Source organism: Gadus macrocephalus, chromosome 16 (assembly GCF_031168955.1).
Source record: "Gadus macrocephalus chromosome 16, ASM3116895v1".
Classification (NCBI taxonomy): Eukaryota; Metazoa; Chordata; class Actinopteri; order Gadiformes; family Gadidae; genus Gadus; species Gadus macrocephalus.
Genome location: NC_082397.1, coordinates 29283235 through 29355323, shown reverse-complemented (window position 1 = coordinate 29355323; position 72089 = coordinate 29283235). Strand labels below are relative to the sequence as shown.

Here is a 72089-nt window from a genome sequence, read left to right as displayed (position 1 = left end):
GGCCTGCTGGTGGCTGCTGGCTAGTAGCCAGGAGCTAAAGCTGGTAGTAGCAGGTAGCTGGAGGTAGCGGTGAGTCGGAGACGCCTATCCGGCATGGATGGGAACTAACCAATGGGAACTAACCTGCCGCTGCCAGGTTAGATCAATAGGTAGACGGCAGAGAGCCACCGGGCCTAAGCCCGGGGGCTTGAAGTAGATCACGGTATTTTCCTCTCCACGCGTTAGATACAATTCCCTCCCTTAAGCTTCATAGTTACCATACCGAAACATGCCTACTTTATAACAAATAAAGTGAGTTAAAAGCAACCCGGGATTGGACTATTTTCTTCGAACAATGCTGCAATAAGACCATGTGGCCCTTACAAAAAACAAGATGGTGTCTATCGACCTACAGAACAGCGCCACAAGCATGCAGTTTATGAAATGGCACTGTTGCTTTAAACAAAGTGATCATATGCTATAGAAATAGCGTGGTCCCTATAAACACAGAAACCACAGTGCTTCACTCAATACCTGTAGACTTAAACAAAAGTACGCTGCAAATTGTCCGAGTTAACACTGAGACAAACACATCGTATTGGATTCTTGTAGGAAAGAAAAGAAGACAGTTAGTGTTTATGTCCACGGTGGGTCAGTGAGGCTTGCAATGCAAGTGGGTCAAACACGCAGTCTTCCACCTCACCTACGGAAACAAGATGACTTAGAAAAAGACGCTGCAATTCACGCACAGCTTCAAACCGCCTCCAGGGAAACTAATCCCAAGCCAACGGGAGAATATGCAACCGATTAATAAAGTAATAGACTATTCCAACCAGCTGCACCGCTCCGTAACGGCGATCAACCCAAATAGTCGGTTATAACAATACACATGTGAGTAATCCGTCTCCTCACTATCTAACCATGATCCAGCATTAATGTCTCCTATATATAAACAAATAGCAAATAAACCGCTGTAATACGTCTCCATACGGTACAAACATTAGGCCTGGCCAAGGCCTATATGGGATGGATACCGTCTATCAACATTCCCACTAATACAATTCCAGCCCTTAGCCTCCTCTATATGATTATTCCAATTAAATCTCCTTCAGCGTTCTCTGCGACCGTTCATCTACACGTCTTGTTATGCTTTTTAATTCGAGGTCTAGGCCTCCGGAGCAGCACGACCGGACGGTGGCTAAAACAAACTCTTACACCTAAATGTTCCTATTGCAGATTCAATCTTTAAGACAATGGGTTCTGCTTACCTTATACGTGTGTGGCCTGTGGAAGAGTTGTTTAGCGTCGCGCCCGCCGGGAGTCTCCCAGCCTCTTACCTCGGGACTTTCTTCCAAGCGTCAGGGTCTCCAATTGATGCGTTATTTCTTGAAGAAAGTGGTCCAATCCTTGGTCGCTTTTAACTCACTTTATTTGTTAAAGTAGGCATGTTTCGGTGTGGTTACTATGAAGCTTAAGGGAGGGAATTGTATCTAACGCGTATGAGAGAAATACCGTGATTGCTTCAAGCCCCGGGCTTAAGCCCGGTTCTCTCCGCTCTGTACCTATTGATCTCCCCCCTCCAATCTCTCTGTCGAGATTGATAGGGTCAAGTGGGCGTGGCGTATGTGAAGTGGGCGTGGCCGGTGTGACGTAATGGCTCCGCCATCCTCACCTGTCTAAAGGTGCTGCCATCTGTGGCTGGAGTAGTTATTGCAGCTTAAGTGTTCGATCCTGCTTGCTAGTGGCTATGTGAGGGTAATGCAGCTTGTGTGTTCGATCCTGAGGAGTGAACAACGTTTCTGTTGCATACGAACATTACAGGAAGGTAATAATTGTTCCAGGTATAAGTCAAACCCTCAAGCGTTACCAGGGAAACAATATTTTGGCTTGAGAAAAAATATATTTTTGATTTTGTAAAATGCATGAAAATATAAATGAATGGTCTTAATTAATTTTCTTTGGCAAGTGACCATGGTACAAGCGTGATAATACCCTTCAAGGTGTCCATAATCAGGCATTGATGGACTTTGCGGAGGCAATCCTCCTCCGCTGACTGTTCTAAGGCCTCCGCGTCGTCCATTAATTCCTGATTATGGACACCTCGTCGAGCATTGTCAAGGTACTCCCTTTCTTTGTGCAGTCTCCACTTGAAGGAGCTGGATATCTACGCAGAGTTGCTGGGCTTCACTCAATAACCACACTTTTTCTTTTCCTCTTTATCTTTTATTTTGTGATTTTAAGGTTTCAGGTAAGTAGGTCGTTTGCAAGTAAGCAGGTAAGTGAAAAACCTTTTGAAACAATAAACAAGAAAAAGGTTGTTTTGACAATGTTCTGGAAAATATATATTTTTAATTATTGCCTTTTTCCTCTTAAATTAAACAAAGTGCAAAATAAATTCTCCCACTGTTATCATTATTAATGTATTTAGGGATTTTATTAAGTTAATATTAGATTTTAAATATTTTACATTTACTTAATTTAAATAATGTCACCATAATAATATAATTACATCATAATCATTTTAGCTAATTTATCTGTAACATATAAGTTCACTCAACAATCATGTTTTTAACTTAAACAATCATGACATCATTCAATTATGAATGAGAATCAAACATGACACACACTGGCATTTACAGGGTTAACCACGGCACTGCCGGTTCGGCCCCGTGGCTAACACTAGCGGCTATCGCCTGCACAAACGTTTCATTTCAATTGTCCGCAGTCTCTTCTGATGGGCTCGGTGTCTTACCGGCTGCCTCTCTGGTGTTTGTAGATTCGTTTGCTCAGGATTAGATATTTTTGCACTAAGCACTGTTTCAGTTTGCATCTTCTCTCTTCACTTCCTTATGTAGATGTTGTGTGCCGCCTCTTTTATAGTCGGTGCGGCAACTCGGACTGCCGAAAGGTTCCTTTCCAGCTTGCGACGTGAGTTTATTAATTATTGCTTCAGTTTGACTTCACACTCCCACTCAATCTTTGCCTGGAAACGGTGTGAAGATCGACAGCTTCAAAGGCAAACTTGGTTCTCCTTTCCCTGCTGCTTTTGACTTTCTGCCTGTTCCTCTGCAGGTAATAGGACAACGAGCCGCCTGACGTCCCTGTGAAGGACGGTGGCTTGGATCTTTTCCCTCCTGATTCCAGGAATTTACTTGCCTTTCAGAGCTCTTGTGACAGGGATACAGTAGCTTGGGAAAACTCTTACATTGACGTCCCTTACAACGCCTTTGTCATCTGGAGTCGTGCTGATGACTTCTTGAACTGCCCTCGTAGTGCATTTTGGTCACACAGGCACACAACATCTCCAATGGCAACATTTATTTGTCCAGTATGCAATTTGCTTCGGACAAAGAACTTGGTCACCTCCGACTGGCTTCGGCTCTCAGTCTAAGTCCCCACTTTGAGAGGCCCGGCCCAGTAGGAGAGTGTCGGGTGTGACATACTGAATGCAGTCCTCTCCGCTCTGTACTCTTGCTTCAATTGGGCGCTCATTTGCTAGGTTGGCTGCGATGTAAAGAGTTGTCTGGAACTCACTGTAGCTTAGTGAAGCCTCATTCCCAAGATTCTGGAATGGCCTCTTTACAATTCGCACAGCAGCTTCTGCAGCACCATTCCTGTGTGGAGAATCGGCTGGATGGATTTTCCACTGCCACTCAGATCCATTCCTTGCTGCGGTCTCTTCAAGGTTTGCTTTGTCTAGGTCCAAAACCCTGTAGAGCTCCTCCAGGACTGGTTTTGCTCCAATAAAATTGGTGCCTGGGTCCGACCACATCTTTCTTGGATGACCTCTGATTGCTGTGAACCTTTGATAAGCCATTAGGAAGCTTTCAGTTGACAGGGTGTTTGCCAGCTCGGTGTGAATGGCTCTGCTTGCCATGCAGCAAAATACAACTCCCCAGACCTTTAGTGTCACTCTTTCCTTGACGTCATCTTTAACTTGGTAAGGGCCAAAGAGGTCAACTGATGTGAACTCAAATGGCGCAGCAGGATCAGTCCTTTCTGGCGGCAAGTCAGTCATTATTTGTTGACACGTATTTGCTTTTTTTTTCCTGCAGACCATGCAACCATTAACAACTTTTGGTGCGATCCTCCTCCCTTTAATAACCCATGCCTTCCTCCTCATCTTTAGGAGGGTTCCAGCCACTCCCTCATGACCTTGGGGTAGTCAGTGCTCTGGAGAACTTGACTTTGGCAAGTTGGCTGTACTCCTCAAAGAGCTTTATTGCATCCTCCGTGAGTGCATCTGAGAGCGCTGTATCCCACGAGTCCTTCAAAGGTGCACTTCCACCCTTTGCTTCCTGGAATGCCCTACGTACCAGGATAGCTCCCTTCTGCTTGACGGGAGTTACCAGGCCGACTGGATCATACAGCCCTGACACTTGGCTCAGCAGTGCTCGCCGAGTCAGGGGGTTGGGCGTTTTGGCTCTTATCTGCTCCTGCAGAAGGTTTTGGCCGAGTTTCATCTTTTTCTCTCTCCTTGAGAAGTTTATTTCCACCATGACATGGAGTTTGTCCTCTTCTATCATGTATCCAAGGCCGAGTAATTTATTATCCTCGTCTCGCATCTGGTTTGGTAAGACCATGGTCTTTTCCACACCCTTTTCCAGCTTGTCACTGCACTCTTTCCTCCCACTTTACTCAGAATAGACCTAAGGTTTGAGCTCGAACCCTCCAGCTTTCAGAATCTGTTGCACATTCGCTGTGATGGTTTAACAGCTGGTTTAAGTCATCGTGGGACGTGAGAATGTCATCAACGTAGCTGTTTAGTTTAGATAGTTTATTTCGAACATGTGCGGGTAACACAACAAAGTGAACTGAAAAAAACAAAAACAAAAAACAAATCCAATGAGAATAGTGAAAACAACAATAACAATATTCAGTATAAAAAGTAATAACGTAGCTGTCTTATTGAATAACCTTCCGTTCCTCTTTGAGGTGAGTGAAAGGTGGGAGGTTGGCAGTTTCACGCATTGCATGCTTTGCGATGCATCCTGCTGGCTTGTCACCGATGTTTACCCTGGTGATTGCATATTCCCCCAGCTCTTCGTCCTCTGAATCACGCCAAAGGAATCTATGCAGGTGTATCTCCTTTTCTTCCAGCCAGACTGAGTTGTACATCTTTTTTATGTCCCCCAGAGCAGCATGCACTCCAACCCTGAATCTCAGAAGCACTGCACGAATCTGGTTGAGGACATCTGGGCCTTTCATCAGTAGGTCGTTCAGGCTCACACCTCTGAACTTTTGACTACTGTTCCAAAGAAGTCTCACAGGGGTTGTGACAGAGTGGGGGTTTGGAGCAATGAGGGGACTCACATACCATACTGGCCCATGCCAGCTGATCACTGTGTCTCTGGATAACTTGGTTGCAGCTTTCCGATGTATCATGTCATGGACTTGAGCAGTATAGGCGACTTTCCATTCAGGTTTTTTGGCCAGTTGCTTTTCCGTCCTGAGGAATGTTGCCTCCACAATCCTTTTATTGTTCGGCAGGGAGTCTGGGTCCTCTACCCATGGATATCTGGTATGCCAGTGTGGTTTTTTGCTGTGGGCGTCTCCTGGGACGTAGGTGAGACCATCTTTCACCACTTTGAGTTCTCGCTCTTCAGCAAGAGTCATTTCTTTGCCACCCGGCTGACAGTTCCCACAGCGGCAGCCTTCACACTTTGGCTCACATCCTGCACCAATGTTGCCCCATCTCCACCACTTTAAAAAGTCTTGGTTGGTGGCTGAATGCTTGATTCACAGAGCTGGATGATGCCTTGATTTTTTGCCAGCGGACGCTCTGGGACCATGCTGGTGAGTTTTTCCTCATATCTTGCAGCCGCTGCTCTCATCGACCTTGCGAAGTGTGTCTTGGACATGTGGGCTGACACGGGGAGTTCTTCAAAGAGTTCAGGATGCGTTCCTCCCACTGTTCTCCCCAGTGGGCCGTCCCACAGCACAAGGTCTCCAACAGCTCTGATCCTCTGTGGCGCTAGCTGACCTTCTTTGTGGCTAATGAGCAGACTTATTTCTTTAGGTCTCCGGAGTTCATCTAGCGGTACATCTGGGAAGAATCTCTGGAGCTGCTTTGGTGCCACATGTTTGTGTATCTCTGCAATGCTGTCAAGTCCAAAACACACCAATTGGTGGGCTCTGAGAGTGCCTTTTGGTGTTTTCACTCTGATCTTGAGGAGGTATCGTTTCGTCTCTACACAAACGTCCATGCCCCCAACTCCATGGACGACAAGTGTGACTTCTTCATTTTTGAGGTTTAGCCTGCTTGCAGTCTTGTGGGTTATGTAATTGGTGTCAGAAGCCAAATCGATTAATGTTCCAATTTTCTGCCCAGCGTTTGCTGTGACCTCAACAAACATCATCAGTACTGGCAACTCTTGAAGTCCGCTTTCCCCTAAAAGGCTTGGTTGGTCTTTGACAGTATTGAAAGCCCTGGATGCAGTATTGGAAACCACATTTCGGCATTGGTTTGCCAATTCAGGTGAGAGGTCCCGAAGGAATCCTCCTGCTCCTCTGTGTACTTCCTCCTGCCTTTATCCCCTTCCGGACCAAACCTGCTCCTCTTCTTTTTTTTTTTTCTTTTTTTTTAAAGTGCAAACATACATTTACAGACACCACATAACACGACAAAACCCAGATACGTGCGACAGACATGTAACATATACCAAAACATAAAGAATTATACGGGGACAAGGACAGATTACGAGAGGGTTTGGGGAGGTGTTTGTGAGAGGGAGAGTGTGTGTGTGTGTGTGTGTGTGTGTGTGTGTGTGTGTGTGTGTGTGTGTGTGTGTGTGTGTGTGTGTGTGTGTGTGTGTGTGTGTGTGTGTGTGTGTGTGTGCGGGAGGCCAGAGCAGCACAGAGGAGAGTTTCAGTCTGGTGAAATTAGTTAATATGTGTAGGTTATAGTTACAGAGAAAGGGAGAGAATAATTAAATGAACTGAATAAACAAATATGCAAAAATGAAAGAGGGGGGTGGATGGGCCTCATCACAACCCTATTGATTGATTAACAGTGGTAATGGAGGTGAGGCCTATTTGGTGGGAGTACTGGTAAGTGGGATGCGAGGGCCGTGTCTCAGGCCGAGGGGGCCAGCGGAGCTATGACTGTAGGAAGTTGGAAAGTGAGGGCCAGGTTGGGTTATTACCAGTTGAGTTGTTTGAGAGTTCTAGTGAGATGTGATCTAATAGTAGGTTTTTCCAGATGGAAATATGAATATTATTTTTTGATTTCCAACCTGCTCCTCTTCTGACCCTCACTGCTTTTCTTTGCCTCAGCGTTGGGGCACAGGTTGAAGTGGTGCTCAGGAGTATCTGCATCCTTGCAGTCCTGGTTTCTGCACAGAAATCCAGGTTTGCACTGTGAGCCATCGCCATGAACCTCCAAACATCTCTCGCATGCTCCCAACCTTTGTACTGCAGCTCTCTTCTCTGCTAGTTTCCGTGCTCTGAACTGTATGAAAAAATAGATCTTTCTCTCACATTTTGGGCATTTAGAAGACGCTTTTATCCAAAGCGACTTACAATAACTACATTTGTTATAAGAAGTGCATCAATATATTGCTGTCGGTACAGAAAGGATGTTCATAGAACCAAGTGCAAGTACAACAATCGCTGGGCTAACCAATTCCCTGTGTTACAGCCATGATAGCAGCTACTGCAGTTGCTACACAGTTATAATAATAATAATGATAATACATTTAATTTAGAGGCGCCTTTCAAGACACCCAAGGTCACCTTACAGAGCATATAGTCATCATTCAAAACTATGTAAAACAGACTAGGAATAAAAGGAAAACAGAGGTTAAACATGAAGAATAATAATAATTAATAACACTCAAAGACGCCTAAAGTGAAGGGGGGACCTCACTAACCACCACCAATATGTAGCACCCACTTGGGTGAGTATAGTTAAGTACTATAGTACTGTAGTGGTATGAGGCAACACGGCTACTTAGACACAGGCTTCTGTTTCACCACACCCTCTCCGGCTCGTTCGCCAATCATTGCTTGTCGAGGGGATAAAAGTAGGCCGTGCCCTTCCTCCTGAACTCTCGCTTCCTGCCTCTTCGGCCCGTCCACTTCCGGGTCGTTGCCCTCGCCACTCACCTCAGAGCACAGGTAGGCGCACCTCCGCATGCTGTGTTGCGTACATTCGTCAGCGTTTTACTAAAACTCAAACCATTACTATAATAGATCTGCCGAGATCCTCATCGCAATCGGGGCAATATATCGGGGTCGTTTACCGCCGCTGACCAGAGCATAGGTGATTCATGGTGAGCTTTTGGTTGTTAATTGCCTGTTAGTCTGGTGCTAAGCTCACTTTGCGCTCCTCTCCCTTTAACAGTCTGCTTGTCACATGGTGCGTGGTGGCTGTCTCCCCCGCTACGCCGATCCTCTTCACCCCTCTCCCTCTTTAGAAGGGACGCAAAATAACCGGACTGAGAACCGGGATTATGAACGCATAACCGAGAGCTGAGCCTTCCTTGTTATCTACTAAATCATTGCTGTATTGTCATTGCTGTTGCTTCGCTGCCACTTCCGCCGACTTGGTTCGGGGCTCTGTCTGCTGCCCCTGGTCGGCTTGCCTCCAGCTGTTAGCCCTGTGTCCCGCTGCTGCTGTGCGTGGTGCGGTGTGTGCGTGTGTGGCTGCCGCGAGCTCCGCCTGGACTCACCCCTGGTTTGGACTGTGTGTGCGTGTGTGCGTTTTGAGTTAATCTCATACGTTTTGTGTCGTTGTGCATTTAATTTTCATTTGGAAGGGGAACTTCTCAATCTGAGCCCTTGTTTATTTTTGTTTAAAACATGTTATGATTACTTGTTGAGTTGATATATCTGGTCAGAGACTCTTTAATTTTCTTGTTTACTTTAATTTTGAGTGATTTTTGGTTACTGCAAATTAATACTCTTTAGTTTATTGATTTGATTTGTGATGTGATATTGTCTGTCAGTTGTGAGCCCTCCTAACTGTGCCCCTTTCTTGTAGAGCTGAAGGCCAACAGTGGTGGCGGTGGTCCTCCTGGGTGGTGGTGGTGATCCCTGGTGTGCGTGTGCTTTGTTTTAGATTTTATTCGTTTGGACTTATAAAATCTGTTTCCCGCCCTCCCTGATTGAACGAACCTGAGTGTCTTATCGTCAGAGGTGACAATCATAATCATAGTGTATAGGTCCTTGGGCCCTAACCCAAGGTGGCGTTGGTAACATAGAGAAGATACTCTGACATAAAATAGTAAAGCCTCCTCGTGTCGCCACAGTACAATACAATACAGTGTACAGTGGTGGCCAGAAGGGGGAGGGTGGCTATGCAGTGTCGAGGTGGACTCTGAAGAGGTGAGTCTTGAGTCCTTTTCGGATGATAGTGAGCGACTCTGCGGTCCTCTTATGTTTTACATCACTGCAGACCACACACCCTTCTTGGTCGTTGCTTGATTTGGTTAACTTGGTTCCGGCATATCTTGGCTCAACCTTGGTTTCTCTCTTGCTTGGCTCTTCCTCCTTCAGTTGCTCAAGCTGTTCATATATGCTCTCCTGGTCTTTGAGGAATGCCAAGAGACTGTCGAACCGATTTCTTGATGTCACATCATTTCTTTTGTCAGCTGCATACACAAGCCATTCCTTCTTGAGTGTCTCCAGGAGTTTACTTTCAATGGACTTAGTCACAAGGGGATTTTTAATAGCACCTGTGTCTCCAAGGTCGCTCAAATCTTGAAGTGCTTTTCCAACAGCTTGAATTAAGTCAACGATTTACCGTGGCTGGTGACTTTTGACAGCTGGCATCTTCTGTATCTCCTCCACTATTTCTATGGCAATGGATGTTTGGTTGCCGTAGGGGTTTTCTAGCACACGAAAGATGTCATCAGACGTGTTGTAAGCCGTGAGCCGAAGGTCTCGTGTGATTTTATCCTCCAGGCTGTCTAGTAGCTGGACCTTTTTCACTTAATTTGAGCCAGTTGGCTCCCCCTGACTCTGCATCGCTTCCCAGTCCTTTTTCCACCTGTGAAAATCACGTTTGATGCCACCAAACTTGGGGAGGGCTGTTGGCTTTAACAGGATGGTTGGTATGCGATAATAAGATGTAGCTCCCACCTGGTCTTGTCTTTCAGTATCCTTCTTTATGGTTGCTTGTATGAAGTCAGCCTTTCTGGAGACCACCAAGGGGACGTGCAGTTCGAGCCCTCTCACATGACTCTGTAGCTCCTTCTGAGTCTCTGGTGGGGCCCACTGTTTCCACCGGCCATGCGTGTCCTTTGCTGTCACTGCCAACCCTTTCAGTTGGTCCAGTGTGAATTCATACGCTTCCTGGTTAATGTTCGGTTGCACAGCAGCGACGCGTTTGCATGCTGCCTCTGCTGCTTGTAGTGCTATAGACATTTCACTACTTCCGAAACTGACCCAAAGAGTCTCCTGGATCAACCTCTTGACCTCCTTCAGCTTCTCTTGGCACTCATTTGTAGTTTTTTCCAGGTCGGCTTTTTGCTGCTCAGTTAACATGAATTCATCCGTTTCCAACTCTGCTTCGAGATCTGCAATAAAGCCAGCTTCCAGCTCATCATTTGCCTCCATGACGTTCTCTCCTACTGCCTTGAGTTTGCTGAAACTGAGTTTTTCTTCAGGCATGTCTGTATGTGACCGGGTTACACTGTTGACCAGATGGAAAAAACACTCTTTTGGCTGTAGTTCTTTCAAGTTTCAATTGTTCAACTGATTTTCCAGCTTCTTGAATAGCCATGTTTACTTTTATTTTAAGGTTCTTTAACTGTGAATTTGAAAAGTGGAGGTAGGTGCAACTCTCCAATGGTGCCTTTAATGTTGCTTATGGTTCTTTAATGTTGCTTTATGCTCCACTTCTTTTCCTTTCCAGGATTCCAGGTTTTTTCTCCTAATGTTCCAGCTTTAAGCTCCTGTACTTTTTCCTGGCAAGCTTTATGTTACGTTTATCAGTGCAGTACCATAAAGCTGCCCAGGAAAAAGTACAGGAGCTTAAAGCTGGAACAGATGGATAGATATTTTTGCACTGAGCACTGCTTCAGTTTGCGTCTACACTCTTCACTTCCTTATGTAGATGTTGTGTGCCGCCTCTTTTATAGCCTTCAGCACAGGCACTGCTATACAGGAAAATACCTACCAGAGCTTGAAAATCTGAAAAAGGAAGTTAAACTTGAAATCACAAGAGCAAAGCGGAGCTATAAAGAAAAACTGGAGGTTCAATTAGGGAACAATAATTTAGACTCTGCTCGGGATAGCATGAAAACCATATAGACACAAAGGAAATAAGGAATTCTAAATTGGTGCTGGATGGGTTAACCAAAACAAGTTTTGTCTGAGGTTTGACACACCAACATTTTAGGATGCTCCCCAGCGCCCTTTGATTTGCATGCTGTAGTAGAAACCTTCAGACACTCAAAGGTTAAGAAGAGCCCCGGCCCAGATAAGATAGGGGGTCGCCTGCTCACTTTGTGTCCTGAACAACTTGGTCCAATATTTTATCACATTTTTAAGCACTCCCTGAGCTAACAGAGTCCCCAACATTTGGAAAAATTCTACTATTGTAACAGTGGCCAAAATCACTCGCCCTAAGGTTCTAAATGATCTTAGACCAATTGCTTTGACCTCATTGGTGAAATGCTTTGAATAACAAATGAAAATGGTGCCCCTTATCAAAACAGAGAATCTCTTGGACCCACAACAATTTCTTATAGGGCCAGGCGAGGGGTTGAGGATCCTACAGCCTATGTTGGGAAAGTTCATTTTCTACATGGTTTCTCAACGGGGGCGTTCGCACAACCTAGGGGGGTGCTGGGCAACCTGGCTATTTTTTTTTACTTTCATGGTTTTCAAATATTTTTGGTGCAAAAATAGGATACTGTTGGGAAAAATAACCTGATGAGCACATCATATGGCAGGCACATTAATATATAGTCAACTCTTGCTCTAAACCCAACGAACACATAACACAAACATGATAATATATAGTCAGGTCAAGGCCGGAGCTGAAGGCCCCATCTCCCAGGCAGGCAGATGGTGGACACTCAGACAATGCACCAGTATCATCTCCAGAACGGGAGAGCCACATTAATTTATCCCACAGGAGACACCTCGAAGCTCTCCCTCACTAGAAGGAACACATGCAGATACTAGGGGCCTGAGAGCCACATTTAATTTATCACACAGGAGACATTTTGAGAGCTCTGCCCCGTTAGGAGGAACCAAGAGATACACCTGCCCATACCAGGGCCTCAGAGCCACATTAAATTACCACACACGAGACACTTCGGGGGGGCACTCCCCCGTTTTAATTTATCACACCAGAGACACGAGGAACTCTCCCCGTTACGAAGCTCTCTCAGGGCCTGGGAGCCAAAACACACAGAACCGCACACACCTCAAACGCACACACCTCATCGAGAGGAGGATACAGCATAAGACTGTATCACACAGGGACTCTTCACCTTCTTCTGAAGCAGACCTTCCACGGAGGCGAAGCTCCAGACGAACCATCAGCGCTGATTAGGGACTTAGACATATTCGATTTCTCACGCTTTATGACTCTGTATAACCGTTGCCACTTTACTTAATAAATCCAAGGTCCTCGTGCCGATAGACTTTATTACCTCTCCGTCTCATTTTATCTGGTCCAGTAGCTAGACAGACCGTTTTTCCCAACAATTTGGTGACCCTCGACGTGATTTTTTCTGAATTGAACACGCAACTGGGAAACGAGAGACGGAGAGCGGCACGACCTCGGGACCCCGGAGCACCGGACCGATTCCTGCAGTCTCACCTCGCGCGCGCCCAACAAAAGGTAGGCAGAACCTGTTGATAAAATCCAAACTCTGCATAGTTATATAGGAATCACATTAGGAGGTGAGACTGTGAGAACGGTTCGCTACGGGATATCTCGTGGGGACGAATAGGACTGCATCCCAGTATTTCCCCATAAACCCAATTGACCCTGAACGCGTGACACATCGAATATCGGCTCGTTGCATGGTGAAAGAATACCCTCGAGACCATAGGGCCTATAAGAATCGGGCATAGTGATACAAGACTATCGATGGCCACGTAATGGATGTGTAATGGAGACACCTATGTCTTAAAGGGGGGTTAGAGTCCCCTTCTTTGTTTAGGTATTAAATAATTTCGGTGGTAAGGGGGTTAAAGTCCCCACCTATGTCTTAAAGGGGGGTTAGAGTCCCCTTCTTTGTTTAGGTATTAAATAATTTCGGTGGTAAGGGGGTTAAAGTCCCCACCTATGTCTTAAAGGGGGGTTAGAGTCCCCTTCTTTGTTTAGGTATTGAATAATTTCGGTGGTAAGGGGGTTAAAGTCCCCACCTATGTCTTAAAGGGGGGTTAGAGTCCCCTTCTTTGTTTAGGTATTAAATAATTTCGGTGGTAAGGGGGTTAAAGTCCCCACCTATGTCTTAAAGGGGGGTTAGAGTCCCCTTCTTTGTTTAGGTATTAAATAATTTCGGTGGTAAGGGGGTTAAAGTCCCCACCTATGTCTTAAAGGGGGGTTAGAGTCCCCTTCTTTGAATGTGTATTAAATAATTCTATGTGGTAAGAAGGTTAGAGTCCTTTATCAGGGTTAGAGTCCCTTTGCAGAGGAAACGGTGCCTAGGGCATGAGTGACACACAGAGAGAATAAGATAAACTAGGCTCGTTGCGTGGTGAAAGAACACCCTCGAGGCCTAAGGCTCGCCGCCCTTGATAAGTGAATCTGAGGCGCCCGAAGAAGCACAACGATTTCTTGGCCATATATTCATTGCACATGCGGGGACTGACGGACAGACACCTGAACTGACGCAGACTAGGGATAGCAGAGACCTCTCACCCCCACCTTCACGACCAGAGAGCAAGTGCGTGTGTACGGAGTCGAGAACGAGAGTCGGCGTGGGTGGAAGAATAGGAGAGCATGGGTGAAAGAGAGAGACAGAGAGACAGTGTGTATGCGCGTGAGAGTGAGAGAAAGGCTGTGAGCGACTCCGTGTGTGCGCGTGTACGCAAGAGGTGATGTTTCTGTGTGTGTAAGAGGCTGTGAGAGACAGAATGAAATGTCTGTTGTTATGTTTCTGTGTGCATCTGCGAGAGACAGAATGAGAGGTCCGTTGATATGTTTCTGTGTGCATCTGTGAGAGACAGAACGAAAGGTCTGTTGATATGTTTCTGTGTGTGCGTCTGCGGGAGACAGAACGAGAAGTCTGTTGATATGTTTCTGTGTGTGCGTTTAGAGGAGACAGAGTGAGAAAGGCTGTGTGCGTCTCTGTGCGCGTGTACGCAAGAGGTGATGTTTCTGTGTGTGCGTTTAGAGGAGACAGAGTGAGAAAGGCTGTGTGCGTCTCTGTGCGCGTGTACGCAAGAGGTGATGTTTCTGTGTGTGCGTTTGGAGGAGACAGAATGAGAAAGGTCTGTTTAGGTGTGTGTGTGTGTGTGTGTGTGTTGGTGTGAGAGGGAGAGAGAGAGATAGCAAGGAGAGATAGCAAGGAGAGCTAAAGTCGGAGGACGATCGAGAGGGACCATTTTCCCTCTAGACAGTTGGAGGTAGCGATAGAGTGCGTGTTTTTCTAACAATGAACGGTTGTTTCAGGACCACGAGAAGGGGCTCTGTATGGTTTTCAGGCCCAGAGTGTAATCCCCTTTCCCATATGTGTAGTCCTCCCATTTGAGGTCCCCGTCCACCATATTTGAAGTCCTCTACTCCACCTCATGTTGTAGTTCCCCTCCCTAGAATTGTATGGAAGTTAAAACCTGTGAGGGTGTTTTGGTTCGGCCTGACGAGGCCTGTACCAATTTCGGTGGTCAGCTTCGTAGTTTTGTGTATATAGAAATTTGGAAAGGGGGAGCAGTATTAAGTTATATATCCGGGAATTAATCCGGATATATAGTGCTTATATCTAAGCACTTTGAGATTCTTGAATATAAAGTGCATTATAAATAAAATGTATTATTATTATTATTATATATATAATAAAGTGAAAAGTTATTTGTGAATGAAGGGACAGAAGGATCTTTTTGTGTGTGAGAGATAGTTATTAGGCCTTGTTCCATGATGGAGAGTTGAGGATGTTGCATTCCAGGCTTATCTGTTAACGGTCCTAGCTGCTGCTTGACCCTAAGGGGAGCGAGGAAGGGTGAGAGAGAGAGAACACATTTCCCCCCCCATTTGTCGAGCTACACCATTCAGGCAGTACAGAGAGACACACTAACACACAGTACAGAGAAAGGAAATAGAGTGTGTTCAACTGAAAGCGTGTGGTGGCCATACGCCATAAAATACCACATATCCAAGGAATGCAGGTAGAGCTCTGTTGAGTTTTCAGGCTTTGATAAATTTGTAGTTCCCTGTCTGCCATGTTTGAAGTTCCTTGTAGTCTCTGTCCATAGGTTTCACCTGAACAACCCCTCTGCTGGCCGAGAAAAGGAACTACCCATGGTTTCTCTCACACCCAGCCCCCAGAGCACACTCGCTTTCAAGGCGTTATGGCCGCACCCAACGTGGGAGGGAGACACGCAGAGAGAGAGAGAAGCCACATTCCACCCTTATCTGTTGTCTTGCACCAAACAGCACCCCGTACTGAGGAGGGAGAGAGAGCGTGTTCTCCCGAAGGAGGGAGAGAGTCACAGGGAGACACGCAGTGGATATTCACATTATGGCTAATTTGTTTTTCTTTAAGTTTAGTTTTAGTTTTGTTTTTTATTCAGGATGATGAACATCCTGACACAGTTACCATTCAGGATGAAGAACATCAAAGTTCATGAGGAGGTTATAAGGACAATAACGTTGATACTTTAATAGGACAACAGTGATGATAATCTAATGCAATTGGACTAAAGAAGGTGTTGCTATTAACTAAGTGATTCATATTATTTTCACACAGGAAAGAATAATTGAATAAATATGGATATGATAAAGAAGGAGTATAATAATAAAATAAAATAAAGTAATCTTGATAAACTGTACAAGTAGGACTACACCTATTAAAATATGGGGTGTATCTCTTTGGTCAAGGATGACAGGTGGATTGAAGCCACATCTGCTGGGAAGGGGTCCTACATGCTATGTTGTCAATTTGGATTCGGAAGTAGTGGGTTTACCTTTCAAATGCCACTACTGCTGCTGCAACACTTTAATAATTTTAACTCTGATAAATGACTTTTTGTTTTATAGTTTCCCTGAGGTGTATTCATTACGCACACACACTTGGCTGCATAGGGCAGATGGGGCTGAAGACTCTGTCTCCATCCCTCCACTTTGCGATCTATACCACCATATAGGTGGGGATTGATTGTATCCCAAGTATGGCATCCTGCAGCGAGCCAGTATGGAAGGCTGGTTAGCCAACGACGGGTAAGATCCCACCTTGACACCCGGGACGACCTAAGGCAGGCACAGTCACGATTACTTGGCAGAGTCGCTGTGGGCACTGGCTCACTTGATCATGAAGTGACGAGCTGCAACAATCATGTGAAGTCCCGTCTGGGGTGTAGGGTGGAGGAGGAACAGGAGTCAGATATGTCAGCTCTGGCAGCAGAGGTGGTCTTGGAACGGGGCATGTCGCGTTTTATTTTATTTTACCTTTGTGGTATAGAAGCCCACTAACGCATGTACGTTTTTCGGTTTAGTGCATGACTTTGGAACAGCGTGGTTTCAGGCGGCTGATGGTAAACCCACCCATATTGGGCTTTGGTTTTGGACATACTGGTTTCGATTTCCCTTCCCAAAAGATTGGTTTTAGTTTGCTGATGGTTAAGGTTAGACATTTCGACGTTGGTTGCACCAATTGCGCAAGGGGGGAGGTATTGAGGAGAATTAAAAAATAAAATAAAATTAGAAACACAAGGTTTTTTCTTCACCATACTTGCAAACAAACAAAAAAAAAAACACAGTGTTCAACAGATGGGTAGAAGCAGTCCCATCAAAAGACCAAAGTGCGGCTACAGTAATCAAGTTTTGGACTAGAGCAGTCATGACAAGGTTTGGAATTCCGTCAGAAATAAGCTCAGACAAAACGTTTATTCAGAGAACACTCAAGTGATTCAACATTTGCATGTCGAATAAAGACTAGTCTGTGTCTACAATCCTCAGACCACAAGGTATGGTGGAGAGAGGAATGGGACGCTTGAGACAAAGATTAACAAAGTTAAATTCACTACGACTGACACTAATGAGTTATCGCATGAAAACTAACAGAACGACGCATCTAACCCCGCATGAAATGCTTAAGGGTCGACCCATGCCTTCACTTAACATTTGAGGGTCCCAAAAGGGACTTCCATTAGAGTAATTAGAAATAGAATTAAGGAAAATATGTTTGAACATCTAACTGTTGTACATAAGTTTGTAATTCCAGCAAGAGAAACACAAAGTTCCAGGGCCAGAGGAGGAGCCAGATGCAGACACGCCCGGAGCCGACGAACTACCCAAGAATGATGCAATCAAATTTTGGCAGGGTTTGAATCAGTCCTGTTTTGGTGGTCCACTATTAACAAAAATGTTGATTGGATAAATAATATATACTATAATCAGCAACGTTTTGTCAATTTTTCCACGGATAAGGTCAAGGGACTATATAGATATAGATATGCTATTGGCAGAGCACGGAGGGGTGTGTGGGATGATGAAGACGACATGTTGTACTTTTATCCCCAATAACACAGCACCGGATGGGTCGGTGGCCAGGGTGCTGGCAGGGTTACAGTCCCTCAGATTAGATTTGGCAGAGAGCTCCGGCATTAATGACCCCTTCACAGGATGGATGGAGAGCCCAATGAGCGATGGGCGCTACAGGTGCAGCAGGTGCCATCCAAGCTTACCTGGGGATCGAGTATACACCGGAGAGTTTGGACGAGGGACCGCCAGAGGGGCCCGACCTGATCCGGCTGGAGAACAAGATGGAGCTCGGGGATACACACGGGCGAGATTCCAGGGGCCTTGATTGCCCGTTTATCAGATGAGGTCCTGAGCGCAGTTGAATTAAAGGGTCTAATGCTCAGGTGGCGCCTTGCGTCCACCTGCCCGTGATGACGCTCAGGACTATTCCGTGGTTTCAGTTGTTCCCGTGCCCCGGGCCTACCCCGAATACCCCATGCGTGTGATTGCTTATTGTTACACGACCAGCTAACTCCTCCTCACATCCTTAGTGTGTGGTCATCTAGGGATGGGTTGAGGGGGATTGCCATTCGTTGTTTACCTCATATCTTTCTGATATTATTATTATTATTTAGGGACACGTTTCAGGGTTGCATTTCTTTCTTGTGATTGTTATTGTGTAGTGTTTGTGTGATTGTTGCATTTTTGTTTATATCGTTATTGTTTACTGGTAGTTTTATTGTTGCATTTTGTTGTTGTTGTTATGGTTTGGTGTTGGTTTTGTTGTGTATCATCTGCTGCCAGTATTGTTGGTATTGTCTGCTCGCGATGTAAGGCCGGGGTGGATGCCACCCCCTAGGTGGGGTGTGTATGGCATACCCATGTCTGAAGCATGGGTAGCGTTTCTCCCACGTGGTTCCCCATACGCCCGGTCCAGCGAGTTGTTTTAGTCCCATGCTCATGGTTGTTTGTTTTTATGATCATTTTGCCTTCTTTCTGTTATTTCTAATGGTGTTATAATGGTAGTCCCGTGCTGGAGTCCTATCCCTCGTACCCCTAATGAGTGAAAGTCGTCTTGCGACGACTTGAGGGGGATATGTTGGGAAAAATAACCTGATGAGCACATCATATGGCAGGCACATTAATATATAGTCAACTCTTGCTCTAAACCCAACGAACACATAACACAAACATGATAATATATAGTCAGGTCAAGGCCGGAGCTGAAGGCCCCATCTCCCAGGCAGGCAGATGGTGGACACTCAGACAATGCACCAGTATCATCTCCAGAACGGGAGAGCCACATTAATTTATCCCACAGGAGACACCTCGAAGCTCTCCCTCACTAGAAGGAACACATGCAGATACTAGGGGCCTGAGAGCCACATTTAATTTATCACACAGGAGACATTTTGAGAGCTCTGCCCCGTTAGGAGGAACCAAGAGATACACCTGCCCATACCAGGGCCTCAGAGCCACATTAAATTACCACACACGAGACACTTCGGGGGGGCACTCCCCCGTTTTAATTTATCACACCAGAGACACGAGGAACTCTCCCCGTTACGAAGCTCTCTCAGGGCCTGGGAGCCAAAACACACAGAACCGCACACACCTCAAACGCACACACCTCATCGAGAGGAGGATACAGCATAAGACTGTATCACACAGGGACTCTTCACCTTCTTCTGAAGCAGACCTTCCACGGAGGCGAAGCTCCAGACGAACCATCAGCGCTGATTAGGGACTTAGACATATTCGATTTCTCACGCTTTATGACTCTGTATAACCGTTGCCACTTTACTTAATAAATCCAAGGTCCTCGTGCCGATAGACTTTATTACCTCTCCGTCTCATTTTATCTGGTCCAGTAGCTAGACAGACCGTTTTTCCCAACAATACCTGAAATAAATACAATTTTTTCATTCATGGGTTTCTAACCCTATTTGATTTTAATGAAATCCCAGCAGGAGAGAGCTTTTCTCTTCCTGCTCCTTGAATTAAGGAGGACAGGTGTCTTGCAACGCCCTGAAGGGGCTTATTTTCGATAATGACCGGCGACGTACAATACATTATCCCGCTTTTTAAACGGCTACTTGCCAAATCGAAAAAATATCTTCACACGGTGTGTCTTTTTACAATTACCATTTGTAGTGTTGAACAGCAGAGACATAGTCCACCAAAGACGTTGACGTCTTTGGTGGACTATGATCATGATCTCTATGGTTACATTTATTTAAAAAACATCCAACAAGGCATCCAAAGATCCGGCATACTTCAAGTTTCTGAGGGATCAGCATTCAAGGCGTCCCACAATCAAACACCCTGTTCGCCCGGAACATCAATCAAAGTAAAAGCGGGTTGTTGGCGTCTTACAATATAGCTTTATTATTTGCTAAGTCTGGCCTACCGTTCACTGTAGGTAAGCCTCTGGTAATTCTGGAAATAAAAGGGGCTATCTCCACAGTCAAGGAGCGCCAGTCATCAAGGCCATCCCGCTCAGCAATGATACTGTTGCCCTGGCGCATACGGGAGATGTCGCTCGACACTGAGCAGCAGCTGTGTCCCACCTTACGTGGGCGTCACCTTCAGCATCCAGCTTGATGAGACAACAACTGCCGACGACAGTGCCACATCCCGGTGACAAACATTGCCTGTGGCACGAACGGAGCGCCGGCTATGGTCGGCAGATACCGCGGATTTGCGACGCTCCTGAAGAAAGAGGTCCCACATGTGCTTACCGTGCACTGTGTACTTTACCGTCACAACTTGGTGGCAAAAAACATCTCTGACTCAATCCATCAGTCCCTTGATGTAGCGGTCAAATCCATAAATAAAATAAAAGCCCATGCTCTTAATGACTGGCTCTTCAGGCAGCTTTGTGGAGAAAATGAAGTCTTTTCAGCGCCTGCTGTTTCATACGGAGGTGCGCTGGCTCTCCAAGGGCTGTGTGAGCTGTTCCCCTCGGTCCTCGAATTCCTGGAGAAGGCCGATGCGACTTTGAAAGACCACCTATGGTCCTGCCGCCACGATGTCTTCTATCCTTCGGACTTCTTTGGGAAGACAAACGAGTTGTCGCTGAAGCTCCAGGGGGATGGTGTGATTCTCATCCATTCGAGGGCCACCATACGCAGTCTTCTTGCAAAGCTGGAGCTTGTTGGAAAAAATTTGAGCTGGCTTCAATTTAGCAACTTTCCACAGCTTACCATGGTAGGCTAATAATAAATTATTAGGCTACCATTAATCATTCTTTTCAGAAAATAGCCTAGGCTACACATTAAAATAACTTACTGTACTTACATTCAGGTGTTGGATGAAATGACTGATGGCCATCTGCTGGTTTACACGGACCACTTGAAGGCAGTCAATGCAGATATGGATGTCCGTCTCAGAGATCTGGACCAGCTGGCCGTCCCCGATTGGGTGATGGAGCCACTCCAACACGATGCCGCCAGCAGTAAGGAGGCTAGCCAGGAGAGCCTAATTTACCTCCAAATTGATGCCGAGGCAATGGCAACATTCTGTACTTCGGGTTGGCGAGCGTTGTTGCTCACCAATGGCCAGTGATTCCCTCAGTTGTGGGAGAGAGTCCACCTTCTGCTCCTCGCTTTCCCCACGTCCTATCTTGTAGAGCAGGGCTTCAGCCAAGCTCTGCACATGGAGTCAAAGTACCGCAACCGCCTAGACCTGGCTAACTCTGGCGCTCTCCGGTTGAAATTGACCTCACAATGTCAAGACGCCAAGACGCTGGCAGCGGGCCACCAAGCACAGGGCTCTCACTAATTTTGTTTTAATAGCCCATTTTCCTCATTCCTCTTGCTGTTGTGCAGTTCCAGCTGCTCTGAGCATAGTCTCCACAAAAAGAAAGTTGCATTTAAAATACAATACCTAGTTAAGCCTCACGCACGCAATCTGGTTTGTGATAGTTAACTGTTGACTTGATTATTCAGGTGACGTGCATATGTTGGTCACGTGATGTGCACATGATTTTTGTTGACACGTCTTGTAGCCTACATTTAATGTTCCTTTTGATTTAAAAAACTACATTACAGCCAATGCTGATTTGGTTGTGTTTTTTTTCTCATCCAACCAACCTACTATTGCTTATAAAAGTGTTTTTATTTAAGCAATGAGTGTGAGTGGGGTTGGTAATGGATATAGCCTACCCACGGGCGGGGGGCGGGCGGACGCCAGAGGATCACGGTAAGGTCAGGGGGGCGTTTGCTCAAAAAAGGTTGAGAACCACTGCGTGAACTTGTTCAAAGTTCAGTTCACAAATTTTAAAATGAACTAGTTCAGTTCAACGTTCATAATTTAAAAGTTAAGTTTACAGTTCCAAAAATTAACTAGTTCATAGTTCTTTTTTTGTTGCTGTGAGCTATTATTTTTCAAAATGGATGCCACAGTCCATATAGAACCACCGACAGCATTTTTTTTATCAGTTTTAACACTGAAACTATGCATTCGATTTCATCTTCATATCCAATTTTGAATCTTTATCCAACCAGGGTTTACATTAACATTGAGGGGACAGCCTTTCCCCATTGTTGCTGTCCATTCAGTCCACACTAGTAGCAGCTGCAGCTTTCACCCCTACAGTATATTCTCAAACATGAGGAAATACTTTCTGCTTGAATGTTCTTTTTTAATGAGGAATTATTATAAGAAAAACAGGACAGTAGACCTTACGGTGCAAAAATAATTTTCATTTCCGTACATATTAAAAATGAATACTGGAATCCTGGAAAAATATACCAGGCAGGTTCAACAAACAAGTTACATGAACCGTAAAGTAACCATTCTAATGACACAAATTTAGGTAGAAAATTTAAGGTTGAACTTGAAAGTGCAATATTCAAAGTGCAAAACATTTCAACATTATTAAGTCACTTTTAATTTTTTCGGCTTGTTTGCCCAATGAATAAGTAAAGCAAAACAATAACTTAAAAAGAGTCAGTCAGAGTCCAAGGCCATGGACAGTGCTCCCACTTTCTGACCAGTGAATAAAAATCCCTTAACTGAATGAATATCACTGGTTACATTCCACATAAATAACTAAAGTAATAATAATAAAAAAAAAGTCAAAGTGTGCAGGGCCATGGACGGTGTTATTATCTGTCCAGTCCCTTATCTGAATGAAGATCCTCTGTCATTGGTCACAGTGGTCTCTCCCTGGTGGATCTGCTGTTTTTTTCCTCCTGTAAAAGAAAGACACAGGTATGCTCTGTTATTTTTATGCAGCTCACCTCTGCACATCAATATGGTCAACTCCATTGGCAATACATCATACTTCTATATCCCAATAAACCGATCACAACAATTTTTAATATACCTTCAAAACTTTTTCTTGGCATTCAAGATCAGCTGCTTCTCAAAGTTGGAATCTCCCAGCTGAATGAGATTTTAACATCATGATTAATATGGCAAAAATGGTAACAGTATTCTGCATTAAAGGAATTGTGAACTGAGGCAATCACTGAAATAATTTGAAAAAAAAAGTTTTTTTTTGTGCCGACCAACCCAGAGTTTTCGGTTCCACAGCAGCGGTTATGCATTAGTTCAATCAACTCGGGGTTGGTTAACACAGGGTTGTGCGCGTCCATGCCAAACTTAAAAAGACGTGATGTATGGATCATGGAAACCCTGATCGATATGGCGAAACGGGCCGCTTATTTCAATGAAATGGAACTAACCTGGAGAGCTATGACGAGGAGAAGGACATTATCACAAGAAAAGGGAACGCTAAAACCTCTGGAACCCGGAGAACCAAAGCCTGGCAGTGGATCGCTGACCGCGTAAATGCGTTAGTTACACGTCAAAAGCATGATCCTTAATATTTGAGCCATGAATATATAAATATCCCAGTTGAGCATTCTTAAAGATCCTACCACATAACCCCTTTCTTCTAAAACAATATGTACTCCGATTGCTTCCAAGCGGTCAGAGGATCAAGTATAAAAATTAAGTATAAAAAACATACAAACTGGTAAGCTTTTCCCACCATCGTATTGGTATAAATTTAAATAAGCCATTTTTTTAAGCCAATCGTGAAAAGGCAGACAGTCGGCAGACTGGATCTGGCCCTCAAATTGTCTTGACCCCGGTGGAGGAGCTGTTAATAAACATAAATTCAGGGCGCCCTGGCATGGAGGGGGTAGCCTACCTGGAGGTACCTACCACCTCAGAGAGTCATGGGCCATACCCCACACTGGTTGAATGTAGGTTTTTGTGTTTTCTTGTATTTTAGATTTTTTTTGCCTTCGAAGTAACACATGCAAACCGTGTGCTTGCCACAGCGCATACTATTCCAAATGTTTCTTTTTTTGGTAACTGGGTAGAAAACCTAAAAGTGACAATTCATCAACTTCACAGATCAAGATGGATCAGTGCTTGTAATGAAGCCGCCGGCTACGATCGAACATTCTCCAGTGGATGCAAGTCCGTTAGGACTATTTTATACTTTATGTTGTAAATGCCTCTCGGCATAGTACTCAGACAATATTGCTCTTTGTATGATAGGAGGCCGATACAAATCTTGGATGGGTCATCTGAAACGACTGTGATGTGCTCAGCATCTCCAGCATTATAGCCTAGATAAAACTACCATTTGAAAAAAACGGAGGGCTACGCAAATAGTCTGGAGTGAACTGAGGCCAGGTCCTCGATTGGTAGTGTTGGCTATGCAAGGCTATTTAAATATATTAAAGATTTGCGCGAGAATCTATATCTCTCCACTCCAGCAAAAAGTCATCCAATATGCCAAGATGTCGAGCCGTGGTCTTATCAATCGCTCCCGGTGGATTGCATGTATAATTTGCGCTCTGATATCAGCAGTTCTCTCATCAAAAGGGCATGCCATTGTGAACACATGAACTCTGCGGTGAACGCCGGTTGAAATACCCCAAACCGGGTTATGTTTCAAACTTAACCTGCGCAAAACCTGGTCCGACCAGGTTTGATTCAGAGCATATGTTGCTATAGCAACTAACATACCGTGATCCTTTTGGAACGGAAAACCTAGGGTTACAGCAAACCCTGGGTTAACTTACCCGGTTATGTGATAAAACCGGCTTTGTGGAACACCCCACTGAGCTTTGAAAACTGCATGTATTCATCCAACCCATCTGTGGTTGGTGTATCCAAATAGAGTGGCGAAGTCACACCCCTTCCGGTAGAGCCCATGGGACCTATGAGATCGAAAAATATGATTGGGTTTTAATGGAGAGAAAGTAATTATTTTGTCAGGAGTTTGACCGTTTATTTAGCAATCATTCAGTTAAAGGCTGTAGAGAAAACACAATGAGAAAGACTCCATGTCTCGTATGCGACGTCACGCTCCTTGCGTCTGGCGTGGACAAGACCGTCAATCTGCATATCTGAAACTCTCCACATGCCCCGACTTATAATGACTTTTCACCTCTTTCGATCCTTTTATCCCCCCCTTGGAAAAAAGCAGGTGAAGAGGAGCGAGTGGAGAAGAGAGATCGCCATGTCTGTACCAGAGTTCCAAGTGCGGGTGGTGACATTTATCAATTGCGTCGAGAGCAGCGAAGAGCTGTAGTTCACAAAGCGGCCTCACAAAAATCTAACATTCTTAGCCTAACAACTTCTTCGCGAAATCTTTTAGTTTTCTTTGCATGAAAATTCTCATTTAAATACACAAAAAACATACGTGTGATCCAGGGCATATAAAGGCTGGGACCAGAAAATAATTACTTTCTCTCCATTGAAGCCCATTCATATTTTTCGATCTCATAGGTCCCGTGGGCTCTACCGGAAGGGGCGTGACTTTGCCACTCTATAGGTGTCCAGATTCTTCCTATTTTTGAATAACCTCCGTTTATTTGTTAAATCTGAAGAATGATGCTGCCGGATCTTTCTTGTCACGTTTACCACTGAACTGAGCTTGACCTGAGTCTCTTGCAGCTGAGTCATCAGAGTTGAGGGTTGGAAATTCTCTTTTCAGCATCAATCTGTGCTGCATTTGTTTCTCCTCATCTTGGACCCAGTCTAGTTTGAATCTTGGTACCAGTATAGCAGAGAGTATGTGGTCCCTTTCCTCCAGAAGACTTCAAGATACTATTTATGAGGGGTCTGCATGTAATGACACCCTCTGCTGCAGTGGGCTTTTTGCTCTCATCCAACAGGTCATTCATATGACATTGTAGCTGCACAATAGTTGGAGCCAGGTAGCCAAGAAAGATGTTCTTCTCTGCTTGGAGGATGTTTAGTGCAAGTGCTAAAGGCCCCATCACATCCACACTTGTGCATGAATTCGACTTCCTGGGGAGAGAGTCTGCGAAAGCCAAACTCATCATTCAAAGTGTGCACAATAAGCTCATCATGTAGGGGAGTGGCATCATTTTCAGGGGGGACCTCAGTCACGTTAATTTCTGCCTTGGTAGTTAGTGTTTGTGACAACAAAGCCAATCCCAAGCTTTTCCTCCACAGCATCTGAAGCCTTTGTACTTGGCTTAACCAGGTTCCACAGAGCAGATAGGGATGATCCGGACCTGAGAGAGGCTCAGACTCCATCTGGTCATCTTCATCTGAGTTCTCACTGGTGGCAGCAAAGGCTGACACTTCAATGTCATCTTCAGTTTCAGTTTCATCGAAGTGGACCACTGTCTCTGGCACTCCAGTATCAATAGCAATAAACATTCAAAAACAGTTGAATTCCTTGACAAAATTTGCAGCATTGTCTGTTACTGTACACACAACCTTGTTGTGAATACTTTGTTTACTTCTGACAATAATTTCGCCAACACATCATGTGTATGTGCTCCTTTAATCCGCCAGCATGCTAGTACTGCAGAATATCTCTTAATATATAAATATAAATATCAGTTTTGTTTAGTAAGTGGACAGTGATGCCCATAAATGCCTTGTTCACAGCTGACTAGCCATCTGCTGTTGTGCACACAGCATCGATCTCAGACAGTTCAGTCTTAAGTTCACATGTTTGTTTTAAATTTCTTGATTAACAGTGTCTGTAGTTTTTTTGTCGATGGCACCTTTTTGGTAGCCTGGTTAACGCCAGACATTAATTTTCTCGTATTTGAGGCGTGGTTTACGATTGCCCGGAGCCGTTTATTGGGCACTACGAATGTCTATCATATGAGTCTGTACGTAGCGAATCAAAGCCTGTTTGTAGCAGGGCAAAGACATCCTTCTTGGTAATGAAAGAGTTTAACACTGAAAGTTGCTCTTTATTTAAAAATAAACATGCGTTCTAAACTACTTAGAACACTATCTAAGGCTGCATCGAAAGGTAACACGTCTGCTGCTATTTTGGATCTGTAAACTACAAGCTTCGCTGTGTTGCATAGACGTCGTCATGGTCTTGCCGTCCCTCCCCGTTCTGTGATTGGTCCCCTATCTCAGGCGAAAATCGGATCCATGGAATCCAGGCTGCCCAGCAGCGCAAAATGAAATTGCGCGCAAGGCAGCATGGGTATACCCAGGCTACCTTTTTGGATGGCTGCAACCCCTTAATTATGTTTATGAAAGCTGGGCTTTCCACTTTACTCAAAGGCTGCAGTTCTCTGACAATATACTACATCTCCAGGTTGTCAAGCTGCGGTTGGGAGATGAAAACGCAGGCACTACTGTACGCAGTTAATGGGATTTGGGTCGAGGTCGAGGATCTGTCTTAACTGTCTTTTGATTTTTTATACATATCTCACATACCTTGAAAGGCTAGCCGGGTGCTTTGGTTCATTCTGCCGTTTCAGGTTTGCTGTGGATGTGACTGAAGGGCGGATTTTCTTTTTGAAAGCCGGCAGGCAAAGTTTGCACAGAAATGTAAGATTGTTCCCATCCTCACCGACCTTGTCATACAACTTGTTTAAATGATCGTACGAGTATGACGCCTCCTTGCTGCTTTGTCGCCTACATGCTGCTGTCGTAGCCATGCTGTTTATTTTTTTTGAAGACACATGCGGCAGTGCGACACTGGTGGCTGGTGTTGCCAGGCAGATAGGATGTTTTTCATATTTTTACATATTTAAGGACGTTGGCGAGTGAAAAGGCTACAACCAAAAGTAAACAGCCCCCCTTTCCATTTCCGGCCAACAAGCAATGAGTCTTCCAACAGAAATCAATGGGATTTACAATATGCAATAAATGTGGAATAAAACACGACAGAAATTGTATTTCACTACGATACTTGATTTAAAACATCAACAAACACAACTAACCACTCGGTGAGCACATTTCTGATAACAAACGTTTAGGGTTGTTTTAAGGAAAGGTTTGTGCATACTCGTCATTCTGAAGCAGGCAGGGGCGTTTCTAAATGAGCCAAATACCCGAGACAGGACCAATAGTCAACATTCGTTGCCAACCACTCTATTTCATAGCCAAAAAGGGGGCTCAATGTTGAAAATACCGGAATCATTAAAGGCCTGCTTACGGTGTGTTTTAGCCGGGTTTTCTAGTCTGGCACCGTATTGAACAAAGTTAAACTGAGTGAGCGTGCAGTTCACATACACCAGAATGAACGCGTTCACAGTAACATTCATCAGGCAGTAATACAGTACATTCAGTTCACGTTCGCCCAAAATATCAACAAGTTCATGAACTATCGTCCAATGAACGCGTTCAGGCAAAACGCTGGCTACAGCAACTCCGCTTAATCTGATACTTAAAGGCCCACTATGCAACTTTGGTATTTTCTTCGCTGTTTATGGGTTTTCGCTGTATTTGTCTGCGCATTATTCAGTACACAGCTCCCCCTGTAGCTTCGGAATACAACACTGTCGTAAAAACTCATTGACAACGCACGCCCCCACCCACTTCTCCCGTGTGCGCTTGTTTTCAAAGGAGCCGGCAAAGCGTCTGAAGGATGTCTGAGGTACGTGTGTATTCTATCTATTCATGAAGAGTAGACAATGTCTGATATTGAAGTACTGTATTCTTGTGTTGTGTTACACTAAATAAAAACCCATCGTTTTTGTTTAGTTGACGGGGAGATGTTTTATCCTAGATTTAATTGGTTGTATATTTTCTGACCGATCAGTGTCAGGCCTACTTAGTGTCGGTCAACATAATACATGACGATAGCATGAACAATTTGCACAGCAACCGTAGTCTACATTTATGTATCTTCTCAAGTAGGTGTAGTAATCTATGTTGTAATATATTCTATAAAAAATGGTACGCTTATTATTTACATCAGATCATTGTATGCTTTTGCAGACCTCAACTTCTACCGCGTCGTCCGACTTCACTCCTGTGCCGATGGGCTCGAGGAGAAAGCAACGAACTCCACGGGGGGGTAGAAACAAACGAGGGAAGGGGTCAAGGGACCTTGATGCGGACACTCAAAATAGACTCGAAGATCTGCAGAGGCGCCGCACAGCAGAGACAAAGGTTTGTATACAACCGCAATGTTTACAATTACAATGTTCACAACCCAACAAGATATCACATACATTTGATTTTAGGCCTACCCCAGTGATCTAATATAAATGGTTGTACTTTTTTTCTTGAAGGAAAAACTAGACTGTCTGGAGCCTGGCCAGAAGGACACGATTTTGGAAAAAATCCTGAACAGGTCTCCAGGCATGATGTTTGACGTCATGTCACTGATGGAGGAACACCTGCCCCCTGAACCCGACGGAGCTCTCCCCCACTGGTGTACGTGTAGACACTGCAGGGAGATGGACACTGACCTGGAAAAAGTATGCTGTCGCCAATTGCCACTCAATTGCATTAGCAACATGGCATACATGGCATTTTATGTCTTGGATGAGGGGGTGTTGCGGCTGGCGAGGGCTGCTTGGAATGACGTTTTTGCTCTTGAGGACAGCCAAGAGCCAGGAGTGGAGCAGAGACCCGGGGCATTCCACTCAGCGTGGAGTCTCGGAAACTCGCACCCCGCTTCATTGGTCCTTACCCCATTGAGAGAATTATTGGCCCCGCTGCTGTCCGTCTAAAGCTTCCCCCAAACCTCTGCTGCATCCATCCCACCTTCCATGTTTCCAAGGTTAAGCCCTTTGCCTTGAGCCAGCTCTGCCCCGCCCCCAAGCCCCCTCCTCCACCACGAATCATTGATGGCTCAGAGACCTTCACTGTTCACCAGCTCTTAGAGGTTCGTCGCCGGGGCCGCAGCCTCCAGTTCCTAGTGGACTGGGAGGGCTACGGTCCAGAAGAGAGGTGCTGGGTTCCAGGTGATGACATTCTTGACCCCCAGTTATGACGCCAGGAGGCGTCCGTAGGAGGGGGGGGGGGTACTGTAAGGGATCCTGATGTTTAAGTTCCTGTTTTTTCAGCAACATGTGTTTTTTTATATTTTGTAGGTCAGTTAGTGGTGTCATGTGCTTTTCTGTTTGTTTTGGATTGCAATGTACTTTCGACTCCACCCTGCTACTTCCTGCTTTTCTTTGGATTGCTGTGATCCCCTGAGTTTGTGAACACAGCTGTTGCTGATGTGTGTTGATTGGTTTGTGGCTACTTAAGCTCAGTGTGCCCATTCAGTCTCTGTCGGATCGTGCCTGTATGATACCTGTGCCTTGCTGGGAATAAACTCAGAGAAAGTCTTTGAACCGAGCATTCTGTCTGCGATTGGATCCTTTTCTACTGAAAGCCTAACACCAACACAACCTCCAGAGGCCTGTTTCAGGTAGCTGGTTTAACATACTCTGAGTTTAATCCTGCGCTCTGAGTTGGTTGACTCAGAGTTCAGGGTTGAAAAGAAACTCTGTGTTTTCGGTTTCAGAATAGTGGGGTGTTCCACGAACGGAGGTTAAACAAACACTGAGTTAACGCTGAACTCTAGGTTGATTGACCCTGTGCCGACCAACCCAGAGTTTTCGGTTCCACAGCAGCGGTTATGCATTAGTTCAATCAACTCGCGGTTGGTTAACCCAGGGTTGTGCGCGTCCACGCCAAACCTATAAAGACGTGATGTATGGATCATGGAATTACCGATCAATATGGCGAAACGGGACGCATATTTCTCAGATCTCGACCTCCAGGTTCTCCTGGAGAGTTACGATGAGGAAAAGTGAGTGATAATGAGGAAATGCAACACAAAAGCATCTGCCATAATGAGAAATAAAGCCTGGCAGAGGATAGCTGACTGTGTAAATTCGTAAGTGTCATGGTAAAAGCACTATCCTAAATATTTGAACTATGAATATATTCATTACCTATCTCAGTTAAGCTTTCTTAACATTCCATAATCTGTTATAAAGATGTAATCCGACGGCCCCCAAACGAACTCGGGAACAAGTAAAAATGAAATACAAAAACGTTGTACAAGCTGGTAAGCTTTTCCCACCATCGTCCTACATATTTGTCCTATCATAGGCCTATTTGTCACTCCTCCTGTATTTTAATAGCCCATTTTTTTATTTTTAAAGCCAATCGTAAGAGGGCCGTCAGTCGGCAGACTGGATCGGGCCCTCCAATTACCTTCACCCCGGTTGAGGAGCTGGCTCTAACCATTAATGCAGGGCGCCCTGGCATGGAGGGGATACCTGGAGGTACCTCCTCCGAGAGTCCGGGGCCATCTCCGTCCACTGTCAACCCACTGGTTGAATGTAGGTTTTTTTGTTATTTCATTTTTTGTATGCGAACACATGCAAGCCGTGTGTGTGTCATAGCGCAAATGTTCCAAATGTTATTTTGTAGCTGGGTAGAAAACCCCATGTTTGTTGTATGCCTGCTGTATAGGCCTATGTGGCTCTATTCCAAAACGTGACTAATTAATCAACTTCACAAGACGGATTATTGCTTTTAATCGAGCCGGCTACGAATCCTCCAGTTTATGTAAGTCCGGTAGGCCTGTTTTTTTTTTTTTACATTTCTGTTGTAAGCGCATCTCAAAATACTCAGCCAATAGGCCTATAATTGCTCTTTGTATGACAGGAGGCCGATGAAAATATTGCCATGGATGGGTCTGAAAGAACTGAGGTATAGGCCTCGCTTTTTCTTGCCAGTTCCAAGTCATTATTGACGATTCAACTAAACTAACAGTGTTCTCAAACTCATAACAGTCTCTTAACAGACTGTGGTCGAGGAAGCGGCGGGTACATCAGGGTCGCAATATCAGCATGTAAGACATATCCTAGGCTACTCACTTAATTTATTGGCCAAGTATGTCGCTTGAATGTTAAAACAATATTTTCCTCTATTTCAGTTGACTACTAAAGAATTATATCGACTTCATCTTCAGCGGGAAATCGCAAAGGCTGATTTGCAAATGGAGTACACAAAGCTGCTGATAGAGGTAAAAAAAAGGAGGTTGGGCAGAAATTCAACGCGGACATGATATTGCTATTCAATGTCTAATTATATAATTTTTCCTCCCTCAGCAACTAAAGAATAAAAATGATTGATAAAAACAGTGTTTGGTGTTTTTTTTTTTTTTAATTGAAGTGATTTTGGCAAATGTGTTCCCGCATCCTTTGTCCAGCCCTTGAATCCATTTGGGGAATGTGTTCCTCCTCGAGGAACGGGTCAAAGGGGGGAGGCATCTCTTTGCGCAGGGTGGCGATATTGTGGAGGACGGCGCATGCAACAATTATGTCGCATGCCCGTTCCGGACAAACCCTTAGTCCACGTAGGCATTGAAATCTGGACTTCAATATCCCGAATGTGTTTTCAATCTTAACGCGGGTTCTGCTGTGTGCCCGGTTTAATGTAGTCTGTGGTCCAGGAGCGGGATTAGGGTACGGGGTGATGAGCGTCGGGAGGCATGGATACCCTCGATCTCCTAGGATCCACCCATCGAATTGCCCTGCGATCAAATACAAACCTTGAGCTATCTTGCACAAGCACAATTATATGAGATCTATGATATGTTCAGAATGCAACTCACCCTCTTGAAATTTACGGCTCAAATTGGATTCACGATACATCCTTGCATCGTGGACTGAACCAGGCCATTTTGCCTCTACATTGGTGATCATGTGGGAAGCACATATCATCTAGTGATAAAAGAAAAAGATCGACAGCGATTAACAAACCATGGAGATATTGGAAATATCCAATATAGGCAGTGTACACTTACCTGAACATTTATACTGTGCTAGCCTTTCCTGTTCACATAATCAGCCTCATTTATAGATGGGGCCAGTATGGGCACTTGTGTGCCATCAATGCACCCAATTACATTTGGAAATCCTGAAATAAAACACCCAGATGAAAAGTCAACGAGGATAATTTCGGTGCCATTTGGGAACACGTAAAGTAGATAATGCTGACCTGCAAGTTGGTGAAACTCCATTTTCATGCGTCTCGTGGGTTTATGGCCTGGAAATACGATGAAGTTCCGCAACAACCGCTTCAGCGCAAGACAAACTTTACGTACTGAGCGGCAGACTGTGGCTTTGCCTATGTGCTCAGCATCTCCTACGCTGTACAAAAAGCTTCCCGTCGCAAAAAAACGGAGAGCTGTGCAAATTGTTTGGAGTGGACTGAGGGCAGATCCACGATTGGTCACATTTGCAATGTATGGTTGGAGAAGGTTATTTAAATAAAGCAAAGAATCACGTGAAAAACGATATCTCTCCAGCAAAAAGTCCTCCGGAAAGGACAATATGTCGAGCCGTGGTCTGATTAATCTCTCTCTGTGAATGGCACGAATTATTTGCGCTCCGATATCAATCGGCCTCTCGTCAAAAGAGCATGCCATTGTGATCACGTAAAAGCTGTGGTGAACGCGGGTTTAAATACCCTGAGCAAAACCGGGTTATCTTTGAACTTAACCTGCGCAAAACCTGCTCCGACCAGGTTTGATTCAGAGCATATGTTGCTATAGCAACTAACATACCGTGATCCTTTTGGAACGGAAAACCTCGGGTTACCGCAAACCCTGGGTTAACTTACCCGGTTATGTGATAAAACCGGCAGGTTTGATTCAGAGCATATGTTGCTATAGCAACTAACATACCGTGATCCTTTTGGAACGGAAAACCTAGGGTTACCGAAAACCCTGGGTTAACTTACCCGGTTATGTGATAAAACCGGCTTTGTGGAACACCCCACAGGTGATCAGCGTTGGGTTAATCAACTCTGAGTATGTTCACTCTGGGTTGAGGGCGTGCCTGTTGACTCTAAAGAGCCATCATCAATGGATCTCTGATAACATGATCAAACATGGACCAAAAGCGTAGATCCACTTACTTTCTCCCACGGAATTGGAAATTCTAATGAACGCGTATGCCGAACAGTTACCCAGAGAGAGCTTGGCCTGAAATAGCTGAACAAGTCAATGCGTGAGTAAAATAAATTAGTAAAATAAAAAAAAATAAGAGGAAAGTTTAATATCTTCCACTTATTCAATATGTAAATGGTGTGTATGTGTGTGTGTGTGTGTGTGTCAATTTACGCAACCCCGAGTTGCCCCAAGAGGACTTGGCAGCAAATGAAGATGAAGTACAAAAATATAGTTCAAACAGGTAAACTAATGTTGAATTGAAATCAAATCAATTGTGCGGTTTTGCCTGCTGTACCTAATTTAACAGCTATATTCAACATGTGATGGGCCTATATTTAAGCAGTAAATGTAAGTAGTACATTTCCCAGCCACCCCCAACACTGCCTATTGTCTTCAAAATAGCGCTTACTGAATATTAGGGTAACATTTTCCTCCATGTTAGCAAATCGAAAAAAAAGCAGAGGCCACCTCTGCAGCCCTCACAGAGGCTGAGGAGATGGCCCTCAGACAACAGAGTATGCGTCCTGTGGCTGAGGGCATCCCTGGGGAGAGCTCCTCTGACCCCCCCCCCCCCCACCCCCCAGGATAGAAGTGCCTTTATAAGAGGTTGGTTATTCAAAATAATTAAATATGTACACGCAACCCAGCATGTTGCAAATTGGATGGGGCAATATTCTGCGCTCAAGTAATAATTTCACTGTCTAATCATCTTCTTCCATGGCGTCATCGCCCTACTTGAACCAGATGCCCTCACCAACCTCCATGCAATTGTAACAATTCAAAATATGCAAAAGGATGCTTTGGAGATCCAAATTTTGGAACATAAGTTAAAGGTGAGTGAGGTGCAAACTGGGATACTGTTCCCTGCTCTAAAAACATACCCGATATGAATGACTTTTTTTGTGCTTTCAGGAAATAAAGAAATCCTCATAAAAAGTAGATTGTATTTATTAGAACACGGGCTGTGGTGGGAAAAGTTATTTTGTTGAACAGTTTACTCAAAGGGTTTTACTTCAGTGAACAATGCAGACGATTATGCGGAGCATGTGCATGTAGAGAAGAACAGCATCTGGTTAAAAGCAGTACCAGGGTCTTTTCTGCCTTGCATTCTTAAAATTAGTTTCTTGACTTGCAGCAGTTATAGGTCCGTGGTTAGTCAGCTACTCTGATCATGGGAAAGCCACAACGTTAAAGTGAATGTAGTACAGAGCGGGCGGGAAGCACGGGGCGGATCATTCTGCATATGTGTTAATTGCGTAAAAAGAGATTCCTTCTGAGGATCGCAGCCTCTACATCCACAGGCTCTCGTAGAAAAGGACATGCCATTTCTAACACTTCCTTCTGTCGGAGAGCTGCCTTCAGCCTTATAGACAACAAACTCAGAGTAGGTCTAACCACCTCCCGAGCAGGTTAGGTCCACGGCGTATGTTGCCGCAGCAACTAACTCTCGGTTGCGCTGAACCTGCTACCTGAAACGGAAAACCCAGAGTTTCCACTAACTCGGAGCGAACAAACTCGGGGTTGCCTCAAAACCAGCTACCTGAAACAGGCCTCTGCTTTCCTCGTGAGTGCCCGGTTTGTTTACATGATGTGGGCGCCTCTGTCTGCATCACACAAATACCCGGCGCATTTACTGACGCAAATGACGTTTAGAAATGTTCAGCTTAGTGTCCGAATTCTCCTTTCTTCGTTCCCTGTATAGTGCACTATATCATGAACACTATATTGGGAATAGTGAGTGAGTGTATAGGGAACGATTTCGAACACAGCTCTTATGTCCATGCGTCAGACACACGCAATTCGGAAGAAGACGATGGGTGTGTCGCATGGACGTCATCATCGTCTTGCCGTCCCTCAGCGTTCTGTGATTGGTTCCCCATCTCAGGCGGAAATCGGATCCATGGAATCCAGGCTGCCTCGCAGCGTGAAATTAAATTGCGCGCAAGGCAGTATGGCTATAGCCAGGGTATTTCGGGGGCGGGACACGTTCAGAATTCCATTAAAAAATTAACAGACGTGAATTGTCAGGCTGGCTGAAATTTGAGAGGGGTTCTGGGAGTGTCCATTGTGTAACAAACGAGGGAGAGGTATGATCAGTTAAGCATGACGAAGGAAAAGTGTATGGAAGTAAATCTGTGCCATCTTATTTTGAAAATAAAAAGCCATTGAATTCTAAGCACTGAATATTTATGCATTGAAATAACGTATTTGGATTTGAATTTCACGGTAATCAACGTCCCCACATTGAATTTAACGTTGAATATTTGATTTGGAATTTTTAACATTGAAAAGTAAAGCTGAATAGGATTTCAATTCAAATCCAGACACGTTATTTCAATGCATAAATATTCAGTGCATAGAGTTCAATGGCTTTTTATTTTCAAAATCCTATGGCACCGATTTACTTCCATAGAAGTGACTCAAACATTTTGTGGTTGAGAGGGCGCATCGGTTTCCACCATATAGGTTTATACAGAACAAAATCTGTGTGGGGGTGGGGGAATCTAGTGGGGGATATGTTCAACAAAAGAACAAGGAATTGAAAGCTACACTGTAAAACAGGACAGCTCCGTTTAGTTAAGTCCACTTACTTCCTCTCTTTAACACAAAGAGCTCTAACAAGTTTTGGATTTTGAACTCATCTGCGTGAGTTTTAAAAAGTAGAACTTACTGTTATTAATTGTGTTTGACTATTTGAAAATGTTATCAGATAAGTATGTGTTGATTGAACTTGGGTTTCAAAGTTATCAGATGGGGGGGCGGGGCGTGGGGGAAAAGGCGGGAGTGGGCCAATGGGAGCTACAAAATTAATATTTGGACTTTTGAGTTTAATTGTCTTCTTTAATTCATGGCAAGGCTGAAGCATGAACAGAATAATTTAAACACCGCAGATAAGTCATATATCATATCGAAATACAGACACTTTGTAGTAAATGATCAAGGACTACTTCGACACGCGGGAAGAGACTATGCCTGACAACGGCCTAGAACCGAGGCGGAGTAACGCGACGCGGGGACCGAAGTGACGAGTGGTGAACGTGTCGAAGTAGATTTTTTTACACGAGGCTGAGGAACAGCAGGTGAGTTTAGCCTCGTATCTATCTCTAATTAAGTCTTTTAACATTAACCTCATGTGTAGTAACGTAATAACGTTAAATGTGTAGGTTGTGCTTTTTTAATAGCCTGGAAAATGTGACTGCAACATTATTTTTTATTCGAGCCCGACATGAGTTAGCTAGTTTGCTATTTAGCCACCTAACGGTTGAGGCTGCGTGTTAGGGTTTCGTCACTTCGTGCTCGTGCTTTGCTCACTTTGTATTTTATATTGACTAGTTACTCCAATTCATTTAGTAAAGTTGTTTTAACATGGATATTATGCCGATAATTAATAATGAGCAGCATGCGCTGCTCATTATTAGGCCTATGTTTTACACAGACAGATGGAGCTTGTGTGACGGGACGCATGGCTACCGTCACGGTAGCGATACGCTACCCAGGACATTATTAAGAGACTGAGTGTAAATGTTGCCTGTGTGTTTGTCTATGTGTTCCGTTATCTTCATACTGTTTTCAAATCGTTTATCAACCATATCATTTATCATACGCGCTACGGCAGTTTATTATAATCTTGCAAGTACCATCATTACAACTTTCTGTTTAATACCATTTACCATTAACGTCACCTGTTCTTTTGCAATAACCACTCAAACAAGTATGTCGTTGTTAAATTCCATGTCCGTTTATTTAGTTTAGTTACATGTTAACACAGCGTAAATGTTCGTCTCGTCTTGTGTTTGTATTACCCTGCGTTCACACCAAAAGATGCAAAAAGTTGCCGCGCGTCGTGATCCCATTCAAAGTGAATGTAGAGACGCGTTGCTGCTTTGCTGCCGATGCATTTGCTGCCGAGAAAACGGGCAGCAAAACTTGATTTGCGGCGCGGCATTTTCTGATTTGCGGCGCGGCATGGAGGGCGCGTTCACGTATTTTGCGGCGCGGCAAATGCTGCTCGAGTTGAAATATTTCAACTTTTGCCGCGCCGCAAAACCTTGCCGCGCCGCAAAACTTGATTTGCGGCGCCGCAAAACTTCGGCAGCAACGCGTTCGGGCAGCAAATGCATCTTTTGGTGTGAACGCAGGGTTAGGGGTTGCGTGCCGCGTCAACGCGGTTTAAATTCACGTCACGAATGAGTGTTTACCACCTAGTTCAAGTCGCTCGAACACATCTACCCACGACGGCTTGCAATTTGATGAATTAACTGAAAATGAACGTCATTTATAGATAAAAAATAGTGTCTGAGAACAGTTGAATTATTACTTTGGTTGACAGAGGAGTAGGCTGATGACAGAGGAGAGGATATGTGATGGCACAGGGCTGTTTACCAGTTAAAACCATTGAGTTGAACAGATTGTAAAATATATTTATTTTAATGTTTAGTCAGAGAGGTAGGAAAGGAAGGATAGGATATATTAAATGCTTAACTAATCATTATCAACAGGTTGGAGGTTTTAGAGCCTACTTAATTAACTCATGTTGGCACTACTGATGAATTGAATAATAATATTGATTTGTGTTTTTGTTTTATTCAGTTTATAATGTAATATTCAGCATCACAATTTACAGTCTTCAAAATTGGACTTGATGCCTTGGTGCCAGGTGTTCTACAGATGTACGGAGAAGCTGCTGCATCAGGCAGGAGGGTGCGCCTGAGCAGTGTTCTCAGTTGTCTTCAAAAGGAGGTATGTACTGCACAGAAATCATTTCTTGTTAATGTACTAAAATTAGTATTCTGGCTTGGGTATCTTATTCACAAACTCTTGTCTTGTTCTTGTAGGACACGAACCAAAACAAAAGAGCAGCTGTCCTACTTGGTCTTCCATGCTACCTTGCAGAAGACTCCTCTGACATAATCAGGATGTGTGATGTAAGACACCGTATTTACACATTTTATATTACATTGTTTTGTTTTAAAAAAAATATTTTCATAAGTCGTAAGGGGTGATTTTTTACAAATAAAATAGTAAATGAGTGAAAAATTAATGAAATGTGCCCTTAATTTAAATTGAAAATGTAATGAAACCTAAAATGCAATAACTTAACCAATATGTAATAAAATATCCAGACTTATATTGTTTTTAAATAATGTAATGTTAAATTATCACATTAGGATACTTTTTAAAATAGCTTAGTATGTAGTATAGTATATCAGAGAAGGGTTTGCTGGGATGATAAAGTAGTGGGCTGCATCCTAGATTTATTTTTTTGGACCACATGTTATATGCTAGTTAAGAGGTGTGTCCCGGAGTTTCTGTCCATGTGCATGTAGCTGTGTGATGCATAGTCTATTGTAATGATTCTTTCATTTAAAATGCAATGTATATAACATTGAATTCTTATTCATACTTAAAATCAGAATATACTACATTTTTGAGAAATGGAGAACATTCAGTACATTTTCTCTCAGTTTTGCTCCTCCTAGTGGCCAAAATTACTGTTGGTTTGTTTTATTTGGGCTTAACAATGAACATTCAGAAAGGCAATGACAACACTCACTCAATTAATGTCAAAGACATTTGTAGCCTTTCTCTATTAGCCTAGCAGTGATGTTCAAGTCAGTCAGTTAAGATGTGTGTTTTTGTCTTTATGTTTTCAGGCTCATGGTGAAACCCTTGACGTGCTAATGAGCGGAATGCAAGTTGGACTGTTGATTGGACACGAAGGCCCTCTGCATGATGCATTTCCATTGGATGTTTTCAACGTGGCTCTGGTAGTAGAGGAGAAGATAATCCTACATGACCTCCGAGATGTGTCCACAGGCTTTGCCATGTTACTGGGTGCAATCTACTGCCTAAACCTTGAGTACCCACGTAATATGAAGTATTCTTTTGAGTTCCTTCAGAGGGTTGTCATGAACATTAAACCGGACCAATGTTCAGCCAGAATCCATGGACTCAGAAATAAAATGCTTAGATATCGCATGTAAACAAAGAAATGCACTTGTCAAGCAACTACTAGGAGGCAGCAGTTATTTGGGAAGCTTGCCTTGTTCTTTAAACTAGCATACAGGTTTTCATCGGCTTAGTTTGTTCAGCACAAGTCAGGTATGCGTGACAAATGTGTCACTTGTGAAGTTGAAAAATCTGAAATTGTTGAAAAATCTAAAATAGTTGAAATGTGCAAAACATTTTGAGGTATAATGAAAACAAACTTTTGTTTCGAATTGTGGTTAAAGAATCTTTTAGACGTGGATGTTGATGTTTTGTAAAGCTCTGCGTATACCACATTTTTCCTCTGTACAACTTCGCCATACTTATTCTCTCATTCACAGTTTTAAAATTGTGTTCAATTAACAGTTCAATTAAGTGAAATGTAAGTAAGTATTTATAATGTACACCATTGTTTTTGTTCACATGACGATATGGACCGGTTATCTCACTTTTTGACTCTTATGACACCTGCCCATCTGTCCCCCTTTCCTCAGCACTCTCGGTTGTCAACCTCAGTGAGGCCTGTTTTGATGCAAAGACATGTTTAAGATGTTTCAATGTTCCACATTGTTCATATTCATGTCGAGATTTTATGATTATCTGTTTACTATCTCACATACGTCATTTTTCAACCCCACCTCACCTTCTTTCTTTCTACGAGTCCACCCTCTGTCTCGCTGTCAGTCCACCCACCCTCTGTCTCGCTGTCAGTCCACCCACCCTCTGTCTGTCTGTCTGCAAGTCCACCCTCTCTCTGACTGTCATGTCTGTCTGCAAGTCCACCCTCTGTACATTACAGAGACATACATTGGGTATGGCATGTTAAAACCTTTAACTTCTGTTAAAGTTTATATAAATGTATTTATAAAATAAATGTTCTTGGACAAATGCAAGAATTCAGTGTGAAGCTCTGTCATTTACCATGCAAGTTGAAACAAATTTAGAATTGTAATCCTCTTAACTTTAAATGGGGAGTCGTATAAATACGGCTAAGTTAGTTTAACTCAGAACTGTGAGTTACAATAATAATGAAATATCTGTTTGTTTTACTAGCTAAAGAATGTTATTGTATTGATAATGTTTAAAAAAATGTTGTTTTAACTCACAGGTTGAATCTCATTCCTTTGCTCCAAAGAAAATCTCAGCCCTAGCCCTCGCTGTTGCGCGTGCACGCACCGTGGAGCAATGTCCCATTACTGTTTAACTGTAGTTTAAGGGGTAGGAGGGAGGGCTAACATCCCCTCAAAATTGAGATTTTCGATGGGCACCCTCAAAGCGCTTCAGTTGTGACTTGCTCCCACAATACCTTGCGAGAAAACGGAAAATCAAGAAATATCCTAGACAAGATGGAGGACAAAAAGATGCGACAGGATTGGAAAAACACAAATGTAAGTACTTTCTCTGTAATTAACTAGTAATTATTTTATTAATTATACTCTGCAGCCCGGCCGCGAGCTTCGAAGCCCGGCCGCGGACTCTTGGAAGTCTGTGGCCGATTTTCGCGGAAGATCGCGAAAGTCCCCGGCCGACTTGCGCAGGCCGCCCGACCCCGGTTCTCGGCCGGGATGCATGCCCGATCAAGAGCTCTGCAGCCCGGCCGTCGCCGGGGCTGCAGACCGGGACCGGGCTGGATATCATGTCGTATGATATCCAGATCTTCCATGTTCTAGTGACTCCAGGTTAAAAATAAGCTTTACTATACTAATATATTATATTATATTAGATTAGATTAGATTAGATTAGATTAGGCTTTATTGATCCTTTTGGGATGACTCCCTCAAGGAAATTGATTGTCCAGTAGTTTACAGAAAGAAACGCAACACAATATTAAATTATATACAATATAAGATAAACAATACACTCTAAGATAACTATAAAAAGTAAAATAAAAAGTTAACAGTAAACAATAATTATAATATAAGATAAGATAAACAATAAACTCTTAACTAACTAACTATAAAAAGTAAACAAAAAACAGTAAACAGTAAACAATAAACTCTTAGCTAATATAGAAAGTAATATTAGTAATATTATTAGTTATTAATTATTAATAATCTATAAGTAATATATACCTACTCATATATATATTATATTAGTAATATTCTATAAGTATTATTCTACTAAGATATTATATTATATTAGTAATATTACATGGTTAATCAATGTATTTTTTGGCAGTACTATATTGTGTACATAGCTATTATATATTGTACATAACATATGGCCATATCAACCAGTTCTGGCATATAATTCCTAATTCCTTCTTATTCGTTTTCTTTCAGGACTTCGTTGAGTCCACTGCCACCAGCCCCCCCCACCTCTCCCTCATGCTCCTCCACCCCAGGCACCTCTTCCACCACCCCAGACACCCCTTCCAAGAGGAGAGTGCCAGGGGGCAGGCGAGGCATGAGGAGAGCGAGGCAAAGTTGGCGAAATGGTGGAGAAGATGTGATTCTCCACCATTCTCTCAAAAGCTGAGAGAGAGTGTGTGTGTGTGTGTGTGTGTGTGTGTGTGTGTGTGTGTGTGTGTGTGTGTGTGTGTGTGTGTGTGTGTGTGTGTATTTTTAGGTGTGTGTTTGTGTGTATTTTTAGATGTGTGGTTCAGTGTTTCTTATTTAAATAAAGGGTTTCTTCTAAAGTGTTCTTGTTCTTAACCGATTATTATCTAAGGGGGCACTCACACTAGGCCTTCTGGCCGTGACCGTGGCTGTTTTAGCACCTATCCGTGCTCAAATCTGCCAGTGTGAGTGTGGCCAGTCTGGCAGGCCGGGCCAATTACAAAATATAAATACCATTTCAGGTTAAACATCTTTACAATGGGTCTTGCTCGTTGCCCGAGACAATGGCAGCCAGTCTGTCTCTTGTAACATTACCAGGGGTCTGGTTATCTGCTAGGGGGCATGGGGAGGCCATGATGACGTCACAGGGTAGGGTTGTCCCATTTGGTAGGGGACCGTTAAGGGGTAGCAATGAGGGGTAGCAATGAGATTGAGCAATGAGGGTTAGGGTTGAGATGTAGGGTTGAGACAGAGCAAAGGAATGGGAAAGGGCCACAGTATCAAGTTTAAACAAGATGTGATTAAAAGTTTTCATGTATCAATGATGTATAATTATATTTTGTTTCAACTAATGGTATCAAGTTATGATTACAAGTGATTAAAAGTTAAGTCAACTTTGACAACTTAAAAAACAACATTGTGACAACTAGAACAGTGTAGTATAATCAACCTTTTGAACTTTATTTTCAGAGTTGAAACAAAGGTAATCTTAAATTGAGTTAACTTGCAGTTTTAAGGCAGCAGGTGAACCTTCATTTGCAAGTTGAACTGACCTGAAATGTCTTACAGTGTACTTACAATAGGCCTAGGCTACATTAATTTCCCATGATGGCACACTGTAAAAAATAAAAAGTTGAGCAAACTCAAAATTGCAAGGCAACTTACTGCAATCAATTTTTGAGTTTTGAGCCCATCAAAAAGGTCATTTTCTTCTTTAGACAAACTTGAAAGTTAGAGTTATACCAACTAAGATTTTTATATTTTACAAACTCAAAAAAATAAGTCAGGGGTGTTAACTTAATATTTCAAATTAAGGTTAATATCATTTAAAAAATAAAATAAAATTCAAAGAATGCAAAACGAGTTTTAAGTTCACTTTATTAAAATTAATAATGTGAAACTTCCATTTTACATTTCTGAATGCCAGACAGCAATAGAACAAGCAACATGTAGCTAGTTCAGCAGCAGATAATGCAGCAAACCAAAGTGCAGAACAAGTTCGACATTATGGTCAAACTTGTTCTGCACGAGACGGGAGCCCAGGTTAAACGGTGACGCAACTCTCGTGCCTCATACACCGCACGATCCCGAGAGCTGCCTTTATTTAACACACACCCGCAACACACAGCGCACCGCACACCCAACCAACGGACATGCATGTCTCGGTAACGGTGGCGGCAACACTACACACAATAAACAACACACAAACAATAAAGACCCCAAACCCGTTAACCCAACTAAACCTAACAGAAACAAATTGACAAAAGGCAATAGCCCCTTTTTCCCAACCGGCATCACGAATACCCAGACTCCCCGGGGGGTAGTGTCGAAATGCGCATGTGCACCGTAGTTGGCCCAGCCTCAGACAGAGTCTGACTTAAACCTGTGTGTCTTGCTAACAAAGAGACTACAGTGAGCCCAACTCTTGACCCAAAACTCAACATTGTTGGTTGGACTAAATTGCATTGCACAGTTGACATGAATACTTAATGTTCTATATTCATTTTACTCAGAAATCATAATGAGACCAACAATTTTAAGTTTTCGTTTTTACAGTGCAGCAATGTTCCACTTTCAGCTGGAATTCACCGGTACATCAAAACCACTTGTCTTCTTTAGATTTCAGTTCCCTTTATTTATTCACACAGTTCAGCAGCAGCATTCATTCAGAATCAGAGCCCACATTCAAGCTGCATTTTGGGCGACTATCACTTGCAGCCGAAAAATAGATGCGCTATAAATGGTTTTGTATATAGCAGTCAGGAACATGGGCATAATTGTGGAAGTGCTGGTGTTAGAAAAAAAAGTTGACGGAAATTAAAGTGCTGCACATCGACTGTACAAATGTAGATTATTCATCACAATAATTTTAATTCAGAAATTGAATAGGCTAATAAAGTCTGAATTGTGAGATAAAATCAGAATTCTGATAATTAAATCCAGCATTAAAGGGTCATTTAAGAAGGTTCTCACCAGTCATTTGTCGCCTGGTCGCGATGTCGAGTTCTTTTTAAAGTAGTTCACTAGCGTGCAATAATTTGCAGTGTCAGAATTCTGAGAATTCAGTCAGCATTCAGATTTCTAAGAAATCTCTGACACTGCAAATTAAAGCGCTACTACCAGTGAACTACTTTCAGCGTGACTGGAGAGAACTTCCTTAAATTAACCTTTAATGCTAGATTTGCATGAACGCTTTTTTGTGAATTAGTTTGGTTCTCTTTCATGGAAGCCGGAAGTGGGAGATTCCTGGGGCTTGCCCCATGAATTCAACCCATGCACACGCTCACACGCCACACTTCGTATTTCTCACGCAGAGAAATTACCAGGATAGCGCCCACCAATTTGGGCCGCTATTTAACAGTGTTACAGGTAGGAATCAAATGTGTTTCCCATACGTAGGGTAACCAGACGTCCTCTTTTGCTCGGACATGCCCTCTTTTTGAGACACTTTTAAAAAATGTTTTGCGGAATTTCAAAATCGTCCGGGATTTTCTTAAAGCCTCATACATGTTCACATTGAATTTGCGTTGCGTTTCTCTGGGTCGTTCACAAACTAGATAGGCTACGCCCTCCCCTACTCAGTTCTCTTCGCTTTGCATTGGTGGAAGTGAGTAGGGGGAGCGGTTAAGTAGAGCCTTCAGATTGGACGGTTTGACTTACTTAGTTACCGTCGTGTTTTGTATTAATTTTTTTACCATTATTGTTTTATAGGGACAAACATTAACAAATTTCTCCTACAGGGGATTGATAAAGTTCTATCTAGACTATTGAACAGAAAGAAACACTTGGTCATACTTAACACACTTTACCACAGCATTGGCCTAATGCCACAGATATATTTTCAGCATTGGACTGAATGCCACATAAATATATAATTATGTTTTTGCACGTTTGCAACGTTTAAAAGTTCAGGGTATAAAGTTCAAGAATATGCCTCTACTTGTATTGCTTAAGCCAATAGCCCTTGGAGGCAGTCTTTTTTCTGAATATTAGTGTTAAGGGCCAATAATGCTAACTATCATACGTTAGTTACCAGGTCTGTGGACACATTTGTATGCAGTCACATGTAAATAACATGTTATGATGGTGTAGCCATGCATGTTGTTTTATTGTTAATATGTCAATTCGTTTTTTATTGAACATACTTTGCATAGATGAATTATCCCCAAACTTGTCCTCGTAACACCTTTGAATTAAACATGACTTAACATGGCAGATACCTGTGTATTGTTTATCATATGCGATAAGAGTGTAACGTTTTCAACTCAGTTCCTTGGTAGAACCTACTTACAGTAAAAATCACTTCTGATGGAAAAAAAGATGTGTATGAAAAACACTTTTCTTATCTATTGTTACTATTATATTGTTTAAAATGTACGCATATATAAAAAAAATATATAGCGTATAAAAAGTGGCTGGTAAAAAAGATGAGTGGCTGGTTGGCAAAAAAGTTAATTTCCATCTCTGATACATCCATACATCCATACATCCATCCATACATACGTATATATGTGTCTGTTTGATGTGACAGTCATTGTTGCTGCCGCTCCATCTCTGCTACCTGCCTTCATATTCTGAGCTTTCAATGTGACCTCTGTGGCCTCTTTTCCCTTGTCTCCTGTGTGTTGTTTTTGTTGCATGAACTGCCTTTGCCATCATCTTTGCTTGTTTGTTTGTTCTTTCCCCAATTGTTTGCAATATGTTTGTTTGTCTTTTTCCCATTTGTCTTAGGTCTGCTGTAATTATAAATGTAATGTAATGTATTATATTCTTATTTTATTTTTATTTTACTATTTTTTACTATTGTTTTTATGTACTTTGGGTTGCCTTTTGACAACTGGCCAGGGACAACAGCTGGAAATTAGCCAAATAGGCTAAAGCTGCTCCTTTTACTGTACAGTTAACCAAAGGGGACTGTCCACGAAACTATTAACAAATAAACGTAACTTAACTAAATGAAAGATGGAAGTAGTCCACGTTGTCAACTTGAAAGTTACCTTACATACAAGGTTCAGGAAAGAAAGAGGTATATCAAAATCTCTATATTTCCCTTAGTTTAATGTGACGCCTTGTACGTCACACAACATTTGTTCCAAATTTACAGAATTTTCCAATTTATTACCCCTAATTTATTATTTATTACCAACAAATTGGTCTGTAACCTTGCACATCTGATTATAATAATCATTATGTTGTAGTGAGTGTAACCTATCATAATTCACCTATGTTGTTAAGTGTTGTTCTATACGCTGTTGTAGTCATACACTGTCTTGGTTGTTCAGAGATCGCTGTCCCTTTAAATGTTAGGAACATCTCATGACATGGAGCCCATGCAGGATTGTTTTAATGAGCAGCGCGTTTTGACTTTCTGTTTTGATCGAACTAAATAAACAAGTCACGCATTTGTGTGCTCAAAGTGAGAAATTGTCTTTTTCATTTAATGCAATTTCCACAATGTCCACATTTCATGAATACAAAAAGAGGTGCATTTTCTGTTTCAGTCAAGTTGTCATGACAGAGACATCCTCTGGTAATGTCACTTTGATTAATGTCAACTTGTCATAATCATGACAACCCAAACAATTTCAACTTTTCAAAACAACAACTGAATGACATTTTAATGACCGAATGATGTTCATAATATTTATGACAAGTTCATGACAGTGTCATGTCATAGTTATGACAGTGACATGTCACTCTTATGTTGATACCTTCTAATAAAGTGTTACCGAAGAGAGCAGGCTTGTGTTTGTGAGGCTGTTCCTCTTTCGATTAAACACACTTTGAGAGGTGGGCACTGAATCTTAGATCTCCCCACTGCAATTTAAATAAGGCAAGCATCCCACTAGTATCTGAGAGCTGAACAGAAACCCTGAGTAATGGTACCATGTACTTGGATCTGAACTGGTACCATGTACTGGGAGCTGAACTGGTACTGTGTACTGGGAGTTGAACCTGAGTAGTGGTACTGTGTACTTGGCACTGAACTGGTAGAGTGTACAGGGTGTTGAACTGGTAGAGTGTACTGGGAGCTGAACTGGTAGAGTGTACTGGGAGCTGAACTGGTAGAGTGTACTTGGAGCTGAACTGGTAGAGTGTACTGGGAGCTGAACTGGTAGACTGTACAGGGAGCTGAACTGGTAGAGTGTACTGGGAGCTGAACTGGTTGTGTGTACTGGGAGCTGTACTGGTACCGTGTACTGGGAGCTGAATTGGCAGTGTGTATTGGGATCTGAACTGGTACCCTGTACTGGGAGCTGAACTATTACCCTGTAATGGGAGCTGAACTGGTAGTGTGTACTGGAAGCTGAACTGGTATCGTGGACTGTGAGCTCAGCGTGTGTGCGTGCCTGCCCGTGTGAATTGGGGGCGTGGCAGGTGTATGCCCCGGTGTCTTCTGGAAAAAAACTCCTGGATCATCAGGGTGCACAGGCTGCCCTTTCCAGGAAGTGGAAATCCTCAGACTCGTCCACTTCCAGTCCGTTTTTGCAGCCACATCACTTCTGGAGCAGGGCATCCTGGGAAATAATCATCAATGATCAACAGCACTAATAAGGACTAACACTCATCAACACTGTCCATGATTAACAGCACTAATGATGACTAAAACTCAAAACCGTCAGTGATCAACAGCATTTATAAGGACATAAACTCAAAACCGTCAGTGATCCAGCTCGTATAACTAATTCTAACTAATAACCGCCAGAAGACAGATCTAAAGATTGCATTGGTTCACTTGTACTATTAATAATAGCAATAATAGTACTACTTCACTTCTAGTAATGTAAGTATGTAATATGACTACTACGCTGCAAATAACTGAGAGGGATGGAGGGAGAGAAAGAGAAAGATTGAAGGAGGGAGAGAGAAAATAAAGACCCAAAGTAATCACAGAATCCAGTCTTTATCGTATCTCCCTTGAGACCACACAGGAAATACCACGCACACACATACACACAAACACACATACACACACATACAAACACATACCAGACACACATACACAACATACACACACAAACATAACAGACATACACACACACCCACAGAGGCACACCACGTGCAGGCACACACACACACACACACACACACACACACACACACACACACACACACACACACACACACACACACACACACACACACACACACGCAGGCACTATGGGGAGATGTGTCAGCTCATCCAACACTGATCTCAAAGGCTCAGGAATCAGTTCTTCAGTAGAAAAGTGTGAGGTGATTAATTTGAATATAGACTTTTGGGCTGGGGGGTTGAATGGATTTGCAAGTATGTGAATGGGGGTATGCAAATAAGTGTGTGGGGGTTGGGAGAGGGACCTTTCACACCAGTGTGAGTGTGAATGTCACTCTATGCTATCTAAGAGGGGACTTCTGTCATTATCAGTGATGCCAGTAACGCGTTACTGGCCTCGGACCCATTTTTTTCAGTAACGAGTAATCGAACCCGTTACTATTTCCAGACCAGTAATCAGATTAAAGTTACTGTGCGTCATTTTTTAACGGATCACCGATTGGCGTTGAGAGCGTTGGAGTGGTGTGTGTGTGTGTGTGTGTTTCTGTCTGTCTGTCTGTCTGTCTGTCTGTCTGTCTGTCTGTCTGCCTGTATGCCTCCGGATGGCCGTAGCGCGGGGAGCTCTCATAGGGATTGGGCTTCTTGGGGTTTGTTTACCGGCGTTGCTATGGTTTCCAGTCTTGTGTGTTCCAACGGTTTATTATTATTAGGTAGGCCTATCTAATAAATTCACTGCCTCTTCCGTGGTCATTATAATATTATGAATAGACTGCGTCGGGTCCTCCGACGTCTCTCCCTCTTCCACAAAAGGTATAGACATGCAATGGTTGTTATCTCGGTTGTAGTTGAGAATGAATTGGCATGAAGCACCGTTGGCGGCCAAAAGTTGTGGTGCGACAAATTCGCCTGACAAAACTTGCACAGATTATGATTTGTTGCACGAACGGGCGACAAATGTCGTATATGGTGTGAACGCACAGTAAGGTTAATTGGAAATTGCAAAATAAATGTATTTTCTCATTTTACGTCATGCATGGACTAGAGTTGCATAGGCGTCGATTACGGGGGGGACGGGGGGGACATGTCCCCCCCACTATTTGAAATACGAATTTTGTCCCCACCAGTTTTAAAAATGTGCAAACCAATTGCGACTGAAAAAATCCCCACATACTCAACCGAAATCGTCGAGTCTAAAATCATGCGATAGGCGCGCTCGAAGACATCATTTATTAGATAGGCCTATTATTAAAGTATTTATCTATCTATCTATCTACCTAATAAACCGTTGGAACACACAAGACCGGAACCCATAGCAACGCCGGTAAACAAACCCCGACTCCCGAGAAGCCCAATCCCTATGAGTTCCCCGCGCTACGGCCATCCGGAGGCACACAGAGCTTTTGGCCGTGATATTATGTATACAATTATATTATATTATATACTATTATATATAGAGCTCCGAGAGTCGCAAACGGCAACAATCACTTTCTCCTCCATGCTGCAGTACACCCCGGACTGCACTGCGCTGAGTTTGACGGTTGAACGCTGATTGGCTGTTACGTTACACATGTCACTCAGTGGCCACGCTGTTGAAAGCTGATTGGCTGTCATCACGCGAAATTCGTGTCAAAGTTGAAATTTGTCGCGCCACAAATCCTCGTGAACGCGCTCGCCTGTGCACGGCGAAAGTGTGGCACGACAAATCAAAAAAATTTGCCCGATACGCATCTATACGTTCACTTTGTATGGGATCTTGTCTTCCCGTTGCGTTTGGTGTGAACGCACTGGAGAAGTTTCAAGACAGACAGCCAAAATTGACATTTTTATTCAGAAAATAGCCGGTCCTTTTGCTTCCTATAAAAAGCATGTTTGTGACACTGGATATCGATATGGATACGTCATCTAGCCTGCATGTGGAGGGCCACATAAGGTAAGAAATTGGTATACGTAAACTTTGCTGCTGGTTCTGTTTGCTCGTGAATCGTGATGACCTGGCCCAAGGTTACCCACGGTCCTAAGCGATTGTGATCTGATTCTGGTTGGTGCTCCAGTTAGTATGCATTGTATATATAGATTGCACCTAGTAGCAGCTACACACGGTGCAATTGCTATGCCAATGTGGTTATATTTGGTTTTGTCTGATTGAGATATGTGACGACTTGGAGCCTGGTAGGCCTATCCTGACATAAATATGTTCTCGCATAACCTGTGTGATTATCCTAAACTGAAGGGGATTTTATTTGCGGACAATTTTCTTATGATGTTGTAACGAGTAAAGTCTACATTGGTCCTTCGCAAGTGTTTACTGGTGGTCAGGATTTGGCAGATGCAATTTTCCTCTGGGTGCTTGTATTTTTCTTCTTTTTTTAATGCAGCATAACATAAGCTACCACCAGCCCTTGCTCGTCTTCAAAAGGCTGATGCTCAGTACCTCGTTTCATTTCGTACCCCCTTTACAGTCTGGCATTGTTTGTCTGGTAAACTTTGTTGATGTCAAGATAAGTGTTAAATTGCCAACACTGTTCTTTGTCCTGTGTGTATTAGTATTAGGCCTACATATCCCGAGCCAATACCCTGGTGTTTCCAACGCTGTTTTGCAAAACAAGCCAAAACACAAACTGTGGTTTTCAACTTTTATTGTTCGAATAGGATCTTCCTAGGGCTGGCCCGAATGCCATTTTTCAGGCTTTGAATACTCGTTGGTTTTTACGAGCGAATATTCGAATACTCGTTCCAGAAGAAAACACCATCAAAAACAACATTAATAATCCTTATATACTCCCTGGAACCGATTTTGACAGTATCTGCATATTTTGTTGAAGATTTAATAGCTTTTGAACGTTAATTAGTAGGCCTAAGTAGGTTGAAGTTCCTTCGTTTTTCCCCGTGAAAGCGAACAGCTGTTGCTCCGTTCCAAATCAGCTGTTCTCTGCCATCTCAGCCCTTACGGGAGCTTTTCAATTCATCCTGGAACGTGCATCTTTGCAGGGAATTTGTACAATAAATCCATAACAAATACTGAATATTGATTGTCTTATGTGTCCATATTATATCCATTATATTGACCGGGTATTCCCAATTCTCACGCTCTGCAGCAAGCCAGTCACAGTTGATTGGCGCGGCGCTGTACAGCGAACGGAAACAAACAACTAAGCTAAGGTTTTAAGCATTACTTTTCCTCCAGAGATGCCGCTAATGTTGTGTTATAAAGTAAAGGGAAACAAGATATCTATTCTTCCTCCACCTCTCTCGCTTCTCTGCTTGGTGTCGCTGACGCTTATAGTTTGCCTCCCTCGCTCTGGTAAAGTCACGTACGTGAAAAAAATAAAATAACGAAGCTCCGAATACTGATTTAAGCTTCAAATACAAATTTTCCGAACCAGTATTCGAATAATTTCAACACCTGACAATACACTGTACAGCATATTGTAATGCAGCGTTGAATGGATGAATAGCTTACATAAGGATACCCAGCACTTTTCAGACCACACTCAAGCTTATGGTTATTGTCCCCACCACTTCTAAAAACAAACTGACGCCCTTGTAGAGCTGCATTGCTTTTATTTTGAAGCTGTTTTTCATTCACGTACATAATGATGCGACACGTATAGCAATACGTGTGCGTGATTGGATCGTTGTCGCAAGACGACTTTAGTCCTCAAAAGTGTCCGCTCATGCTAAAATATGAAAGGTAGATGCCGAATGCAGGCTTTTCAACAAAAATTGGACTGCTAAGTATTTGTTTACTGAAGTCGGAGGTAAAGCCGTGTGTTTAGTTTGCGGGGAGCAGATCGCCGTCTTTAAGGACTACAATTTGAACCGGCAGAAAGGGCGCGAACATCGGAAGCTTTGCTTGCTAAGCTGAAAAATCAGCAAGGCTTTTTTACCAAGCTTCACACATCCAGGGATGCAGCAACCAAGACCAGCTTTGTGGTATCCCACAAAATCGCTAAAAACAGTAAGCCGTACTCGGAGGGGGAGTTCATCAAAGAGTGCTTGGTGGAATCAGCAAGCCCTGAAAATCAGGGCACGGGCATTGAATCACAGACAGTTTGTTGCAATTTTGGAAGAGCATGAGACTGAGCAAAGTGACATCGGCTACCACACAGCTGTCAGATGGCTCTGCCTGGGCAAAGTGCTAAAAAGAGTTTTGGACCTGAAAGCAGAGATTCAAGAGTTTTGTGAGCAGAAAGGAAAAGACATCCCAGAGCTCTCGGATGAGGACTGGATGGCAGATTTTGCATTTGCTATTGATGTGACTGCACTGATGAATGAACACCAAACTGCAAGGCAAGGGCCTTTTTGTTCATGAAATGCACTGCCTGGTGAAGGCTTTGATGAGAAAGATGCAGTTTCTTTCAAGCCAACTGGAGAGCAACGCTCTCACTCAGATGCAAACCCTGGAAGAAGTCACACCAACAGCAGATCACCTACGCAGGTACTCATCCCTGTTAGGAGCATTGCATGGTGAGTTTTCAAGGCGATTTGAAGACCTCAGAACAATCAAGGATGAAATGCACATGATTTCCTCTCCCTTTACCTGCAGTGTGGATAATGCACCCAGTGATGTTCAGCTGGAACTCATTGACCTGCAGTCTGATGCAGTACTGGCAGAGCACTTTAAGTCAGGATCTCTTCTGGAATTCTACTCTTCTCTTAAGGAGGAGAACTTTTCTATAGTGCTGTCAAGCGATTAAAATATTAAATCGCGATTAAAATATTTAATTAATAATTAATTAATCACATTAATGCCATAGTTAACTCACAATCGCAAATGTTTTTTCTATGATAAATATCCCTTGATTTCTTTGTCCCATTAATTTTTCTCATTTGAATGCTCTTATAAGTGCATCGGCTTGCCTTGTGAAAATGTTTTTTTATTGAGTCAAAAATAAAAATAAAAATTGGGTTGATCGCGCGATAAAAAAATTAACGCTGTTACAATCGGTTTGCGTTAACGCAAACCGATTGTTGTTAATAACGCGTTTAACTGACAGCACTACTTTTCTAACATCAGGAGACATGCTCAGAAGATGTTTGTTCTCTTTGGCTCTACCTACATATGTGAACAAACATTTTCAATTATGAAGTTTACAAAATCCAGGTATAGATCCTCTCTCACTGATGATCATTTGTCAGCTGTGCTTCGCATCTCCACCTCAGACATTCAACCTGACTTTGATGCACTTGTTAAAGCCCAGCAGAGACTAGATTTCTCTCACTGAGATAGAAAAAATAACCTCTTTCCTCTTTCCAACAGTATTTGAAACTGAAAATTTGTTTTTGGAATGAATGAGACTGAAAGTGTTCACTAATATAAGTCACAAATGTTTAAAAAAAGTTTCACAAAAGTTCACATTTTGTTTACCTTTGCTTTGGGAAATTTGATTGCATACATTTTTTGTAAGACACCCACGCCTTTTCATTGCTTGATTATAACATATAGCCTATTATTACCAGCTTCTCAAAAAAATGCTATTTACTGCTTTTTATAAAGAAATACAGTTAATATTATGCAGAATTGAATTCAGCCTTTTGGCCCGGCCCTCCACAATATTTTCTGTTTCTCATGTGGCCCCATGGAAAAAATAATTGCCAACCCCCTGCTCTATGCTATCTAAGAGGGAACATCTATCATTGTTCCACGCACATGCTGACCTGACTCCCATCCATCACCTGCTGGTCTTGCTGCGTCCTGGAAAAGGAAAGCGCTCGCTGCTCCTGCTCGTCCTGCTCTGTGCTCCTCGACTGTTCTGGATCAGTGGGAACAGGTTTGGTTACAGTGACACACACATGTTGAATTCTCTTCATCACTTTCAGCATGCAAACATACTGTGGATGTATATCATAGACCAACCTGGCCACTACACTGTTCATAGGTACGATGACTCCGTGGTTCTAAAGATAGTGAGGGCACCACAGGCTGGGCCGTCGATGGCTCACAGATCAAATCAAGATGGATCCTTCATTTGTTCACAGAGGGATTCAAAGAGGAGGAAGGTGGAAGACCGGCTTGGCATTGGTGGTCCAGAATTGAGTCTTGAAAGTGAAACCAATAAGCGGTCATCAGTAACTCCAGGGGTTAGGGAGGATGGGGAGAGTAAAGTTAAATGTAATCCAGCGCATTCAGGAGTTAGTGTTAAGGCAAAAACTGACTGGGGAGCAGATCAATATTAACGTAGAATTCAGTCCAGCAGAATACAAAAGTCCAATGAAGAGGACAATAGGTTAATAATAATTAAATAATTAAAGAGTATAACATTTATTTACAGAGCCATCCAAACCCCTTCACTGCTTCAACAGATGGAGACTAACTGAGCAAAGGAAGCAGTCCCATAGGCCTTATGCTGCGTTTCATTATCCATCCGTCTCAGAGGTCCGAGGACGCTGCCTAGAGACACGCACGAACACGCCCCTTTTCCTCGGATGGCGAACTCGCCATCTCGGTTGAACACAGTGGTGACCGAGCAAAATTCCGAGACAGAATTCAAGATGGCTGCGCCCAGTGTGACTTGAAGTATGAACTGTTTTCATTGTGCTTGGACCGCTTTGGTGGTTTAAATGGAAATTTCAATCACTCGTATTACTGCAATACCTTACTGCGTCCGTATCTCTGCCTATGGCCTATAGCCTACTTATTTTGGAGCGCCTGGTACTCTGCCAATGCTACCGCGACAACAGCTTTCCGGGTGGCGTCCATGTTTTTCTCCAACGACCGAGCGAAACATAATAAAACGCTTGAAGTGTGGGCGTGTCATCAGATCCGAGATCCGAGTCGGTTCGCAGAGAATACTAAAATGCACCTGCTGCTAGGCCTATCAGCATAATATGCTAATGAGTTATGATTTAAAACAGTTGGAAGGGGTTGGAATGGGAACAGCAATGGGTGCATAGCCTTGTCATTCATGTACTACTCATAACTTTTACTTGATTTGAGTATTATTATTTAAAAAGACCATTGCTTAATTGCACTTTCTTGATTATCTACACAAGATGTCCCTGGGTCAGATGTAGCATTGCCAAAATTAATTATGCTCATAGTTTAAAAAACAAAAGTATTATACCTCAAGTTCTGTTTAATCGTTTGTTTTTAATGCACTTTTTGACTCACCTGATCTGTGTCTGATTTAACCAAATATGGGTAATTGGTTAACTTTGTTTCGAAAGAGAAGCAAATGTTAGGCTTCTTGTAGGCTACTTTCTTTTTTATGCACTTGATTGGTTGTAACTATTAGCTAATTATTTTACTTTTTATTCGATTTTTAAAGTGCCATTATTCAGTGTTACAAAGTTGAAAGGCCAATCAAATAATTAACATTGCTTGCCTGGCATGATTACACGATTTTGTGTTGGTTTGAAATGCACAATTACCTCCTGCTTACTGGTTGCTGAAAATGTCTGACCCGGCTCAAGTCTGTGGTCTTAAAATGCGGCCCAAATGAATTTGTAATTGAATAGCCCTGCTCTACACTATACACTTAGTACTATACACTGTACACTTAGTATACACTCTACACTATACACTTAGTATACACTATACACTACAGCGAATAGAGAGCAAATCAGAAGCACTGAGATTCTGAGGCTGAAAATTAGTTAAATGATGAATGGTAAAAGAAATAAAATGGTTTATCAGGGGTTTATATATCCAGAGTTACAGTTTTTAAAGATAACAACATTGATATAAAAAGGTTGTTTGTTGTTGTTTGATGGGTTTTGTAGTTTGTTTTCTAGGAACTGTGATCCCTAGATCCTATTCCTGTGAAGGCAGCAGACCTTCACAGGAAGCTTTCGGACGTAAAGGTAGGGATGCATACTCAAACTAGCAGCCCAGGAATGCGCCCACAAGCATCATAGCTTCCTTTAGCCCGTGCTTGGTGATCGTTTCCTAGGCCTCGAGTCAGCAGGGACCAAGACCAGCGGTGGTCGTGGGGTGGTAGCTCAAAGCGGACAGCGGGGAATGTGAAGAGCTAGTTGTTACCTACTGTGGCAACCCGGCCTGAGCCAATTAAGGACATGCAGAGCGCCAGAGGAACAGGTGGAGAAGCAGGGCTTAAATAGCCCGCTTCTCCACTCATTCGGGGCTCTCCCAGCCCTGGAGCTCCTGTACGGAGAGACTGGTCCTCGTGGGTGACGGGATTCCACCCACGGGGGATAGGACCGTTGATTTCTCCCAGGTTTTTTCGTTGTTGCATTATTTTCAGTATGAGACTTAGTTTGATTTTGGATCAAACATGCCTTTTTGGCTTTCGCCCAGCAAAGTTGTGTCCTGTTTCGGGAGGTGGTGGTTCACTCACCGTGCCGGGTTACCACACTACACACTTCTGTCTGCTAGGGCGTTGCCACGGCACCAGGACATGTCTGCAGGCCAAAATAGTGAGAATAGTAAAATGTGAACCGTTCTTAACCTGAGCAAGAAGGAATGTAAAGAACAATAGAAAATGTCTTGCCGCTGGCCTGCCTCCTAGTGGACATAGCTTGTTAGCATCCGTTAAGACACAAAGTAGGCAGTGAGTATTTGACCAATGCCGCTTGCGTAGCGTAATGTGTACAAACGTACACGCAGAAACCTGGAGTACGTCGAGACCATTAGTAGAAGGATGCTATTGTAGACTAATGCTATGTTGAAGGTTGCTGATCATGGTTGCTAATTTAGCATTATGCTACGTTAGCAAGCTGCTTCTTGGGTGGTCTTAGTGTGAGCAGGGATTCACTGTGAACAATAACCAAACCTCTCTAATCTATAACCTAGCTCTAGAATGTAATCTAGCTCTATTATCTATAAAATCTCATCTTTAGTACCCATCCCCTATCATGTAGTTCTAGTTTGGGCCCTGTTAATAACATGACATCTAGAGTCCATTGCCTGCAGCCCAGTGGTTTTGGGAGGTAAGGATGTCCTGCTGCTGTAGGACCCTGTGCCACCATGTATGGTGTTTAGATCAGTGGCTAATACACTGCGTGTGCGTCTCTGTGTGTGTGTGTGTGTGTGTGCTGGTGTGTGTGTGTGTGTGTGTGTGTGTCTGTGTGAGCGTGCTTTATCTCTAGTGGATCTTCCTATCTGGCATGCCTGATATGTATACAGACAAGAGCTGTTTCTGCTTTTCATGCACGCACACACTAACACACACACACACACACACACACACACACACACACACACACACACACACACACACACACACACACATACACACACACACCCAAATGGCTGTCGGGCAGTTTTTGAAGACCGCTTTACAGATGAACAGACCCCCAGAGAGACTGTTTTACTTTCCATTTGTTATATAAATGTATGAAAAAAGCTCTCATGATTTTGAATGAGCGACAAGGATGTTGAGATGTCCGGGTAATCAAGGCCACCTGTGAAAGAAACCACCAGACAGATGTCCAGACAGAGACCCAGATAGACAAACAGACACCCAGACAGACACCCAGACACTCATATAGACACCCAGTCAGGTAGACAGGTACCCAGTCAAGTAGACAGACACCCAGTCAGGTAGACAGGCACCCAGTAAGGTAGACAGACACCCACTCAGGTTGATAGGCACCCAGTAAGGTAGAAAGGCACCCAGTCAAACACCAAGTCAGCTAGACAGACCTTCAGACAGACACCCAGTCAAGTAGGCAGGCACCTAGTCAAGTAGATAGGCACCCAGTCAGGTAGGCACCCAGTCAGGTAGGCAGTTAAGCAGACCGATTTTCAGATGAATTGAAACGATTTCTTTAACCTTTGACCTCAATCCCCCCCCCCTCTCTGCCCGGCCGTGAGGGTGTACAGTCAAACCCCCATCCCGCTGCAATGCATTCTGGGTCCTGATGCTGGCCACTCCCCAAGCATAGGAGCGAGCGTCCCCAGCCGACACTGGAGAGGGAGAGATAGAGAGTAGATATAGGTCAGTTCTGATGGAGGGTAATGGTTACATTCACCCCTTATAAGGAGCAGAACGAGAGAGAGAGGGAGAGAGAGAGAGAGAGAGAGAGAGAGAGAGAGAGGGAGAGGGAGAGACAGAGAGAGAGAGAGACAAACAGACAGACAGACAGACAGACAGGGAGGGAGGACGGGGGGATACAGATGATATATCTGTATTTAGATATCTCTATAACTACATACATATTCATATATATACATATTTATCTATCTATATATTTACAAACATTTATATATCTTTATATGTATACATCTTTATACCTATCTAAACTTTTATATCTATAGATATAGACAAATATATAGATAGATCTATATATCTATAGATCTATTTATAGATATACGTATATATCTATAGATATAGAGAGAGCTATAATCTCTTCACAAGAAATTGTTTATCTTTGTCTTTCCTCCACTCCCCCTCCCTCTCTTCTTGCCCAGGAAATGATCTGTTCCAGAGTGAAAAGAAACACACACACACACACCCACCCACTTGCACAGACGCACTTATGTGCCTGTGTGCTTTGGTGTGTGTGTGTGTGTGTGTGTGTGTGTGTGTGTGTATGTGCGTGAATGTGTGTGTGTGCTTGTATGTGTGTGTGTGTGTGTATGCGTGTGTGTGTGTGTGTGCGTGACAGCAGCGTGTTTTGTCTTTATATGGAGTTGCCGAGGCCTGTGTTTAACCAACTGTTTAATAAACTAGAATCTCTCTCTCTCTTTCACTCTCTTTCTCTATCTCCCTACCTCTATATCTCTCTCCCTCTCTCAACTTCTTTCTGAAAGTGCCTTTCATCTCGTTCCTTCAGTCTCTCTCTAACAACATGTGGTGAAGGTAATGATACAGAGAGAAGGAGGTAAAGAGAGAGAGACAGACAGAGAGACAGAGAGAGAGAGAGGGAAACAATACAGAAACACTGAGAAAACAGGACCAACAAGTTAAGAACCAGATAAAAGCAGTAGAGGAATCCATCATCTCAAACCATGTCTGGGAAAACTGGAACACACAACATTATAAACACTAGAAGGAGTTATTACAGATTATCAGAACCCACAAGACTCTCTAATCACAGTAAAGAGCTACAGCACAAAATGAGATGCCTCAAACTCAAAAAGGCCTGTGTTGTCAATGGTATTCTGAATGAATGAATGAATGATGAATGAAATGATTAAATAAACAGAGCTCAACAATCAAATTTCTAAACACTGTTCTAAGCTCTGGGATCTTCCCAACATCGCGAACCAAGGCCTGATCAGCCCAGTCCACAGAGACCTGTCTGACCCCACTAACAAACGGGGGGTCTGAGGCGACATCAGCTTGGTTGGACCAGCAGACTCCTGAACTTCCTGACCATAATGCCTGAAGCACAAACCAAAACCGCTTCTTACCAAAGTACCGTTCAACAGACAATATGTTCACTCTAAGCACTAAACTTTAAAAAGCCTATGGGCCCTATCTTGCATCCGGCGTAAAATTGACTTAATCACTGGCGCATGTGTCGTTGCTACTTTGCAACTGGCGCAGAGCGTTCTTTTCCCTCCTGCGGCACACGCTTGTAAATTAGGGAATGATCTTGCACCCCAAGTTCCCTGGTGATATTTTTCAGTTTCAGAAACCAGTTGCACCACAAACCAGGAAATACTTGGTTTAAAGTCAGTGGCGCGTTGTTCAGATGCTATTTTAAGGGCACGTGTATAATGTTGCTTGTGCACCTTGCGCATACACTTTGCTTCTCTCATCTACCTAGCCACACATTCTTGGTAAATTATTTGGGAAAGAACAGCTGATACAGCGGTAATAAGTTGTACTGTTAAATCAATGCATCTGCAAACACAGTACAGCAATCACATATTTTCTTGACACAGACATTGTGTACATGCCCTTAACTTTTAGGATTGATGAGTATTTGATCGTGAGAAAACATTGTTTTACCGCGAGTGAGTGTTAAAAGAATGAATGAATGCAGGGGCGCGTGTGTGTATGTGTAAAATAATTAATGAATGAATGCGGGCGTGCGTGTGTGCGTCCATCTGTTTAAACACACGCAAACTAAGCACGTAACGCATAATACAGTCCATGGCAATGTATATTAACGGGGGGACACATGCATCTTAGGAACACTAGTCGATAACGATAATGCATACAATAAGAAACAATATTTATAATGTATTGCGTATATCATTAAATAGAACCACAATAGCCGCATATCATATGTTATATCATAGAAGTTTTCCAAAATGTATTTAAGGACTCAGTATTTCTGAAGCTGTGGAAGAAAACCTTATTCCATGTATGAATTAGGCCATATTATTTGGCCATAAACTGAGCCATTTGAAGTTTGAAATTCATGTGCATCTGTCTCATCGGAGACTGCAGATCCGCCCACCGCCCACAAAGCTACTTGCACTTGGCGCTTCTCACTTTCGTTTCAGACCGTTAAAATAGGGCCATTTGACTGAGTTTGGCCTGACGGTCTGGTGTTTAAATTAATAGAAAGTGGTGTTGGAGGAAAAACCCACAACATCATTAAATCCATTAACACAAACAACAGCAGTTAAGATAGAACCACACAGAGAGGGCCGGGAACTGAGAAGGGGGCAAGTGTGAGACAGAGCCGGGGTGTGTGACAGCGCCGGGGTGTGAGACAGGGCCGGGGTGTTAGACAGAGTCTTGGTGTAGGACAGAGCAGGGAGTGAGAAAGGGCCGGGCTGTGAGACAGAGTCTTGGTATGAGACCGAACCGGGTTGTGATAGATGGCCTTGTAATGAGACAGGTCGGGGTGTGAGACAGGGATGCAGCTCGAGTCCGACCCTGTTTAACATGTACATTAACCAACTAGCGAGGACCTTAGAACAGCCTGCAGTTGACCTGGTGCTGCTGACCCCAACCAAAGAAGGCCTGCAGCAGCACCTAGACCTGTTCCTCTCAGACCAAAGGCCTGCAGCAGCACCTAGACCTGTTCCTCTCAGACCAAAGGCCTGCAGCAGCACCTAGACCTGTTCCTCTCAGACCAAAGGCCAGCAGCCGCACCTAGACCGTCTGCTGTTCCTCTCAGTCCTGGACCCTGACAATGGACCCTAATAAAACCATAGTAATGATATTTGACAAGAGACCTAGCCTCCACAAATACACATTCCACCTAGACACTAACACACAACAGGAAACATCAAACTAGACCTCCCAACTAAGGTCTTTATCACAATCGCTTAGGCACTGATAGAACCCACTGCACTGTAGTCTGTGAGGTCTGGGCTCCACTTACTAACCATTCACTAACAAGACAAAAAAAGTCTTGAAGACAAACATCACATTGAAACACGACATGCTGAGTTCTGCAAATCAATCCTAAAGGCCAATTTCCACCAGATCCGTCTCAGAAGCGTCACGGCAGTAAAACGATTGCCGCAGACAATAGAAGCCATTCTAGTCAATGTAGGCTGTTCTACTGGCTACGGTCAATGTAGGCTGTTCTACTGGCTACGGTCAATGGTAGGCTGTTCTACTGGCTACGGTCAATGTAGGCTGTTCTACTGGCTACGGTCGCGGCACGGCACAGAACTGCCCCCAAACCGGTACTTCGTTTACGATACAAATTGATACTGATACTTTGTTTATGATACAAACTGATACTAGCCAATCAGTTTGCATTTGCTGATGATTATTCATGAGCCCACATCGACCCCTATGCAATTCACTAACAGTAATATTAACGGTAATATTGTACAGACAGCATTAATTATTTGAATCTAATAGCATACCTGTTTTGAAAATAGTCCAACATAATCAAGTAGCATAGTCTATGAATATTCATGAGTTTACACTTCCCGCCAATGATACATTAATGTTATTGACGTTATTATTATTATTACTATTATTTTAAGGTCTAGTGTCGCAAGCAGACCGCGAGTGGGCTCACATCCTGCCGAGGAATACATTCTGACGTTGCTGAGCCATATCTCAGCCGGAACGCTTCTAGTGTGGATTACAGTACGGAACACAGACACAGAAAAACTGAAAATGCATGCGGACAATATCCAATCATTATTAAAAAAAAAGAATCCATTGTATACACACGAAAAATCGAACCATGCACACATTTCTGAAAACTTTGAAAGTTGAAAGTCTAAATCACATCAATTTTTGCAACCCTCTAAGCACTAATCACATCATTTAGCACACTTGGTTCACCTGGAAAACAATGGCCTTGGAAATGCCACACCTAATTACCAATTAGTCTCACTCACTTCTCAGCTATTCAAACTCAACTGGCAAAACACTTCAATCATGTGTCAGAGCATAAAAGAGGCCTTAGGTGAGCTCTACTGTGTTGTAGATGGTCCTCTGGCCTGATCAGGATCGGAATCGGAATGCAGACTGATTTACATGTAGATCTATTTCACCACAGTTTATATTCTTCTTTTCTTTTTTTTCTTCACTCAGCTGAACATTTTACTGTATTTCATCAACAAATAAATATTTGCTTGGTTAACTTTTTTTTCCTTTTAAAAAAGGAAACAAATTCTACACATTTTTTATGCATGTGAATATGTAACATGAAGCCAAAACATATAGAAACAGTATTTTGATGGTAGTTTTTTAAATGTATCACACCAGTGTTTACAGTTTTTGCCAATTTCTTGAACACTATAGACAAATGCAGTGGCGTAACTATCGGTAAGCAGGGTATGCGGGCGCGTACGGGCTCGGGCCAATCAGGGGCCCGCCCGTCGGTCTTCGAAATGTTCCACTTACGTCGGCAATATCATGTCCTCTGCCCGGGCCCCTTCACAGAGCGCTCCTTCTCCAAGCTCAAAATGATCAAAAGCTACCTGAGGAGCTCAATGGGACAGTCTCGTCTCTCTGGACTTGCGATACTCTCAATTGAGAATGCCCGTGCGCGTCACCTGGACATGAAGGACTTAATTGACAACTTCGCTCAGAGGAAAGCCCGGAAAATGCAGCTATGATGTAAGTAAGCACATTTTTATCTATTTAAATGATCGGGTATTGCCTTTTAGTTTGTATTGTGTCTTTGGTCTTTTGGTGTGCAGTTCTGAGTTTGTTAATTTTGGTGCGCCGTCACCAGTTTTTTATTTGTTGTGGTGCTCTTACAAGTCGTCTAATTTCTGCTATGCCGTGGGCCTAACTACCTATTGCGTCATTTCGCGTTGTAGCCTATGGGGGGGGGGGGGCCCGCCTTGAACATCCTGCATACGGGCCCGTCGTTGCCTTGTTACGCGTCTGGACAAATGCTTAGACCAAAGTAACACAACTTGAACTTTTTGTTACAATACCTACAACATATGTAACCATACCTTAAACAAAAGCGTTGCTTTGCACCTTAGTTGCAATTGTGCAACACACTTGCTCCTTCCTGCAACACACTTGCTCCTGCACACCACACTATTTCATACATAAGACACCCATGCACAGTTGCTGTGTTTTTCTGTGTTTACAGTACAGTAGAGTATTTTTGGTGTATTGTTGTCTTATTTTTGCTTAAACTGAATTTACTGCACTGTAAAGTACCATACTGTAATGTACAGTATTGAGTATTAGATTTTGTTGGTTGTTGTGAAAACGTGCCTTCTGTGGAACTGAAAAAAAACTGTGAATATGAAAGACTGCAGTGTTTTAAATAAAGTAGACTAGTGTGTTGCTGCTGATCTAAGAGCATATGCATATGATACAAGCGTGTATCATTTTGTCATCAGGGTGACATTTTGACAAAGGATTGTCAATTTGACATAGTTGCGAATGGCATATTTCTCAGTGTTGTCTTATTTGCTTGTGTATTGAGTTTTGACACAATGAGCCAAGTTTTTACAAAACGTGTATAAGCAACAGGCAAAAACTTTAATTGATGCTCTGTAAGAGATATTCATATGATAGCTTCGTTTATTGTTTTGGTGGGAAGAATCCGTTTTGAGAAAAGAGAACATGGTTTTGAGTGCAGTGTTTCATTTTGCCTGAGATTTGTGGAGTTTTGACAAAATGATTAACTCTTTTCAGTTTTGTGTTTAGAGTTTTGAAAAATTAGCTATAGTTTCAGGAAACGTGTTTAAACAATTGGGAAAAACTGTAAAGTCAGAAGAGAGCTCTAAAATCGTATAACCACCTTAAGAAACGGCTCAGCAATACACTCCACAACAAGGCCCTCCCTCACCCACAGAGAGCTACACCAAGAGAGGTGTCCCCTAAGCCAGTCCTGGGACTCTGTCCAACACACAACAACCAAATCAGGCAAAACAAAAGTATAAGAAAACAAAAATAAAACTATTTGTTTAATTTTTTTCACAAAAAAAACGGAGTATATTGTCATGCTATTTGTCCCTTAAGAGAGAGTACACCGTTGCAGAATACCTGACCACCGTAACCGACCCAAAAATGGAGGAAATCCTTGACAAGGTACAGTCTTGGCCAACGCCATGGAGAAGGGACGGATAGACCTGGCTTCCAAGAGAAGACAGACTGTGCGAGCGCCACATGTGTGTTTGTGTGATTACACGCACTGTAACGCAAGTGTTTGCTGTTGGTGTTATGGCGCATAACACGTCGGACTCTCGTCTCTGGTATTTCCGCAACGAGACTCGTAGTCTCAGCCATGGTTGAGAATGAATTTGGGGAAAGGAACTTTGGCTTTGACTCCCCGAAGTACATGAACCACGACATGGAGGAGAAAGGGATTGTTGGCCGCGAATGTCTCCCGCCTGAGCCCCCCTTACCGCTGCCTAGGGACCACCGCCTCGGCGCTGCAGGAGGCGGTGGTGGTGCCTAAGTAAGCAAGCACTGACCGCTGCCGAGGCGGTGGCCCCCGGCAGCGAGGCTCCGGCGGGAGACGGGCAACAATCCCTTTCTCCTCCATGTCTTGGTTTGGCCTACTTCAGATTGATGTGGACGTGGAAGAACCAGAGACGTCGGAGGACCCGACGCGGTCGTTTGAGATTCATAATATCATCTGGTGGCTCACACAGCTTTTGGCCGAAAAATTATATATTATATGATACATACGTATATCTTTGTATAATATGATATTATTGAGATATAGTGCTCCAGGACTTCAGGTGTTTTCTAGAATATTTACAGAACACTGCTAAAGGCTGTATGCGCCTCGCCATTGCGACACATCCACTGTAAACAGAGCGCATGGTACCATGGCTGCAAGCTGCTCAAGGCCACACCCCACCCTCCTCCTTGACCCGCCTTTCTCCTCCTCATTTGCATTAAAGCTACAGACACTGAAACGGCGCATTTGGGGAAAGCTCAATGTGCGACTGGCTCGTAGTGGCTGTAATTCTGCACCACGGTTGTATTTTGGGAACGTCTTCAAATAATGCAATATTTATGATGTATTCACAGTATTGTATAACAATATGGCAACAGTCTTCATACTATACCATTCAATTGAAACCTATTTCCATTGTATGAAATAGGTTTCATACAATTTGTGTTGATATAGTTTGTGTCCTCCTGAATGTTATTCAGGTGAAGACCCAACCAGGCACAGCATCCACCTCATGATAGTGACATGTTAACATGTTAACACGGATCCTCATGTTAGTAGAGCTCAGCTCAACCAACAGAACTCACATGTTAACACAGAGCCTCACGTTAGTAGATTTGAACCAACAGAACTCACATGTTAACACAGAGCCTCATGTTAGTAGAGCTTCACCAACAGAACTGATCACATGTTAACACAGAGCCTCATGTTAGTAGAGCTGCACCAACAGAACTGATCATATGTTCACACAGAGCTAAACACTCAACGCCTGATTCTTGTTTTTGTTTTTTCAACAGCAACGATTACTTTGCCTTTTCTACTGGATCTTTTTAATGTTACCAAGCAACTCAACATTGACTCCTGTTGCCTCCTTACGCCCCCTTGCGGAGGGAGCGCGCAACTGGAGCTTCAATGAGGATTTAATGAGCGAAGGAGTAGGATCCTTCCCCCCCCCCCCCATTACCATTTAACTTTGCTTCCCACATGGATATATACATTCATACATTCAAGCAATAGGTTACATATTAAACATTAGTTATATGAAGCTTACATATTATGCATTACTGTTATATGTAGTGAGGTCTTTGATTAAAATCCATTCCTCGCCTTGTTTATTAACCTGTTCTTAAATCACCATGACTTACCACATGTGTTTAAGAGATGAGCCCTGTGAAAGCAATATTAATTTAAACAGTAATGCATTTGTAATAGTGAACAATGCCACTTTATTTGTCTATATTCAGTCATAATCCTAAAGCTCGTAGTGTCTGATTTTAACCGGGGTATGGATTAGTTACTTTAACTCTAATTTAAGCCAACAGACTATGCATTCTGAAACTACAGACGAGGAACAATACGGGGTCTCTGTAAGAGGTAATTTACATGAGGCGTCGGCGGTTCATCGGAAAGCATGCATTTGTTTTGTCACAGGAAGGCCAAATAATATAACATTTGGTTCCATTGTGAATATATTCAAAGGTCCTACGAAATCCGTAGGAACCCTATTGTAATCGTTAGTATTATTATTTTTTCCCTGACAAAATCGGCCATATTTCAAAAACGACATGGTTTAAAAATTGGCAGGCTTGAAGAACTCGTCAATTTAGTTAGGGATAAAAAGGATGGGAAAGAAGTGTAGGTGGCGCTATAACAAGCCTTTGAAGTGCAACATACTCAACAGGCTGCCATTTCCACTAAGAAAGTGCAATATGGAACTTGTTATACTTGCACCATTTGTCATGATGTACAACTTTCACACTGCAACCCATACGGTCAGACCATTTGGATTTAGTTCAGTGACCACAACTTGACCAAAAACCCACACATTAACTCCCTTGGCGCCAAAAGTGGTAAAAGCTGCAAACTCGGCACACATATACCAGGTGACTGTGGGACTATAAGGTGATAAAGCCAATGTTTAAACACCTCTAACATTGCGTGAAAAACATGTAGGCTCTGCTGTCTATATGGCTACCAAGGGTAGCTTCTGGTAAAGGGTTAGAGTTACTGTTAGGGTTAGGGTTAGGCCTTAGGGTTAGGGTTAGGTACTGTCATTCTGGCGGTCATACGGTCATATAATAATATTATAATAATATTATTCGGTATACTCTCAGAACTACGAGGGACCGACACACCTATATTGCTATTGCAATTTCATTCAGTCTCTCCAGACTAAACGTTCTTGTTTAAATGTTTAAAAATAAATGCGACTTATACACCGATGCGACGTATATATGTTTTTTTCCTCGTCATGGAGCATTTTTTGACTGATGCAACTTATACTCGGGAGCGACGTATAGTCCGGAAAATACTTTTTATTATTTTTTCCTGACAAAATCGGCCATATCTCAAAAACTGCATGGTCAAATGGCCTCTCTACAATGCAGCCTGGGCCTTAAAGCGGTACACACGTAATTTTGCAAACAACTGGTTGACAGTGGATTTTGACACAGTATGCTTTACAAACATGGTAGGTGATTGTTTAGTTTTTAAGTCATACCAATGCCATATTACCATACCGACCATGCTCACCATACCTCCACGTACAGGAGACAAAATAAACTCTAATCTGCTCTTGGCAGTCTACGGTCATACTTTCGGTCAAACGGTCATACTGTCGGTCATACTGTCGGTCAGACAGTCATACGGTCATACTGTCGGTCTTATGGTCATACTGTCGGTCATATGGTCATACTGTCGGTCATATGGTCATACAGTAGGACCCCGTTATGGTTGCTTGCAACTATATTTATTATTTTTTTCATGACAAAATCGGCCATATCTCAAAAACGACTTGGTCAAAAATTCTGTTATGCCTGTTAGGGTTATGGTTCTGTTATGTTAAGTTATGCCTCTGGGGGTCCTTCTTCTTCAACTCTGCATGTAACCTTCCACAAGGGAAGGCTCCATGGTTCCAGTGTCAACCCCTCAGCAGTATGCAGAACGGGTCGCCACAGCCGGTCCTCCTCCGTCGTACTCTCCGGGTCTATCAGGTCCTGTGAATGATACAAAATCAGAGGAGCTTCATACCTGACCAGCATCTGAATGACACCAAGAGTTCCCATGTCATATCCCCGAAGAATAATCCCACAATCATGTGTGATGACTATAGAGGTTAAGACGGTAACTATTTTGTTAACCAAGGGGCCCATTGGCCAAACATTTCAAACTAGTTTATACTCCACTGTCCATGGCCAGCATCGTTTAGTTGTTCAGGTTGTGGGATAGCTGCTACAGACAGTAGGGAGATGAAAACAGGCATACCAGATAACATGATGGCTAACATGTATGCACCAGTTTATAACACAAGAAATTTAAAATGTACTCAATTCGGTCTTCGGTTCTGGTACTTAGCTCTGATTCGTGTCTGGGATGGCAGGGGGAACCGAGATCGGATGTGGTCCAAGGGTTTGATGGTTATCGTGCAGTGGTTGAGATGGTACCATGTGGTGTTCCCTTCCGGTTCTGGAATCTTGCTTTTCTACTTATTGAATACAAGATCATGCATGCATGCTGGTGGTACGATATTACAGCTATTGCATTCGCTCCGACGGAGACCCCTTATGTGGCCCTTGAACGGCAAGTAATAGTTGACCCGTGAGCATCTCATGCAGCGTTAGATGTGTTAGTCTGTTAGATCGCATGCAATAATTGATTAGTGCAGTACATTAACCCAATTTGATTCAATAATTGCAAAAAATTGGATTGAATCCATTCAATATGTAGATTATTCTAACCTAAGTTAGAACCTGTGGAATGTACTACTTCTACAACAGGTTTATTGAACAATATATCTACTACCGCATTCCCTCAGGGTCCGTTTGGGCGGGTTCCATTCTCTCAGTTTGACGTAGGAATTTCCTGAACTCTTGAGTTCCCAGCACTGGTTGACCCATGGACTTCGGCGAACGAGCAGTTGCGGAGATAACTGTCCCAAACTGTTTATAATTCGGGGTCCTGTTCTGGATAACTATTATATGTTATTTGGTTACTAATTTATTCTCCCCCCAACTTTTACTTGGTTCTTTTGAGCCCTGACTATACAAGACAACAATGCTGACCAACCAGCCCCCTCCTATGAGAGGCGTTGTCGCAGATTACCAACAGAAGACTGATTATTCACAACAACAACACAACCATCTGATTATGCACTCCTCTCTGTTAGAGGAGTTATTCACATGGATTACAATCACACCAAAAAACAAGTCTTGACTTTTTACAGGCCCCCTCGGAGGCTGTTTACCAGGGACAAACAATTGGAAATCAATTTTTGAAAGCACTGGCCTGGAAAATGTTAGAACGTAAACTCTGAAGTACATGGAAATAAAACAGCTGATGTGCAGACCCTCATGCAAGGCGGTAACTCAGGAAGACTCAAATAATTCTCTGAAAAACACGTAAAGAATAACTACTTTAAAGTATTGCAAAATAAAATACCCCATGAAGAATGTTTGAAATAAATGTGGAAAAAATGGAAAATAAAAGGTTGGTAAAATATAAATAAAAAGTCTTACTGCATCCAGCAGGAAGAAAAATGCTCCGAACTCGGAATCTCTTATTATTCAGAGTGGTATCCACAGGAAAACAAATTGTCAGAGAAATTGAAAGAAAATATTCTCCCATCCACTGGAACTCGAATTTTAACTGCAGTACCGTCCAAGAGCAAAATCAAACTGTATTCCAGTTACCCCGTCTGACTCTACAGTCACCTGGTCTACGCTAGTCACCTGGGGCCGGTTGCACCAACTGGGCGTAACTAAGCCTGGTCGTAACTACTAAGTAGGTCTTAGTTAAGACCTGGCGTTAGAATGGAACTAACGCCGGTTGCACCAACGGGACTTATGCCTGGTCTTAACTACGACCGGTCTTAGCCATGTGAATATTCCATGGAATGCGCATATCACCGCGTTGCTAGGATACCTCGTGCCAACAGCTATTTACTATTTTACCGATATCCGATATGATGGAGGAAAACTGAAAGAGGAAGGAAACTTCACAGATGTTGAAATAAGAAAATGTATCGAGTTGTACTGTGAAAACAAGACGGCACTGACTGCCAAGCAGTCCAATGTTAATTCTAACAAAAAAAAGCAGGAGACATGGCGATTTGTCATGGAGAGTTTGAACAGCTTTTCGGACTCCGGCTGTCATCGGACGGATCGGAAGATATTATAAAAAAGGGGAAAGACCTTCTGTCCCGGGCCAAGAAGGACGTGTCTGCCCAAAATAACCATCCTACCGGCGGTGGTCCTCCCCCGAAAATGTCACCTTATAGTGACATTATTGTCACTATTTCTGGGGAGGATTCACCAGCCTTCGTCGGGTTGGACGGGGTGGACAGCGGCTGTCCTCAACCGCCGGAGCCGTTGGAAGAAGGTATGTAGCCTAGCATATTTATTGAGGATGGTTTGTTTGTTGAATAAGCAGGGCTAGCCTTATTGCCCAGAATTAATAAATTCACATTTTGTTTCAGACTTGGAAAGTGCCACCACAAGTACCAGGTCAACACCATCACCAATAGAACCAGCAGTGGCAACCCCTTCCTGTCCAATTCCATCCCTACCCCCGGCAACGAGGCGGAGGAGAAGTGAGGACCTACAACAGGTCCTCATGGAGAAGGAAATCATCCGGGTGGAAAAGGAGACATTTAAATTAGAGACAGAGACCAAGAAAATAGAATTAGAGCAAATTAAATTACGGCTCCAAATACAGTTGCTCCAGCAACAAATTAGGCCCCAAACCATTATTTTTGAAGAACAACCGTAGAGCATCCAACCTGACCATCCCTGTACAAACATGTAAATAAATATTTTAGAGTTAAAGGATAATTGTTTGATTATATTTATTTATTATATTATTATATTTATTTTATTATATTTATATTTATTATATATTATATTTTTTCTTACTGTGTTTTAATGTTTTACTTTTTACTGATCAAATGAAGATGCTGTCGGACACCGAAATAAATATTCCTTTCATTCATTCTTTCATTCATTTTCATTCATCATTGTGTTAATGCATAACAATAAAACACTGCAAACGAAAGTGAGAACAATCTGTATTTGTAATGTCAGGTTTACAACGAGCAGGCATTTAGACGGGAATGGTTATTTTTGACAGAAGCAATGCAGTGAACATATTCAAATGACAAGAAACTAATTGAGGTGTTTCGATTCTGTAGGAGAGATTTGTTCGAATAAATAGAAGAGCTGTCACCGGATTTACAGTTCGTGTCGGCCTATATAAAACTTAGCCTCTATACATAATTAAAACAATATTCACAACTGATTAATGAGCTGAGCACGGACTAATCGGCCAGCGATGTCTTCCATTGCAGGCCGAGTGGCTTGACGCACGTCTTCCTCGGGGAATGCCGGTGGCTGATGGTGTCTGGGGAGAGGGATTCTCTTTGAGATGCAGATGTTGTGCAGAACTGTGCACGCAGCTATTATAGTGCAGACCCGTTCTGGGTGCATCCGCATCTCCCCATGAAGACAGTGAAACCTAAACAAAATAAGAAAAATTATATCTATATCTAGCCTATATATTTTTTAATGTATTTTTAAGGGATGCATATTACTTATGGTTTACCTGCGTTTGAGAACCCCGATACATCTCTCAACA

The 72089-nt window shown here is 43.1% G+C and overlaps 1 protein-coding gene and 2 long non-coding RNA genes across 3 annotated transcripts; 2 read left to right on the top strand and 1 right to left on the bottom strand.

Moving 5' to 3' along the window:
• The first annotated feature begins 31306 nt into the window (after positions 1-31306).
• On the top strand, positions 31307-31799 carry LOC132474170 (uncharacterized). The gene is made up of 3 exons (XR_009529608.1): positions 31307-31483; positions 31578-31625; positions 31710-31799. It is a non-coding gene; the product is annotated as an uncharacterized LOC132474170 (long non-coding RNA).
• Positions 31800-32524: 725 nt separating this feature from the next.
• Positions 32525-33206, bottom strand: LOC132473877 (putative nuclease HARBI1). The gene is made up of 2 exons (XM_060074161.1): positions 32777-33206; positions 32525-32695 (listed from the first exon to the last, which is right to left on the bottom strand). The coding sequence occupies exons 1-2, from the start codon at positions 33204-33206 to the stop codon at positions 32601-32603; spliced, it is 525 nt and encodes a 174-aa protein (XP_059930144.1). The 3' UTR covers positions 32525-32600.
• A 7625-nt stretch (positions 33207-40831) lies between these two features.
• On the top strand, positions 40832-42357 carry LOC132474631 (uncharacterized). Its single transcript, XR_009529692.1, has 2 exons — positions 40832-41107; positions 42002-42357. It is a non-coding gene; the product is annotated as an uncharacterized LOC132474631 (long non-coding RNA).
• The last annotated feature ends 29732 nt before the right edge of the window (positions 42358-72089 follow it).

Bases quoted from the DNA above. Each gene is read 5' to 3' on its own strand.
- LOC132473877 (XM_060074161.1), bottom strand. From the start codon at position 33,206: ATGGCATGCTCTTTTGACGAGAGGCCGATTGATATCGGAGCGCAAATA. The intron at 32,696-32,776 runs GTCAGCATTATC...GTTTTATTTCAG, and splicing joins GGAGTTTCACCAACTTGCAG to GATTTCCAAATGTAATTGGG.